Source organism: Girardinichthys multiradiatus, chromosome 21 (genome assembly GCF_021462225.1).
Source record: "Girardinichthys multiradiatus isolate DD_20200921_A chromosome 21, DD_fGirMul_XY1, whole genome shotgun sequence".
NCBI lineage: Eukaryota > Metazoa > Chordata > Actinopteri > Cyprinodontiformes > Goodeidae > Girardinichthys > Girardinichthys multiradiatus.
In genome coordinates this window covers 9,090,054-9,162,142 of record NC_061813.1, presented here as the reverse complement: position 1 = coordinate 9,162,142, position 72,089 = coordinate 9,090,054, and the positions used below count along the sequence as shown (strand labels likewise).

General features: G+C 41.8%; 2 protein-coding genes and 1 long non-coding RNA gene across 4 annotated transcripts; 1 reads left to right on the top strand and 2 right to left on the bottom strand.

The window, feature by feature from the left end:
* Positions 1–175: 175 nt before the first annotated feature.
* On the bottom strand, positions 176–807 carry LOC124857832. Its single transcript, XR_007035693.1, has 3 exons — positions 517–807; positions 303–413; positions 176–209 (listed from the first exon to the last, which is right to left on the bottom strand). It is a non-coding gene; the product is annotated as an uncharacterized LOC124857832 (long non-coding RNA).
* A 37,955-nt stretch (positions 808–38,762) lies between these two features.
* On the bottom strand, positions 38,763–56,431 carry LOC124858526 (mitochondrial poly(A) polymerase). Of its 2 annotated transcripts, none has more exons than XM_047350600.1 (9): positions 56,240–56,431; positions 50,969–51,135; positions 49,487–49,720; positions 49,128–49,352; positions 47,786–47,997; positions 45,576–45,802; positions 41,515–41,607; positions 40,972–41,045; positions 38,763–39,362 (listed from the first exon to the last, which is right to left on the bottom strand). In XM_047350600.1, exons 1-9 carry the CDS (start codon positions 56,418–56,420, stop codon positions 39,015–39,017), a joined length of 1,761 nt encoding a protein of 586 aa, XP_047206556.1. In that variant the 5' UTR covers positions 56,421–56,431; the 3' UTR covers positions 38,763–39,014. The 2 variants fall into 2 exon arrangements, with proteins under 2 accessions (XP_047206556.1, XP_047206557.1); XM_047350601.1 differs by having other exon boundaries at positions 56,155–56,291.
* Positions 56,432–58,078: 1,647 nt separating this feature from the next.
* Positions 58,079–66,851, top strand: map3k8 (mitogen-activated protein kinase kinase kinase 8). Its single transcript, XM_047349059.1, has 8 exons — positions 58,079–58,212; positions 58,815–59,183; positions 59,259–59,429; positions 61,429–61,690; positions 62,418–62,524; positions 63,355–63,507; positions 65,049–65,295; positions 65,384–66,851. Exons 2-8 carry the CDS (start codon positions 58,830–58,832, stop codon positions 65,506–65,508), a joined length of 1,419 nt encoding a protein of 472 aa, XP_047205015.1. The 5' UTR covers positions 58,079–58,212; positions 58,815–58,829; the 3' UTR covers positions 65,509–66,851.
* Positions 66,852–72,089: the final 5,238 nt, after the last annotated feature.

The following is a 72,089-nucleotide window of genomic DNA, read 5'->3' as shown; positions in this document are numbered from 1 at the left end:
GCCATTCTTGTTAGGTAGGTAAGAGCATATTATTTTGTTTCTATATTACAGATAGCATTAAAATGCTACCAATGCACACAAAACTTGTCATGATTTTTACAGCCGACTTAACCCACATGCAGAGACTCTCAGAGAACTTTGTAAAAGGAATATGTTTTTATTGAAAGATTGATCAGGAACAACAGGAGCGACGAGTCTAATCTTCCTTACTGTGAAAACACAAAGAGAAAAGAGAAATAGCTGAACCTCAGAAACATGAACCAACATAAACGTATCTTACTGGAGATTCCGGAATAACCCACCAGGGAGAGAATAAATGTCAGGAAAGGAGTTCAGCTTGCCATGCACAGACTAGATCAGGAAGTAGCCTTAGCCACTACGGAGGATTGGAACAGATCAGGTAAGATTCACACCTGGAACAGGTAACAAAGCAAGTTAGAGTTTGCAACAACAGATCCTTCAAAAGATATCCATGGTAAAAATCATGCAAAGTTTTCAGAGCTGGCCAGAAATTACCACGGAGGCAAAAACACTCAGGCGCCGAGGTGTTGGCAACCTTCCTCTATATGCTTCCCAGCTGATGAGTAGATGCACAACACCTGTCGCCTCAGGTACACTCCTACTGGCGGCACCTAGTGTCAAAAAGGTGTAAGCAGTAGGCAGCAGAACTCCAAATCCTGACAAAACTTGTAGGGAAAAATTACATGGGTATTTGATATTTATGTTTCAATATTTATACATAATTTATACTTATTTCTTTTATTTATACTTAATTTTCTGGAAAATTTATATACATTAAGAGATTTTTTGCATGAACATACCGTGGCACTATTTTGCACCTTTTAAATAATAATATTAAATTTACTTAATACAGACAGATTTATGTTTAGTTATAAATTTTACCCACACATGCCAGGTTTCACAAATATTTCTATATTTAACACTATATTAAGAGTAAAACGTTCTTTGAAGTGAACAGATCCTGAAGATTCAGTTCCCTTCAAAGAGCCATATGTCCCATCACTAGTTAAGAATCATTGGAATTAGCTGCCACAGTTGTTACAGGCATGTCTGGACTTGCCTCAGTCTATGCACACATACCTAGTAGTCCTTCCTAGGTATGTGTGGTATAGGTAGGTATTCCTAAAATCCTTTAAATATTTCCCTCTAACCTCAGTAGAGCAGAAAACACTTGGTTAACAAGGTGGAGTTTCCCTTTATCCAACTGTCAGTACTGCAAATGGATGCCATCTAGAACAGTCCTTAAAAAGATGGAATGTAGAGTCTTGAAAAACAAATGGTGTCTTTACATTGACATTAATTAGAAAATCACGAAAGACTATTCATTTGAATACCCAAATATGGTGGAGATGCCCAAAAGCAAGAAAAAAAGATTAGCATTTAAATTTTACCTGACAAGATAGTAGTAGTACTACTATGTTAGTACTTGGTATTTATACTGTTAATTATAGGGTTAAATGTGTGTACATTCTACTTTGTTTTGATTGATTTAACCCACTTAAATAAAAATTACAGATTTTAATTAGATTTCTTACCTATCTGTATTTTTTCATTTTAGTTGAAGCTGGGATAAGTATGCATAAAGTCAGAAAGACTTTCTGATTGGCCAGTTTTAGCTGCGGTCCTGTTGTAGTGTCAGGGCCAATAGGAGTAATTATAATTTCAGCTCTTTGCAGCCAAGAAAGCAGGACTGTAACACACCTTAATGAAACAAATTAGGCTCGGGTTTGTCGAACAGCTTACAAAGAAATATTTGCTGTGCCAGGAAATCAAATATAACCGAGAGCTGTAGTTTCACTAGTTTTAGCAGAAGTCAAACCCAGCCATGACTGCAAAGCGAAAATAACACCTAGTCCTCTGTTATGGGGCACATTTGGCACGTGGCTGAATTAAAAGCCACACTGAGCCACTTTTGTAAACAACCAAGATAGCGACTGCTGTTTTGAATGGCTGATCAGACATACTTTCCTGTTGGGATGGAAGTTTTACATTTCTCCAAATATTTTATTTCACTTGCTGGTTATAAGTGTTACAAAATGTACCGTCCTTAAGAAAGCTGAAAATCAAACGACTTTGTTAGTTATTTACCTTTGATTTGGCCAGATACTAGCCTGAGTCAAGAGAACAGATGACAAAGCTTCACTCATACCATGTAAGTGCACAGCAAGGTCATAAACACTCATTGAAGATACTGTTTAAAGGATCAGGAATTAGTTTGCTTGACCTTAAAGTGCCTGAGACACTCGTATCCCACAAAATGCAGAAACTGAAAGAACTTTAATATTGAAGACACCGGGCAGTAATTAACATTATATCAGGATTAAAGACATGACAAAAGACAATTGTGACACAAAATAAGCATATTTCGTAGTGAATTTTGCAAGTCCAAGGTCGCCCGGAAATTACATGAAATCTAAAATTATTATTTTCTCATTAACAATAATAATAATAACAATCCAAAATTATTATCATTAAAATACCCTAAAATATACCCACATACAATATATTTAAATAAATGTTTTTTCTAAAGATTCTAATATAAAAAGTAAAAAGAAATGACACACCAGGTACTGTCTTTAGATATTGAATCATTCCTTGTGTCTCCTGCTGCTCCATGCTGCTCACTTAGCCTCCGGTTGTTTCACTCAGTGCTATTTACTGTATTTATTTACTGTAACCCTGGATTTATACTGTATCTCCTCCTTTGTGCTCAGGTCCGACCACAAACTTCTTTGCCCTTCTGTTTACATCTGCACTGCTTCGGTCTGCTGCAAAGCCCAGAGGCGCTCCAAGAAGCATATGCAGATCGTGCAATAAATGCCGTAGCAAGTCCAAAACCACTTATTCTGTGAAAGTTAAACCAGTTAAACTGCTTCATTTTTTGTTTTATGAATCCAGATATTTTTATGTGTTTTGTTCTACAATGGGTGAGTTCACTGAGTGCAGGTTTAGATTACCTTAGTTAATGGATATAGCCCAGTAACTGAACTAATTAATCTAATGTAAACTACTGCTAATATACAGGGGTTGGACAATGAAACTGAAACATCTGTCATTTTAGTGTGGGAGGTTTCATGGCTAAATTGGACCAGCCTGGTAGCCAGTCTTCATTGATTGCACATTGCACCAGTAAGAGCAGAGTGTGAAGGTTCAATTAGCAGGGTAAGAGCACAGTTTTGCTCAAAATATTGAAATGCACACAACATTATGGGTGACATACCAGAGTTCAAAAGAGGACAAATTGTTGGTGCACGTCTTGCTGGCGCATCTGTGACCAAGACAGCAAGTCTTTGTGATGTATCAAGAGCCACGGTATCCAGGGTAATGTCAGCATACCACCAAGAAGGACGAACCACATCCAACAGGATTAACTGTGGACGCAAGAGGAAGCTGTCTGAAAGGGATGTTTGGGTGCTAACCCGGATTGTATCCAAAAAACATAAAACCACGGTTGCCCAAATCACGGCAGAATTAAATGTGCACCTCAACTCTCCTGTTTCCACCAGAACTGTCCGTCGGGAACTCCAAAGGGTCAATATACACGGCCGGGCTGCTACAGCCAAACCTTTGGTCACTCATGCCAATGCCAAACGTCGGTTTCAATGGTGCAAGGAGCACAAATCTTGGGCTGTGGACAATGTGAAACATGTATTGTTCTCTGATGAGTCCACCTTTACTGTTTTCCCCACATCCGGGAGAGTTACGGTGTGGAGAAGCCCCAAAGAAGCGTACCACCCAGACTGTTCCATGCCCAGAGTGAAGCATGGGGGTGGATCAGTGATGGTTTGGGCTGCCTTATCATGGCATTCCCTTGGCTCAATACTTGTGCTAGATGGGCGCATCACTGCCAAGGACTACCGAACCATTCTTGAGGACCTTGTGCATCCAATGGTTCAAACATTGTATCCTGAAGGCGGTGCACCAATACACACAGCAAGACAGGTGAAAGATTGGTTTGGTGAACATTAAAGTGACCCCATGACCTGCACAGTCACCAGATCTAAATATTATTGAGCCACTTTGGGGTGTTTTGGAGGAGCGAGTCAGGAAACGTTTTCCTCCACCAGTATCACGTAGTGACCTGGCCACTATCCTGCAAGAAGAATGGCTTAAAATCCCTCTGACCACTGTGCAGGACTTGTATATGTCATTCCCAAGAGGAATTGATGCTGTATTGGCTGCAAAAGGAGGCCCTACCCCATACTAATAAATTATTGTGGTCTAAAACCAGGTGTTTCAGTTTCATTGTCCAACCCCTGTAATACAGGTGTGTATACTATAGAAATGTATGTGTGTATTTATTAATATAGAGAAATCTAGTCTGTTTTATTTTCTAGTCTGAATTATTTTGAAAATCCGGATGTTGCGCTCGTTCTATTTCCTGTTGGTGCAGCCGTGCCCCGGCATCCGAAAAAAATAGAGATGATTGGATGGCCGTCCGCATGTCTCGGCACATGTTTTCTGCCATCTGATGATAGCTGATTTTCTTCTTCTGACTCTGCTTTGTCTCTCTTACAGTAACTGAAATATATGTAAACAAACATGCGATTCTTCGCTACTGTCGCTACTGTGTTGTCAGCCATTGTATCAGTGGTCAGTTTAAATGCGGGGTTCTCCTTTTATGTCATAAAAGAGCACAAAGGAGTAATCTGAAAATGCTGTTTTAGTGAAATTTCTGTCCATATATCGAAACAACTGTTCATTTCAGTGGCATGAATTTACTTTTTGAAATATTTTATTAATGTTTCCTTTCCAAAGATGTAATTGGATTTTTCCTAAAAATTTGATATCATAGGAACTTACAGTTACAGACATTTACTGCTAAATCTACTAAGTAAATTAACTATTTTGTTTTTGTTCTCTCCGGTTCTTGACTCCTGAAAGTGTAAAGCATGCCTACTAAATAGCAGAAGGGTCGACTCGAGTTATGTGACTTAGAATAGACTTAGTTGCAAATTTACTTTAGACTCGATTTGATGATTTCATGAAAGACTGGACTTGACTTGGACTTCCACACCAGTGACTTATGACTTCACCTGGATTTTAAAAGACTTGATATCTTACGCCAAACACAAAGTGTGTTACAAAGGAAAAGGGCCGAGCGCGTAAACGTGGAACCGCGCTATAATTTGTTGTGTAAATCATCCTTATCACTGCCTTCAGTTAGTGCAAAATGCTGCTGCACGGTTTTTAAAGATTCTTTTTGCAGCACAAGTTGTAACAATCAGCTTGGATCTAAGCACAGTTACAACACAAGGGGGTTCTAACAGGGTTCTGGTTTTTCAGAAAATGTCCCCGATGGTTAGGAGAACTAATTTTCAAACCTAATTCTTGCTAACAAAAATAGATGCTTGACAACCCCTTTGCTTGGATGGTGCTGTTAAACTCTACATCTGAGATTATTTCAACATTCAAAAACAACACAGCAGCAACAAACTATGAATAATGAAACTCAAACAATACAAAAATAAAATAGCATACCTTCTGGCATTAATCAGACATACAAATTTCCCTGAAACAAATCAGATCCTAATCCCACCTTGAAATAATCATCTCTAATTGAGTCCTTAATTGAGTCCCATATTTTATCGTCAAAAGAAAAAGTCATATTCAACAAACCTGTTTAGAGTCCAAGTCCGAAAAATGCAATTCCTTCCAAGAAAGAAATATGCAAAAGAAAAATGATAAGTGGTACCACCAAAAATCAAAAAGAGGGATGAGCTCACCACCTGCTTGTGGCCTGTGGTTATGTTACAAAGTGGCCTTCTTTTTTTGTTATTCTGGTGAAAGTAAGAAGGGTGGAAAGAGGGAGGACTGATGCCTATATGAGTAGCATGCTCTGCTGCTGCTCGCCGTGTCTACTCCACTCACCTTCTCTGTAACTTAGATCAGCTGATTCGCTGTGGCTGGAGGTGCCAAGGACACAGCTCCCAAATTATGGAATGATTTGCTACTGCAAATTAGCCTGCAAAAAGCCTTGTCACTGGCCCTTTTTAAATCTGCTCTTAAGACCCACCTCTTCTGTTTGGCTTTTGACCCGGTATGAGTTGTTTGTTGTGTTTTTATTTTCTTCCTTTCTATGTTGTATTTTCTTGTTACTACTTTGACTTGGATTGTATTTTGACTTGTAATCATTTAATTTTATTTTGTTCAGTCATTTTAACTATTATTGCTGTTCAGCACTTCGGTGAGTGCCTGCTGTTTTTAAAGGTATTTCTTTATAAATAAAGTTGACTTGGCTTGAATGTAACACAACAGAGAAAAAAATAAAATATACTTTCCTTTGTTTTGCTTTCACGGACCTCAAGGTGTTAAAAAATGAATTTAGTTAGGAAAAACATCTAAAATGTTTTGAGCTGAGAATGAGAGGAGAGCAAGGAGAAAGCAGATAGAGAAAGAAAGAGGGTTAAAAACAGCAAGAGCACACTAAATGTCCAAACTATTTTTGACTATGGTTAAATTACTTGAACAGCAGATTTCTGCCAAGTCCTTCTGCTGTTCGGAAAAGTCCTGACCTCCCGTTGCTGAAACCTGCCTGTCTCTGACTCTGTTTCTGGATTACTGGACTACCCCTGCTTGAAACCCTCCAGTGCTTTACCTTGGATTGTCTCTCGCCTCTGCATCTGGTTGGTGGAAATATTCTCTGTCCCCTGTTTGTTCCCGGATCCCCCAAGACCTCCTGTTGTCCACTTCCCCTTCCTCCCCGGCTGGATTTCAGTTCCCTGTGAAACCTCCATTCTTGTCCTTCCAGTCTGACCACTTACTGTGGAACCCCATCTACCCAATTATTATTTTTATAATAAATCATTTGGTTAACCGTTCTCTTGTCTGGCTGCGTTTTGAGTTCTGGCTGATTTGATTCATCGTTACAGGATGGTGTTTTTTGGTTAATATTTACTGTAAAAAGCAACATCAACACAGATTTTCATGCGATTTTGAAGTTCGGTTCTTGCTGGTTGTGCTGTCAAACAAAAAGATCTCAGAAATATTATTACTCTGATTGAGATACATATTCGGTCAAATTACTTGTGTAAGAGATTAAATTAAAAGTCTAGGGCTTCGACTTAACTCAAGACTTGCATGCTTTGACTTTGGACTCAAATTGGAACTTTCATGCCTCCATTGGAAGATGAAAAACAGTGTGACAGCATCTAAATAATCTATATAAAAGAAGGCAGGTTTATTCACAGAGGCTTATCAGCTGTTTGTTCTGGCAGAGACAAAGAGTTAGTAATTTGGCACGAGCTAGTTGCTTTGCTTCTTTGCCAATGTTTTATGGTTTTCAGTTTTTCTGTTCCCAAATTTCTTCATTTACGAAAAGAAACCACCTGCCACAGACTATGAATTTGTGCCCTGGGGTCGTTTGTCAAAATATTGATCTGAATTGACTTAGAGCCAGCATAGTGTTGCAAAGTTGCTCTAGTTTAACTTTCGGAGCTTTCAGCCTCTCTGGTATGGGTAATGCAAGATTTGGAAATGTTAGTAGACTTTTAAACATCTCAGAGATAAGGTAAAGATCTACATTCTTTTAGGAATGCATACTCTGATGCAATGCAGATTGAGCTGATTGGTAAAATAAGATGCTAAAGACAGCTTAAAATTTTAGCTCCAAATTAGTATTTTTTTCACTTCAAATGACAGCAAAATCCTGACTGCTCTCTCACTAATACCTTCAATGGATTTAATCGTAGTTCTTTATGAGAAATTGTAATCGGTTAAAATCAGGATCTGCAGGTCAGAGGTAAATTCTTCGCGGTTGCAAAGCTTTTAGTGCATGTCCTTGGTGCATAATAAAAAATCATCCCCAGTTTCATTGTCTATAGTGGCAGGATTGGAACTGCTGAACCTCTGGTGCATGCAGTCATGTGTGTTGTTGCACTGAGCAGCACAGTTGAAGATTTGATGTTGGAGGGCAGATATGGGTTCGCCTGGCTGGAACAGTCTCTTTTTGCTCTGAGGCTAGGAAACGCTCAGCCTGTGATCTGAAGCCAGCATTGAACTATCCAAACAGGCCACCGCCAACGTCTCCTTCCTATGAACAGCCATTTATCTGCGGTCCAGCAGCTGCCCAGGGACAGAGATGGGAGTACTGGTCACAAAGGGGTGGTGGAGGCATTACACTCTGCATCTGAGAGGAGATGGGATGGTATTTAATTTCAATATTAAATTTGTTATCTTTGTGTTTCTCTGTTGAGAAAAAAAATAAGTTTAAGACTTCCCACTGAAACCTCGGACCTCTGTGAGAGGCAACCAAAGTAAAGCTGTACGCATATCAATACCACACCTGCAAGAAATTACAACATTCCACTTTTACTTGCCTTTTCTGCCGCCCATCCTAGAAAGCTCTGAGAGTTCTAACTAAAGTGTGCCATAAAATCCGAGGCTCTGAGGACCACCAACGTGGTGAGACCTGGTTTAGTGGTTGCTTTGTACCCCACCCTCCCCAGATTCGGGTGCATTACAGGATTTTGCTGTCTGGCGGCTGAAATTTTGCTGATGTTTGTGGAAACGAGACCATGAAAAAGACAACTATAAAAATATTGATCCAAGTGGTTTGTTGCAGTGGTTAGCAGTCAGGTCGATTTTGTGATAACACTGCTTCCTGAGCAGCGATTTATTTAGTCTGCTCTTTGATGAAAATGAGAACACATGGAGATTAAGTACAAGATTAATCATTACCATGAGCAGGAAAGTTGTATCCTTAAAGCAACACTCCTTCATTTGATCATTATTATAAAAAATATACACCCTGGGCATCACAGGACAACACAAAGACACACAGGAAAAATATGCCATATGCCCACATGTACCTATGGACAATTTAAAGAGATCAGTTAACCCAACAGTCATGTTTTTGGATTGTGAGAGGAAGCCAGACTATCTGGAAAAAACATGTGGAGAACAAGCAAACTCCATGCAGAAAGACCCCAGGCCAGGATTCAAACACAGCACCCAAACACAGGACCCCAATGAAATACATCAAATTTGTGCTTGTAAAATGTGAGAAAAGTTCAAGGGGAGTGAATATTTTTGCAAAACACAGTGGGATCAAACAGCAACATTAAAGTAAGTTACCTTATAGTTGCTTAAAATTACTACTCAAACGTAGGACTGTGTCTGAAACAGCATCAGTCTAGAAGCTGTCCTTCATGGAGTTGCAAAGACTCCAAACAAGAAACTGTTATTGGTAGTTTAAAAGAGGTGCAACCATACCTTTTAAATGAATAAACAGAAGAGCATCTTTTAGCAGAAATAAATTCCCTATTTCATTTTGTAGCCAACAAATCAGGGTCATACCCAGAGTTAAGAATTAATTTACCTTCCAGCAAATCCATCTACATGTGATTTTTCAGGTTTATTCCACAAATGGAAATGTAGCGTGAGAGAAGCTGCTGTGCGAGGGAGGAACACAGGCTGGAAAAAAGAAATAACACACATCCTACAGAAAGGAGGATGTTATTCCAGCTGGACTTCATGAATATGTCAGCTGTCCTTAATGTGAACGCTGATGATTTAAGCAACACTCTTCAGTTCCCTGCAGCTTAAGAACTATTTTATATGTCACCCTACACACATGTGCACACACACTCACGCACACACACACACACACACACACACACACTTGTGTGGAAAAAGCCTTCAAATGAATGCATCTTTTATTGTAGCAGCATATCTCACACTGAAAATTTTAGAAAAACCAAATCTTAGATTAAGGAATAAATATTTTTAGCAAAAACAAAATCACAGGTACCCCAATTGTTAGTCACCCTGCTGTCAATACTTTGTATCATCCCTGTTTGACAACAGTACAGTATTGTCTTCTCGTGTAACATTGTAAAGGTTGGAGAGAAGGATCTTTGACCATTCCTCCTTCCACAATCTCTTTAGATCATCATCATCATTCTCTTTATCTCCACACAGGTTTTGTCTGGCATTTAGGTCTGAGGACTGAGATTGCCATAGAAGAAGGTTCATATTGTGAATCATTTCTGTGTTGATACGGCCAGTTGTCTGGGATCATTATCCTGCTGAAAGTTCCACCGATGACCCATGTTCAGCCTTCTGGCAGAGGCCACAGATTTTATTGAAACTCTCCTGTTATTTCAATGACCTCACAATGCCATGCAATCTAACAAAGTTCACAGGACCCTTTAAAGAGAAACTGGCCTACAGCATCTCAGATCCTCCACCATACTTAACAGTTAGCCTCTCAAAATATTATTCCTTTGTTTCAAATGAAACCCACATGGAATGTCTGTTGCCATGTAACCAAAGCACACGGTTCTAGTTCCCGTACCAGAAGAGTTAACAAACTTTACATGATTTCCATGAAAAGATTCAAAGATGAACCTGTGTTTCATTTAATTTTAGTATAGATACAAATACAGAAAAATGACTAATTAAATGCTCATGAAACATCTCAAATCAAAATGTGTCAGCAGCTTTACTGAGAGCTCAGGGTTATATTTTTAAAGAATTTCTCAAAGTCAGAACATCCCACACAGCACTGTCAATCCATAATACAAGAATGGCAAGAATATGGCACAAAAGGGAACCTTTGATCAGATCCCCACAGTGAAACATAGTAATGGCAGCATGATGCTGTGGGGATGCTTTACTTTGGCAGGCACAGGGAAACATGAGACTGGGGCAGAGGTTCCCAAATCTCATACATAGCTACAGTGGAAAGGTTTAGATGAAAGCATAGTCATGTGTTAGAAGAGCCTAGTCAAAGTTAAGACCTAAATGTAATTGAGAGTCTGTGGCAAGATTTAAAAATTGATGTTAACATGTGCTCTCCATCCAATCTGACTGAGTTTGAGCTATTTTGTGAAAGCAGAATCTTGTGTTTGGATGTGCAAAAATAGTGGAGAAATGACTTGCAGCTTTAATTGCAGCAGATTCCTAATTGTAAAAATCTAAACCATTCTTATGTTCTTTCCATTTCACAGTTATGCAGAATGCCACAAATTACATGACCTGAGTATCCCCCTGACCTTTAAACGTTTCAACTGTTGTTAAACATTTAAAACAGAAGCTGCATAAACCAGCTGTAGCACAATTGATTGGTATAATTCTTATTTGATTCAGGTAATTTGGGCTGGTTGACCTTTGCTGTGAACTTTTAAAAATCATTGGAACAAACAACACAGAAAAAATATTTGACAGCAACTTCAACTTTTCTCATTTTAATGCATACAAGTATGCAGTTGTAACATGACAAAATGTTGAAAAGTACAAGGAGTGTGAAGACAACCACAATTCTAAGTTGAGATGTTGTGCAAAACAAAACTTTATTGTGAATATGATTTTTTTTTTTATATCCTAAATAAAAATGTAAACCACTGAAACTATCAAAGACAGTTAGATTCATTTGTCTCTGCAGTGCATCACCTCTCCTTCCCCCATTTTGAACTGGTATCCAGACATCTGCCTTGCTCCTGGATTTCCTGGTAAACTGTGAATACTGCTGCATCCTTGCTGACTCTGATCAGCCTCAGTGGTGAGAGAAAAATGCCCCTATCGTCTCTGTGTAGTAAACCACATTCCAGGAGATAACACCATGGGAACATTTTTGGCAGCTCTTTGTACTACAACTCTGAAGCAAACCAACCTGGTCAATGCTTTAAATTAATGGACAGCTTGATTCTGTCACTGTGCTCTGTAAGCTGCCAGTGGCTCCGAAGATGTACAGAAACCAAAAAGCATCCATCATAATTACAGGACAAGCTTTTAAGTTTTACACCCACATGCTGATTGTTTATAAAGCAAAGACATTCCATTTGTCATGTGAGTTTAATAGCCTACCATGTAGGTTGGAGAAGGGAGAAAGTTGCTTCTTGGCTGTTGCAGTAATCATCTTTCATGGAATAAATTTACACTCATTGCTCATCCAGAGACAGATTTCAGGAGCTCGTGCTAAGTGCCAAGTCCAAGTTGGCAAAAGTTTGTCATAAAAAATGCATTGTATTAGGGCCAAGGTCTGTCTTTGTGAGCTTTCCCCAGAAAACGGCTGGTCAAAGCTTTTTATTTTAAACACTGAAACAGCTGCAAACTGCTGCTCCGGTAAGGTATGAAACACAGAGAGTTTGTTGTCCCAGGGGTGGGGCAGAAATTATACTAATAAACTGCACAGTTACAAATAAAGGGGAGTCATGTCTGAAACGCTACATGCTGGAGGAAACTCTAAAGTTCATCTCAGGGTAACAATTGGAACCACACTGTTTGGTCTAACCATAACGTGAGCCCACGCTGCCTTAAATGTCGGTCTGGCCAACATGCAGTCAGGAAGTCTGTAATCTGTGTGGGGCTTTGTTATGTCTCTGGGGGGCTGGATGGACGTTAGATGTTGGTAAAGGTAGAGGTCAGGGGTTACTCTCAGAGGGCTAGATGTCCACATTTGGAGGTTAATTCTAACAGGCCTTTCTGGCATTGGGGGTTGCAGCATTGAAAGACCTAAGGAGATCAGGGTTCATGGTTCGGAGCAAATTACTTTTAATCATTTTCTTCTTTCTGCAAATGCAAAACTACACCTTAAATTGAAAACTCTGGTGAGGAAACCTCTAAAGATTATGTGTAGGAGGCCAGAGCCAGAAAGAATATCATCAAGGCCTAATTATAGCTACAGAGCAGGTATGGGAACCCTGTTTCAACTAGCAGACAACAAAATGGCATCTGCTTCCACAAACACCCACACCTTCTAGACTAGTCTAACTCTACAGATTGCTCACACATGTTCCTGGTAGACCGCCACACGCCAACACACAAACCCTCAGAAGGCAGTAGTGGCGTGGCAAGCATCTCCTGGGACAGCCACAGAGAACGTGTAGGCCGGCCCGATCTACAGCCATCCATGGAAGTGCACAGTGAGTAACTCTGGCCTCCAAAATCAACAAAGATAGCCTACTCCACATGAGCAACAGCAGAACACAGAGTCCCCTAGGCAAAATACACTGAAAGATGACTTTGCTTTCCATTCAAACAATGCGCAGACAGGTTAAAAACTGGAAGGACCCGAATGTGATATAAAATGTTTTTTATAGTTATTGAAATAAGGTAATCAAGCTTCAGTTGAATAGGAGATAGATAAGGTCAATGATCCGGCTAGGACCCTTCAAACAGGGTCACAGAGTGTGATGGTTGCCGAATGGTTTTTGATTTGGAGTTTATTAGTTTTAGGAATGCCAAAAAATATTTGGCAGTTAAAGTTCCTCTTTCCCCAGATCACATGTTTCAACTAAATACTAGTAATTCTGCTGGTCCTGCTCAACCCCTGATAATAATCACTCTATCCTCAAAAATCAACAACTCCTCAGTAAAGTAGTAGCTACCAGCTGTCCTAGAATTTGCTAAAATTAGCTGGATGAAATCATCAATTATTTGCATAATTGGTCACCTGGTCATCAGGTAATTGTAATAGACGTTATGGGATTGACAATAAGTGAATAAAAATATGTTTAGAACTTCAAATGAACTTTCTTTTGTCAATTCTTGTTTTCTTTATGTTACAATTCCAACACTCCTCTGTTGTCCGGGACACGTGGACACTCTGGTGTTTTATTCATGTATTTATGTATTTAGTTCTAGTTTTACTGTTAAATTTCTTTAGTCTGGTTAGGTTTTATAACCCTATGGTCCACTTGGGAACCTACAACAAGTCCCAGTTAAACTTAATCATTGTTAATATCTACATTAACAATGTAAATGGACTAACGAGAGACAACAGAAATGCAGTGATGCATTTTAGTGATTTATTTGAAACAAAGAATGGTTTACATTTACACCCCACCCTCCATCCCATATGCATTGATTTATGAGCTCTCTGTAGCCCAATCACACCGCGTCCTGTACGTTTTTACTAAGCCAGCTTGGCCACCACCTTCAGCAGTGGTCATTCCTCCGCAACAAGCTGTCCATCATTCTCCACACATTATCAAATGCCATCACAAACCGGGAAAAAATCTTGGTCACAGGTCATGGAGCTAATTATAAAGAGAATAGTCCTGTGCAGAGCCATTGTCCAAAGATATGTTGACATGCCCTGTAATAATTTAATCCATATTAGTACTATGGTAATTCATTTCCAGAGTTACATCAACATTCAGCAATAGCTACCCAATGTACAGTAAAGTTATTTATAATGTTCTTGCTTTGACCTTTAGATGACAGCACTCAGACACTTCATCAGTGGCTTCACAACAATGAAACCTCTGCAATAAAGCTTTGATGCATTTGCTCCTCTATGAAAATGACTTTTTCTGAGTGTCAAGTATTTTTATGACTTGAGGATGTCGACGACACTATAATCCTATTTATTGTTGTCAAAATCTTCAGATTATCTGAGTCTTTTGACAATGTTGTGCTTTCTTAAACACACTCATACAAAATACTCTTTGAAATAATTAACCAACCTCATAATTATCTAGGCACTGTCAGACTTATTGCTAAGCATCTAATAAAATGATAAAGACTGGAATTTTACAGGTGTACATTTAAAACATCCCATAAACTCATTTAAAGTCAATATTACCGACACACAGCACATGGTATGCTATCTGACACTGGTATACAGCTGGTATTAAAAGTTAGGCTTTATCAAGTGTGCCATAAAAATGTCATTATCTGACACTTTAAGACATCCCTACTTTAATGTTTTTCATTGTTTATAAATTTACAATATCTGAAAACAATTATCACTTTGTCATAATCGGATACTTTAAGGTGACACTGTAGCTGACTGATTTTAAATGGCCAGTTACCTGCACAACCTCTTAACAGATCAACCCAAAAAAAGAGCAGGGGTCATAATTATCCCTTTAACAGTTAAAATGCAGCTTAAATGAAACAGAGACTGACAACAACCAGAATAACTAGTGGTGCTCAAGGAGATGGAAAATATGCCTCCTTCAAGTGTTTGTTGGCGGTGATATATGAAAGTGTGACAATGCTAGACATCATGTATATTTAATCAGCTTCAGCTTGACAAAAGCTGTAAATTCAGGTGAAGATTCAAGGTCACATCCAACACAAAAAGTCTCTCTACGTCCTAAAATATGTATCATTTAACAGACTTATTTAACAGAATTCAATTGTTTTTATATGAATGGCATTAAAATAAAATTTTTACCAGCTTTATATGCTCTGTAGGACAGTCTAATGAGGAAAATAATCCATCAGTGACCGAAGGATTTTTCTGGAGTTCTTCTTTGGTGGTATATTTATAGTGGCCCTCAGCCTTTACCTATCAACCTCCTGTTTTATCACTTGTTAAGAATAGAGAAAGAACAGATCAAACCAGCTGTCCCTCCCACAAACAACACCTGCTCTCTTTTCTATCACTTACTTCTGATGTAGTTATTGATATTGGCTGTTGTGAGATAGAGAGTTGTGTCACCTCCCTGAGTCTAAGTTCAGGGAGAGGACAGAGACTCCAGGCTAGTTGAACTGAACTGACTTAAACCTTTTCTTAAAGACAAAATGTCTGTATGTGCTCGACAACAAGAATGACAGATTTCTACTTCTTCCTCCCTTTCCTTTTTCTTCAGAACACACCCTTGTTGGTCAGACAGCTGGGGGGGGGGGGGGGTGTAACAAAAACTGGTGCAAAAGGGTAAGAGTCACACTTTCTTCACTTCCTGTGAATAGCTCGTTGCAGCACACTCCTACATTTTCCCAAACAGAGATGACAGAGGAGGTGACAGACTGCCAAAAGCGTTTTGCACCCAGAGGATCCCCATTCCACTTCAATAATAGCAGTCAAGACAAGAATTCCAATTGTGAAAAATGTTAAAGCTTTTACAAATAATAATCTGAAAAGTGTGGCCTGCATTTGTATTCAGCTCCCCTATCTATCAATCTATCTATCTATCTATCTATCTGTCTATCTATCTATCTATCTATCTATCTATCTATCTATCTATCTATCTATCTATCTATCTATCTATCTATCTATCTATCTATCTATCTATCTATCTATCTATCTATCTATCTATCTATCTATCTATCTATCTATCTATCTATCTATCTATCTATCTATCTATCTATCTATCTATCTATCTATCTATCTATCTATCTATCTATCTATCTATCTATCTATCTATCTATCTATCTATCTATCTATCTATCTATCTATCTATCTATCTATCTATCTATCTGAGTAAAACACGTTCTTCCACGTATGGCTTAGGGACTTTTTAAGCCTTTCTCTCCAACCTGTCTGCTGTGTTCCTTGGTCTTCATGATGATGTTTGTTCAATAATGTTCTTTAAGAAACCTCATGCCATCTAAAACAGCTGGATTTATACTGAGATTCAGCTGCACACAGGCAAGGCAAGTTTATTTGTGTAGCACATTTCAGCAACAACATAATTCAAAGTGCTTCACATGATGACAAATGTACATTGCAGTGGCATAATAAAGGAAAGGAAAGAAAAGTTGGACTATAGACTGAAATTAATTATGTTTCTGTTAATAGTTTAAATGGAAGAATAAAAAGTAACTCTAAACAAATGGGGTTTAACCTTGATTTAAAAGATCTCAGGGATTTAGGATTTCTGCACTTTTCTGGAGGTTTAGTGGAGTATAAGAACTAAATGCTGCTTCCCCATGTTTTGTTCTGTTTCTGGGGATGCATAGTAGACTTAAGCTAGAAGACCTGAGTGATCTAGAAGGCTGATACAACAGCAACAAATCTTTAATGTATTTTGGTGCTAAGTGATTTATAAACTAACCGAAGTATTTGAAAGTCTATTCTCTGACATACAGGGGGTCCGGGTAAGGACTTTAAAACTGGGGTGATAAGTTCTACTTTCTTGGTTCCAGTGAGGACGCGGGCAGCAGAGATCTGGATCAGCTGCTGCAGCTGTTTGACTGACTTTAGTCACACCTGTGAAGACACTTTTGCAGTAATTTATTGGACAAAAGAGAAACACATGGATACGTTTTTAAGATACTGCTGAGGCAATAGTCATTTAATCCTGGAAATGTTCTTCAGTTGATAGAAGGCGAACACATTGATTGTCTTTGTGTGAAGTTAGAGGTTCAGGTCTGAGTCCATCATTGCACCCAGATTTTGGGCCTGATCAACAGTTGCAAGCTGTAGTAACTGAAGCTACTTTCTGACTCTTGATCGCTCCTCCTTTGGTCCAAAAATAATTCCTTCAATTTTGTTTTTATTAAACTGAAGGAAATATTGGAACATATTGATCCACGCATTGATCCAGTCTTTCTACCAGGTCATCTACTGTGTTACAGGATAAAGTGGAGGTGGAAGAGTTAACCTGGTCAAATGTTTCATTTGCACTGCCCTTAAACAAGCGTTTTCTTATAATATCTTTTTGGCTAGTTAAGTCAATGGATATGACTATTTTAAAGGTAACTAAAAAGGGGTCAGATAGGGGGACATCAGTTACAAAGGCCATGGAAATGTTCAGACCCTTACTGATGAGTCAGTCCTAAATATAGCCAGTTTTGTATGTTCGCAGTTAACATGTTAAGTCAAACCAACGTTTTTCAGTGTATCACATAGTTATTTTCCCCCTTTGTCTCGAGGGTTGTAAACATGGTAAACAAGTCAGGTCCTGGTGGATTATAATTACCATTTAGGCAATGTCTGAAATCAGTTGGTCGTATTGGATTGTATTTAGGGCTATATCAATAAGAATGCCTTGCAACAAGAAGGTCCTGGGTTTGACTCCCGCTGGGGGTCCTTCTGCATTGAGCTTTCATGTTCTTCCCGTGCATGTGTGGGTTCTCTCAGGGTACTTCCTCCAACAGTCCAAAAACATGTCTGTTAGGTTATTTGGTCTCTCTAAATTGGTGTATATGGGTGGTTGTTTGTTGTGTGTGTCTCTGTGTTACCCTGTGATGAACTGGTGGCCTGTCCAGTGTATACCCTGCCTCTTACCTGCAGATCACTGGAGATGGGCTCCCTCGTGGCCCTTTACGGAAGAAGCAAGTATAGAAAATGGATGGATGGTCTGTCACTAAAGGAGGCTAAATACAAATGCACACCACAATTTTCAGACTTTATTTTTTATAATGTTTCTTCCACTTCCCAGTTATGAACTTCTCTGTCTTGGTCTTTTACATAAAATAAAATACATAGATTCTACCTAGATACATAGGTTCTGCTGTGACATAATGTGATAAAGTTTAATATGTTTAAGTACTTTTGCAAGGCACTGTATATCAAGAGCTTTTCTAAGATTAAAATCTAAACATATATGTATACTGGATGTCTGAGTGGAGCCTATATTTGGTGGATTGCTGTGTGTTTTGCTCCATGGCTTTGTGTTATCAGTGCAGTAGAAGAAGACGAAGAAGAAGCTGGTCAGTAGATTCAATATCAATTAGTGCTTCACGTTGGGTTATGTTAAGGAAAGAAAAAAGCTCCTCGGAAGTCTCTTTGGAGTAAAGTTTCTGTGCGTCAGTGTGGTTATTATCCAAGAAATTTCTTTTCCTCTCGGTTCCAGCACTGAGAATAGGAGACTTGAACACGCTCTCCCAGTATCCAAAATATCAAAGCGTTAGCATAATTACTATTTCAAGCAGAAGAGACCCAACTGTCTCCCCGCTCCTCTCCACAGTTTGCTGCAGAAAACTTCAAAGGCCTTTTATTCATGGTTCCTTTAATAACCCATCTTTTTCTCCTGTTAGACAAAGGCAGCAGTCACCAAACTTAGGAGGAAAAGTACAAAAACAGCCCAAGTGGTGAAATAAGGAGCGACGGTTGGAGCACGACTGTAAGATCCATCACAGAGCAAGTGGTTGTGGTACAGAAGACCCTGGAGGAGGACTGCCGAAATGGAAGAACAGTTTTTGTGGTGGGCAGAAAATGTTGTCCTTTTGATTTTTACACAATTTCGGTCATCGCTCTGTTGGGGGCTGAGAGCACTATTAACAGCCATGATTCAGCTGAGATTCGTCTCCTAATGTCAGGGGTAATGGGCGAACATTTTCTGAATGGGTGTGTGTGGAGGATGGGGGTGAGATAATGAGCAGGGGCCATTCGAGTCAAGATAAATATTATTTTTCTCCTCCCTACTCACAACTCATCCACAGTGGACAGCTGCATTTATCCTTCTGTCACCTCTCACCTCCTATTCGTTATCTTCCCATCCCGACGCTACGTTGTAAACAAAGGCTTGAGCAAACAGGAGCAGGCTTGCGTTTGCTTTTATTCAGGCAGCTATCAGGCCCTCTCTTGCAGACTCATAACCAACCCTACATCTCCTTTGGTCTCACGTTGGAGGCAACAGTGGAAAATTCCACAACTGTGAGACAGCTTCACTTCTGGGCCGCCTTATTCCAAATTAAAGGCATGTGTGGAATTTCATACCAAATAGGAAAGAAGTAGGTGATGAAGAAGAGGAGGAAAGTAGACGTTTGAGTGAATAATGTAAGAGTAGTCGCAGGAAGAAGTAGACCATAGCCTCTCTTCTTCTTCTGATTCACTCTCACCTTATTCTCATTTGTATTCCCTGCCCCCACGGGTTTTTGGAGAATAAAGGCATTATAGAGGGGTGGGCTGGGCTTCACATGCCCTAAATGCCTATTTAATCAAAAGAAAATAAATCTGGCCTGATTCACATTTTGGTGTCTGCTTAAGATGACCCGCCTTGCTAAAGGAGAAATGAAAACCTGCTGTTGGAGTGTGGAGGCTTTGGCCCATGTCTTTACCCCCACGCCTGCTACTTAAACACAGCCGAAGGAGGCACGCCCTGCAGTCACAGCATAAAAATGAGAACTATTACTCATTTTACATTCTTACCACAGATCCCTCTTTGTCCTCATGCGTATATGTAAACATTAGGAAATATGCTAGGGAAAACAAACTCTACTTTGCATCGTACATAATAAGCAAACAAGCAAATCCAGGCCAGAGTCTCTTTCCAAAACCTCGTATCTGAATCCTCATCAGCTAAATTTGCATTGACCCTCCATTCCCAACAGCGTTCTGAAGAAATTAACATCATGCTGGTACCCTGCCTTTGCCTGCATGGCCTCTTCCTCTGACATCCCAGACAGGGCTATCCTGTTACCACAATGATTCCCTTTAGAGGAAAGGCCTGTCTCTCTCAGGCCCCCAATAAGGTTTATGTCTTCTCTTCACTTCTTTTTAAAATGTTTTCATTCTCTTGACTTTCTTTCCCACCTACTTGTCTATTGCTGCCCAAAGGGCAAAGTAATGAACTCCACTCCATCAGTAGCAGAATCACAGAGTGCCAACACTGGCCTCTTTGGATCTTCCAGTTGGATGTTAGGATACTCTCTGATGTAAAGGCATCCTGGCTGGTTTGTAGGTATAGACCCAAACCCCAAATAGCCTGAACTAGAGCCTTGAGGAATAACCTCTGCACATAGTAAACCATTACAAGGTTTCGTCTGTCTGCATAAGGAGTTAGGGATAAAGCAGTCTCTTAAAAGTGAGGTAGCATTAAGAAGCTATGACTTATACTTCTATCAAGCTCCTGCTTATCTACCTTCCAACTCAATGGCATAGCAAGATTTGCTCACTTTGATAAATAATGCTAGAGCATTGTCTTCGTCCACTTTCGATACCGTATAGGGCTAAAACGATTAATTGGATTAATCATGATTAATCAATTATTGAAATAATCATCAACTAATTTATTAATCAAATAATCGTTAACTGGAGTATACAGACATTAAAACATGACATTTGCTCAAAGAAAAACCCACTCAGAGCAGTAATTAGGCCACAATTGTACAAAACATATGATAATTTTGCATTTAAGATAAAACTTTTTCTTTGTCTGCAAATATGCTCTATTCTGAAAGTTGCATAGCTTCAGCTTCAGCTGGTTCAAATTCTGTAAAAAAACAATTCTATCATTAAATTCTTGTCATTAATCGATTCATTGAAAAACTCAAATATATGCTATACAAAATACAATCCAAACAGTCCGAATATATTATTGCTTCTCTTGATAAATCATGAATCAACTGTGATTAAACACATTTTTGGTACAATTTTACCAATTTTACAATTTATACCCAGGCTTAATTACTGCCAGACCTACAGAATCAAGAAATCACTTGAATAGAATGACTCTGACAACATAAAGTTGTAATGATTTGCCTGTGTTAAGAGTTTTAGTTCCCTTACTCTCTTGTTAATGTTTGCTTTATGCTGTTATTTATTGTGATTATGTACATTTATATTCTGTTAGATTTCCTCCCTGTTGTTTATTATCTTTAGTTTCTGTTATTTCTATTAGATTAGGTTCATGGTTCATTCTTGTGTTTAGATGTTTCTATTATTTCCTTGGACTCCCTGCTCATCTGTGTTAATTAGCTGCCCTCCTTCAGTTGCTCTGCATTCTCCCTGCCACCAGCTGCTCCATATTTCTACCCTTGTTCACTGGTCCATTCTCTACTGTACCTCTTTATTTAAACCCTCCGGTTTTCATTGCTAACCACTGGTTCCTCCCGTTTCCAACCCACTCCATTCCTGTGTACCAGCCTGTGTTCCATATCCTACTGTTTATAAGTCTACCAGTTTATTATTATTAAAGAAACTCTGCCACTCACCTTGAATCTCCTGTGCTCAGATCTGCACGTTTGTCCCACCAAACCTCAGCAAACTGTGATAGAAGTAAGTTAAGAGATTTCAGAAACAACACATCATTTTCCAATTTAAACTAATTCAAGAAGAGATTAAAATAAATTCAGTCTGGAAAGGGTTACAAAGTCATTTCTAAGGCTTTGGAATAGCAGTAAACAATAGTAAGAGCCACTATGGAGAAACCATGGAACAGTGATGAACATTCCCAGGATTGTCCATCCTATCAAAATTATCCTGAGAGTAAAATTAGTGTAAATAGCAATCCATGACTTCTAGTTTCATTGGGTTTAAATATAAAGCAACTTAGGCCCATTTCTTTCAGATACTAACCTATTAGATGCTACTTTTATGTAACTACCTGTTTTGGTTTGAGGCAAGAAAAAATATTTTTCTTCCCTATCACTACAAACATAAACATGAAGAGTTTGCTCAACTCTGCTTGGACTTTAACTGGAACTGTGAGCTTGGGTCAGATGAGACTGTTGCTCTGGTGAGGTTTGGTGTAAAACAAAAGGTGAATATGTGGAAAAGCATCTTATGCTCACTGTTGAGTATAATAGAAGATCTGTGATGCTGTGGGCCCGCTTCTTTTCCAAAGACCCTGGAAACTTTGTTGAAAGGTTTAATTATGAGGGCACCACATCAAAGTTATTTATTTATTTAACTGTGTCCTGCCTCGCAGAGTAGTTCTCAGAATTGTTATCTGAGTGCCAAGATGAAGCCTAACAGATTTAGTTTCACAATTGAAGCTTTACGGCTAATGCTATAATGCTCTGCTTGATATTTCTAGGAAATACATTTTATTAGTAACTTCTTTGCCCCATGCGGGATGTGTTTTGTTGCCCTGCTTGCCTGGTTGTGGCTGCTGTCTGGTGCCAGGCTTCGGGGGCTGGGCGCTCTGTTGGCTCTGCCCCTTGGGTTCGGGGGGGGCTGGACGTGCTGGTCATGTGCCCTCCTTTGTGTGGCGTATTTTGGTTGCGCTGGGCTGTCTGGTCTGCTCCTTTGTTTGGAGTGGGGCCGCATTCTTGGCCGCTTGGGCGCTTCTGGCTAGGTCCTTTTTGTTGGGGGTCGGTGGCTACTTCGGGCGGCGGACTGGGTAACAGGGCTGGGGTTCGGGGTCCAAGGGGCTGGGTGGTTCGGGGGGGCTGGGGACGTTGGTCCCGGTTTTCAGTTGGTTCTCGGGGCCTGTTACCTGTCCCTTGTTTTTTGCCCGGCAGATGTGCCTATGCCTCCTTCCTTTGTTGGGACTCGGCAAACGGGGGTGCCTATTGGGGTCAGCCGGGGAGCTGGCTCCCTGGGAGTGCGGTTTGCCCCCCAGTCCTTCCCTCCCCATCCCCGGACACCTCCCTCTGCCAGCTCCATCACAATACCACTCATGGAGGGCCTTGGGGTGCGGGTGCGCCATCGGAGTGCCGCAAGGGTTTTCCATCTCTGCGGCCCCATGGCAGCCTGTGCCCCAATTTTATTGTACAACTTAGACACTCTCACTTATAACATTTTCATGACATTCACATGTAGGGTCTTGGAGTGGGCGCACTCAATGGCACCAGGAGGGAAGGATATCCTAGTAGCCTAACCTCTGGTGCCTGCGCTCACCTCTAAGGGTATAATTGCATGTAGACAATGAGGGTTCAGAATGGGGGGGGCAGACCCTCTTCCCCACCATTTTTCTTTTTAAATGCACACTACAACAACACGCATCAACACCACATTTGAGCTGGCGGAGGCAGGCTTGGGGTCTTTTCACACCCCCGTTCGCTATTTCCCATCTGTGGTCGGAGGCCGGGAGAGGGAATGGGCCCTCTAGTCGGGTCTGAGCTGGGGTTGGGGGTCGAGTCTTGGGGATTGTCTGGTGCTGGGCTGGCATTTCGGCTCTCTCGGGATCGCTTGGGTTCCCTTGGATCTCGGCCCCTGGCTTTGGGCCCTGGTCTGCCGGCTGGGGGGGTGCCGGGCTCCGGCAGGGGGGTCTTAGCCGGCGTTTATTGGGATGTGGCCCCGCTTTGATGGAGGCTGGCCAGCTGGACTGCTTCGTGGCCATGCGGGGGTGCGGGTGGCCGGCGGGCCGGGGTGCCCCCGGGTTTGGGGGCGGGGTTGGCGGGGTGCCCGGTAACTGGGGCCGCCGTGGCCGTCTTTCCACGGCTTCCTTCTGTGGTCCTGGCCCGGGGTCGGGCGCTGGGCTGCGGTTGGCGGTCGGGTGGGTGGGGTGGCAGAGCATGTCTTGTGACTGCACCGGGACGGCTGGCGGGGTGTGCTTGGTCTAGAGCGGTTGGCCTGCATGGCCCAGGTCCCCGGCCGGTGCATGTATCCCTCTCGTGGACTGGTGGGCTGGGGCTGCTGGCACTGTCTGGGGGTTTGGGCGGGCTTGGAGGTGTGCTGCTCTGCTGGCTGTCTTATCCGAGGGGGGATCGGGGTGGTGGACTGGGGGGTGGCGTGGAGGGGCTGCGGCCTGTGGGGTGGAGGGGTTGCGTCCACTTCTAGGGCGTGGGGTCACTGGCGTTTGGATCGGCTGGGCGGCGATGGTGAAGCTGAGCTGAATAGTGTTTCTCCCTGGGCGGTCATTGCAGTGGCAGTGATGTAGTGTTTTTTTGTTGCTGAGTGGGGCGTGGTGGGGTCACTGGCCCTGGGTGCCTGCCGCTGGCCGGGGACCTCTTGGTGGATGAGTTTGTCCCATCATGGTGTGGGGTCGGGGGTCCGGTTGTGGGTGCGGTGCTGGGTGGGGTCTGCCCTGTTGCGCCGGTGGGCGGGGGTGGGGTTGCGCAGGGCCCTTGCCTTGCTGTTGCGGCACGCTGTGTGGTGGGGGAGCGGGTGCGGCGGGGGTTCTTAGAGCGGGGCTGTGTGTGGAGCTTGCGCTGTGTGGGTGTGGCTCCATTGGCTTCTTGGCCACGGAGTTCACCTGTGGGGGTGTGCCCCTGTGGGGGTGGGGATTTGTGCCGTTTGGGTTCGAGGGGATGTGTTCAATATTGGTGTCCTTGTTGGGGGTGGCCCTGTGGGGAGGTTCTTGTTGGGGTTCACTGGGGGTGGGAGACTCATGGGGTTGGGATCGGAGCTCGTTGGGGGGTCGGGACTGCTCCGTCCTGGGGCGGCCCCGGTTGGCGGGTTGCTTTGGGCCATGTGGACCCCTCTTTTGTACATAGCCCCCTCTCCGGAGGTGGATGGGGGTTGTTGGGGACTGGGTTCGGGGCAGGGGGGCGGGAGCAGGGCCGGGGTCACCCGGGTCGGGGCAGTACCGGCACTGTCTGCTTGCCTCTGCCCCAGGAGGGAAGGGGACCACCTCCTGGGTCTGGGGGCTGGTTGCCCCGAGGGGGTACCGGCGCCTGGACCTGGGAGTATAGAGTATGCATGGGGAGTGTGAGTGAGTGTATGACGTCCATTGTTGTTTATCCTTACGTTGGGTGTGAATCATTTTATGTGTATGTATGAGGGTGGGAGTGGGTGATTGTGACTGTGTGTGCCTGTTTTTTGGGGTTTTTTTGCAACAGGTTGGGTCTTGAACTGCTTCCTCTCCTGGATCAGCTTCCCCCCCCGCCAAACCGCCTGCCGGTGGTTGGAGTCTCTGCCCGCTGGTGTACTTGTGGTTCTCGGTGTCCGCGGCCGGGTGCTTTGGTGTGGGTTGGCTCTCTCCCGGTGGCTGCTTGCTGGGGCCTGGCCCCCTGGGCTCTTTTGGGCCTCTGCTTGGGGGGTGGTGTGTCCTGGGGTCTTGGGCCTCTGGGTCCATGGCTGGATCTGCTCGGGCGTGGACGGCTGCCAGCGGGGCCTGTGGACTCGTCGCTGCGGCTCCCTGGGGCTTCTGCACTGTCGCTGCTGGGTGGTTCCCCTGGGACTCTCCACTGCTCTTCTCTGAGGGGGTTGCGGTAGTCCCGGCGGTGGTTCTCCTGGGGTTCCTGTGCTTTGGGGGGCTTTTGGATGTCTGTGGCCCTGATCTCCTCAGTGTCCGTCCAGGGACCATGGGGCAGACCTGTGGGTCCTCACACTCGCTATTGCATATTTTTGTGGAGAAACCTTGTATACAAAAGCACGTCCACACTCATACTCACAGGTGTTAAGCTTCAGGTGTTGAAAGATACACAGATGTTCTATTTTGGGCTGTAACTCTCACTATTCTCACTATTTTGTTAAAAAAAAAAAACAGCTGCAGGTGTATAAGCAAGCAGGGTGTAATCTTGTATTCTCTTTATCCTTCTTTCTCTCCTCCACTCTTTCCTCCTTTTCTCCCTTTTTTCCCCATCTCTCTCTTTTTTGAGCTTCCTTTTTCCTTTTCATTTCAGTCTCCGTGTCCGTAACAATTGAAATATTCCCAAAGAAGTTTATAATAAAGTTTCTTCTGTAAATGTCAAGCAGAGCTTTAAAGCATTAGCTGTGATGCTCCGCTTGTGAAAGTAAATCTGTTGGGCAATTTCTTGGCACTCAGACAACAATTCTGAGCGCCACTCTGCCGGACAGGACACGGTAAAAAAAAAAAAAAAAGAAACTTCTTTGCGAATATTTCAATTGTTTTGGACATGGAGATGGAAACAAAAAGGGAAAAATAAGAATCAAGAAAGAGAGAGAGGTGGGCAAGAAAGAAAAAGGGAGAGAAAGAGAAAAGAAGAAGGGAGAGAAAAAATTATGAAGAGAATACAAAATAACACCCTGCTTGCTACAACACCTACAAAAACATATATAATAACAACATTGTTACCAAAAAGTGTACTAATGAATGCAAGCTGTATTTAGTGATAAATGCAGCTCAATATAGAACATTTGTGTATATGTTAACACCGGAATCTAAACACCTATGGGTCTTAGTGTGAGCACGCTTGAGCATACAAGGTTTCTCCATAAAAATATGCAATAGCGAGTGTGAGGAGCCACAGACCTGCCCCCCTGGACCTGAGACAGACACAGAGGAGATCCGTGCCAGAGACATCCAAAGGCCCCCCAGACCACAGGAAACCCCAGGAGAACCACCGCTGAGACTACCACAAGCCCCCCAGAGAAGAGCAGGGGACTTTCCCAGGGGAACCACCCAGCAGCCACAGTGCAGAAGCCCCAAGGAGCTGCAGTGACGAGCCCACAGGTCCCACCAGCATCTGTCTCTGTCAGAGCAGATCCAGCCATGGACCCAGAGACCCGAGACCCCGGGACATATCAGCCCCCAATCAGAGGCCAGACAGAGCCCAGGGTCCCAGGCCTCGGAGAGCAGCCACTAGGAGTGAGCCGGCACACACCAAAGCACCCACAACAGTTTAGGCCCCCCATCAAATGTGGGGCCTAAACTGATCCAGGAGAGGGAGCAGCCCAAAACCTAACCTGAAACAAAAACAGGCACACAGTCACAATCAGACTCAAAGCTGCTAAGACTCAAAGCTTGTTTAAAAGAATGGATGCTGTGCTATTGTAATCTTAAATATTAAATAATATACATCTTTAATACTGGAAAAGGACTTTGAGATGGTTTATTCACACCTTCAAGGTTTGGGTTTGCACTTATGATTGTTGCAGCCATGCTTTTTAATGCATAAACCGTTACCCACTGTGGTATTACAGATGCTGCCTTTAAGGCAGTATGACAGACAGATTCTGAACAACTCAAGTAAATGGTTTGAGACAGAAACATGGAAAGTGATATGTGTTGAAGTGGGAAAACTATCTGAACAGAGATGGTGACTGTTATTAGTGCAGCACAGACAACCATTTCTTTTTCTTTTTCTTTTTCCTTAACGTGTTCTGTCTGGCAGAGAAGCACTCAGAATTGTTGTCTAAGAAGAGGCCCAACAGATTTACTTTCACAAGTGGAGCATTACGGCTTACACCATCATGCTCCGCTTGACATTTATAAAAGAAACTTTATTCGAAACTGTTTTGGGATTATTTTAATTGCAATGGACAGAGAGACGGAAATGAAAAGGAAAAAAAAGAAGCACGAAAGAGAGAGAGGTGGGGCAAAAAGGAAAAAGGGAGAGGAGAAAAGAATAGAGGAGAAAAAGAAAGGTGAAGAGAACAACAAATGGAGTTTTTAACGAAAATTCAACATAGAAGACTCACCTTCACCGCCTCCGCTCCGCCTGGTTATTCCTCCATAACGCTCCAATCAGAGACGGGTCGGCTCTTCTCCTCGTCCAATCATCTCCCAAGACCTTATATGTATTTAAAGACCTTCATCATGGAAGACACTGCTCCTTGCTGAGCTTCAACCCTCCTCTTCCCCGTTCTCCACCATCTGGCTTCCACATTCCTTCCAAACGTCTTCAGGCCACTCCATCACCAGGATCGGATTCCCGGGGGAGAAGACGTACCTAATGCTAATCCTAAAATGGCCTTTCTAGCTCAAGTCATCCTCAGACTACACGTCTTCCTCCAGGGTCTGAGCGCCAAATAGATCATTTTCATTAAAAAATCTGCTAATCATTATTGCATTGTTTCTTTGCAGATTGAAATGGTTGTCTGTGTATTCTCTGCACAGACAACCATTTCATTCAACCAAAAAGACCATATGTTGGTAGTGTACATGAACAACTCATTACTTGCAACAACTGCGTCAGGTGACCTAAATAGCTTTCAAGTGTTTATTAACCCCTCAGAGGGTTTGTTTGCTTGATAATATCAGCACTAACCAAAGAGAAGTAAAGTTCCTGCTGTTCAAGCATTTAAATCATCAAGGCCATGAGAATCTGCTCAGCTTGACTTTGGATTGGTTTAAACCAGCTTGTTGGTTAAAAAAAACTGTTCTGGGGTCCTCAGAAATCTTTTTTGTTCATGCTATAAACAGGAGATCTCTTAGCATATGTACAACAAATAGGACTTTCGGACTGTTTATTCTCAGGAATAATTTACTGGTTGAACATTTAACTGCAATCTTTTAGCATTTATTTTTTTAACATTTATTTCAACATACAAAAAATTGTTCTGATTCGCTTAAATTATTTTGAATATTTATAAATTGTAATACTTACCCCATTAAAATGTATTAATATGGACTTGTATCCCGAGAAAAGCATTTCATAGTGACCATGACACATCCCGATGTTTCATACCTGCTTAAACAACCAGCAATTCCAGTAGATGTTTTCTAATCTATTCATGTGTGTTGCAAGGGAATGTGGTTTTATGATTCTATAATCTGTCATATTTCATAGGAGTAAACTGGCTCAAATGGGATAGAACCAAAATAAAATTCAAACAGTGAATAATACAAAGTTTTCAGATAACAACAACTTACATTATTTGTAAAAATATTTGTATTTTTGTGAACATTTAGCTCCACAATGCATAGAAATACTTTACCACAGAGAAAAAATAACATAATAGACGAAAGTTAACTACATGATTACATATGGTTTGTTTAGAGGAAGAAAAAAATCAAGTAGAAAGAGGCAAAATGGCGTGTGTATAAAAGGGAAGTACGAATTGGTGAAGGAGTCAAATGATCCAGAGAAGCTTGTCCCTGTTTATGTGATTCCCCTCACTCCACCTTCCACCTTTATTTCATCTTAATTGTTATGGCTGGTCCACTTTGTTGCCCGAAATTGATTCAGCCTATTGTGCCATTAATTAAAAAGCCAAAAAGCAGGAATAGGTCCCCCCCTCCCCTTTTAAAGGGACAATCTGGACTCACACCGCAGACAACCAGACCCACCAACCATTTGCCTAAGCTTCCAGGGTGGGACACAAAAAAGAGGGAAAGAAAAAAATTATTTGACTATGCTGTGATTTTGTTGAAAAATGTCAGGCTGATAAGACTATTAGTAAGACTCAACCCTTGGTAGAAATCCCAAAGAAAATCTGAGTAAACAAGGCACAGGATGACAAAGCGAATAAATAAAACAGCAACAACAAACAAAGAGTAGGTCAATCATTGTGGTCAGTGAGGCAGCCAGGCAGACAGGAGATCATCCAATCAGCCAGCCAGTCTCCCATGTCTGCTGGCGGCCACAGATGATCTCTAATGAGCTGGCAGCCTTGGATCCAAAGGGCCTCGCTGCATTCCACTAGCTCTAATAAGACCACGGCCCGCTCCGAGAGCAGATAGCAGCTTCATTAACCACACCGTGAACCTGCACAGGAAGCCGATATGGGGCTTTGGTAGGATTTTATTATGCAACAGGAAGAAGATCCAGTTTAATGGGAGCACGCAGTGAAGGTGGGAGATGGTGGGAGATGGCGGGGGTAAAAAGAAGCAGTAGTTTGCATTTGATCTCTACCTTTCTCCTCTGTACTACACACACTCTGAGGGTGGAAGAGATTACTAGAAATGTGTTGCAGGAGCAGGATTTTTACTGTGCAGCTAACCTCCTTCCTGTTGTGTTGAGAGTGTGCATCAGGAGCTGTCTAAAGGAAGCAGATGTGATAAACTGACATAGATGCAAGCTCCTGAGGTGTTTTCAGATCTTTTGGGAATTTGTGCTAATTCTAAGTATGGATACCTCCACAGTCGCTTCGTAACTATATTTATCCGACCTCTCTGTGCAGACTTCTCACATCAGAGAGCAAGAGGTGGTGCAACATCCGCCTCCCAGTTATAGCAGCAGAGATAAATGTTGGGCTCAGGCGGGGTTTTCAGCGACAAAAAGAAACTCGCAGTGATGCTGCGATCAAAGCAATGTGGAATCCATGCCCCATTTTCTTTGAGTAAAAATCGGATTTCCCTCACATGATGCATGCTTAACACATCTGGATGGTTTCATGGGACACTGTGGGGGTGTGACTTAATGTGAGGTCCCATGGAAGATCCACACAGGTCAGTCTGGGAGGCTGCCAGCAGAGCCACTCGGAGCCCAAGCTGACACACAGAGCTGTCTTTGTCCCTAGCACCCTCAAACCCGTATTGTTCTGAACTGACCCTCCAGAGCTACAGCCCTCAAAGAATTGCCCTCACATAAAGTAGCGTTGAATAACTCTGCAATTCATGCCAAAACATTTACCAAATTAACGAACTTGACGGTTCTGCAAATTTTTCATTGAAAAATACATACAGTTAAAAGAGAGTTTAATTAAATCAGACTAGACGATTACTGTTTTTGGTCAGGATTATCAAAAACGTTTCTACTTGATAAATGCAGAAATGATGACAAAGAAATATAACTTTTATGAATATTTTTTAGAACGTTCTTCAAATTCAGAGAATTATGAAACTCCAAAAGTCTGTTTTTATCCCTGAGTATTGTAGCTAAGGATGATCATCCTGATGTATAAAGGTTCATCTATATAAACGCAAGAATGGCCAGATGAAAGAAGTGAATATGCTTTAGTGTGAAATGTACAAATCAACATCAGAACAAAAAGCAAAAGACCTTGTGAAGATAAGGGCTCAAGTTGGTAAAAGAGTGTCATCGTCCACAGTGAAACAGGTCCTTCACTGACATGGGCTAAAATACAGTATCCTTAGCTATTACAGAAGCAATAACTGCTAAAGCAACTTAAATCTTAGTTTACAGTTTGCAAATACACTCAAGGAAACAGACATCTGGTGAAGTCTTGGTCATAAAGTCCATCTTAACATCTGGAGAAAAAAGGGGAAAGCTGTCAGGTCTAAGAACAACATCCCAACTATGACACACGGAGATGGCAGCATCATGGCAGCATCATAGTTCCAGGCACGTCCCACCGGGAGGAGGCCCAGGGGACGGCCCAGGACACGCTGGAGGGACTATGTCTCTCGGCTGGCCTGGGAATGCCTTGGGCTCCCCCCGGAGGAGCTGGAGGAGGTGTCTGGGGAGAGGGACGTCTGGGCGTTTCTGCTGAGTCTGCTGCCCCCGCAACCCGGTCCCGGATAAAGCGGAAGATGACAGATCATATATTGTTTATTAGTCTGTGTGCACTTTTGAACCAGAGAAGCATGCTCTAATCAGAAGTAACATAATTCATGAACCACAAAAGGTTTTAACATGTCGGGCCTCAAAAATGCTGTTGAGTCTTGCAGTGGTGTTAAGAGTCTGCAGCTTTATACTACTGCTGGCTAACAGTAATCCTAACTGCAGTGCTACTGTTAAGCCCTTTATTTCTCTCTTTAAAGAAAGAACAAAAAGACACAAAAAATGAATGTGTCGTTTTCAATGTATCATTTGAAAATGAGTACCTTGCAAAACGTATTCACCCCCTCTTGGCTTTTTACCTACTTTGTGAAAATGTTTAAATGTTTGCCCTATAGGCTGCAACACCATTGAGCAAGAGGCATCACACCATGAAGATCAAGGAAGTCAGGGACAATGTTTGGAGTTTGCCAAAAGGCATGTGGACGACCTTCCAATTGCATCGAGGATGGTGCTGTGATCAGACGAGACTTAAATGTAACTTTTTAACCGGCAAGACAAATACTATGTCTGGCGCCAACCCAACACATTCCATCACCCAAAGAACACCATCCCCACAGTGAAACATGGTAGTAGCAGCGTCATGTTTCAGTGATGTGTTTCAGCAGCAGGGACTGGGAAACTGGTCCAAATCAAGAAAAAGAATGATGGTGCTAATTAGAGGTGCACACTTCACAGACTAAGGTTTTGTGTTATTTTGTCCTATCTGTTGTTTGCTTCTGTGGAACAACAAAAAATTATATTGTCAAAGTTGTAGGCATCTTCTGTAAATGAAATGGTACAAACTCTCAAACAATTAATTTTAATTGTAGAGTGTGAGGCAACAAAACATAAAAATGCAGAGGGGGGTGAGTACTTTCCAAGGCACTGTAAATCTGACTTTGAAAAGACAAAAATCACTCGAATCACTCGAAAAGCATTGAAGGGCAATGCTTTTGCTAAAATGGGAGAAAAAGATTTTAGCAATAAAAATAATGAAAACTTGGTTTGTGAATGGGAGCTGTTCAGCAATGGCAAACTAATATACATTTTAATTTAAAATCTCACAATATTTAAGCACACCTAAACTGTTTTCTGAGATCTGAGTTTGAACTTGAACTGACTTTATTACTGAGTCCATCCGTAGTTCGTGTGTCTGCTCAGGCAGGTTGGACCAGCAAAGGGAGGCAAGTCCGGAGCAAACATGCAGGCTCTCACACAGCTGATAAGGCCCTCTCTGGTCGTGCCGCAGACAGTCGATTAAGCCCTCATGGAAAAGAGAGGAGAAATCAGCCTTATGGGGAGATTATTATTATTATCACTACCACCCCAACAGTGCATCCTTCACCTCTTGTCACTCGCGCTCTCCTTGGAACAGGCTTGATAATAGGGTTTCCTGGCCACAGATGGCCAAATGGCCAGGACTGCCCCGATGCTGGCCTACAGAGCCAAATTTGAAGGTCCCTATAATTTAGCTACATTGTAATTAAAATTTCCACAAAGCTGCTGTAACACATTAGTTATTCCTAGCAAAGTTGTGAGGATTTTTACTTAAGTTGTGATACAATCTGGAGCTGTAACGACAGTTCTAAAATGGTTTTACCTAAAAGAAAATCTAAAGTCACGCTCGAATATAAAAAGAACTTACACTACCAAGCAGATTCTCAGTAACTAAATGTGTACATGTGGCATCACACAGGCATTCTCCAGTTTTGGCATTAAGACACCCACGAGAGCTTGGTGGACCACTGCGGTACAGCGGTCTCCATAGATACCCATCCATGAATCATAACAAGGGTACAACAATTATGTATGTCTGTAAGCAGTGCCATGTTAAAGTACTCATCCTCTTTGAATTTTTGAACACAGCAAATTCAACTTCCAGTGGATTCCAACGGGATTTTATGGGATAAACCAACATAAAGTAGTGCAAACCTTCACATTATAACATTTACAATTTTTTTGTTTTATAAATAAATATCTGAAAAGTTTGGTGTGTATTGTTTTCAGCCACCAAAGAATTCTGATACCTTTACAAATTCCAGCAAAGTCCTATAGTTTCGTCCAGTGCCTTCAGAAATCACCTAAAGAATAAATAGGGTCCACCTGAATGTTATTTAATCTCAGTATAAATTCTGTTGCTCCCTGACAGCTTCACAGATTGGTTAGAGAACATCAGTGAACAAACAGCATCATGAGGACCAAGGTCCACAGCAGACGGGTCAGGGAAAAACTTTGTGGAGAAGTTTAAAACAATGTTAGGTTCAAAAACAAAATACCAAACATGACTGGCAAGAGCATGGCAAAACAGCAAACCTACCAAGACATGGTCGTCTACCTAAACTGATAACCTTGGCAAAGATAACCTTAACTTGAGAAGCAGCTAAAATACCCATTGTAAGGCACTGCAGAGATCAACAGTTTAGGTAGGAGAGTCTGTCATAGGAGGAGTGACCAGAAGAGAGAAACTGTAGTAAGTAAATTATCAATTAAATTTGTTTTAAGTTTGCCACAAACCATAGGGTACACAGCAAACATCTGGAAGAAGATGTTCTGTTCGGTTAAGATCAAATTGTAACTTTTTGGCCTACATGCAAAGTGTTGTGTTTTTTTGATAACTAATGCTGCACATCACCCTGAACACACCATTCCCACATGGTGGTGGCAGCATCATGCTGCTGGGATGTTTTTCTTCTGCAGGGACGGATCAGGGTTTGTGTAGAGATGGATGGAGGTGATTGTTGTAGAAGAAAATGTGTTTGGGGCTGTAAAAGACTTGAGAGTTCACGTTTCCAGCACAACAGCCCTAAACGTACCCTGGTGATTAAGATCAAATTATATTCTTCAGATGTAAATCCAAGTGAAAATCTGTGGCAAGGCTTGAAATGTGATGTTTACAGACACTCTCCGTACAATCTGACTGAGCCTGAGCCATTTTGCAAAGAAAATAGGCAAAAGTTTCTCTAGATGTGCAAAAACCTCAAAACTTGCAAGTGCAACCACAGCAAAAGGTGGTCTTACAAAGTAATCAATCAGGGACCTGAATAAAAATGCACATCACACTCCTCCGATGTGTCATTTTCCTTCCACTTAATAATTATGCATGACTTTATGACAGTCTATCATATAATCCTAATTGAAGATTTTCAACAATTAAAGCACTGTTTACCCATAAAACATGTCTTCCATTCATAGCTTGCAGTCACAGATCTAGCCACAGGTGAATGGACAAGATGTTTTATTATCTAGTGAGAGAAAGCCTTTGCAAAACATCACAGTTGCTAACACTTTGTAGGCAGCTTGAGCTATAAACTCCTCTGGCTCCAGTAAGGCAACCCAGTTTCGCAATCAAACAATGGTTCTGTTGGTGGGTGCAGTTGGTTCTTGGCACACACACCCACTGTAAAACAAATAATAGTCTTTCATTGTTGGAGTGTGTGCTTTTGGCAAAGCACTCTTGAACGTAGACGTAGTTTTTATGCCACCACACACATCTGCCTTCACACCTCAAACAGGCTGCAGCAAAAGATACATGCAGTGCTAATCTTAGTGTGTCGCAAGTTCATTCCAGCGCACTCCACTCCCGCTTTCCGAATTAACCACAAAGCCAGCCGTGGTTCTGATGGTGCAGAGCAACAGAAGCTGCTGGGACACTCGTCTCCCAGCCATGGAAACCAACATCACTCATAACGCTGTGAGGACAATTCATGGAACTTCGAGAGGAGGTCCTTTGTAAATAATTTCTCTACTTGGCTCAGGTCTGTGTGGAGTCAGTGAGGGGAAGTGGAAGGAGTGGCGTAGTGATCAGCAGGGTTGATAAAATTACTTCTGAAAGTCCTCCAGCTGATAAGGCCTCCACAACAAACACAATGCACAAACTTTGTTTTTCCAAACTTAAATAGCCTCTTTAGAGAATGCTAAAGCGTTCTTTGACAGGGGCTTCAGCCAATATCCCACTTCAAACATGTGCCAGGATCCTTCTAACTCTCCTCAAAATTCTTCCCCTTTAACATGTTTCCTCACATTCCTCCCATGTTTTTCAAAACCCCAAGCCACCGTCTCATATTCTTGCAGGCTCTGAAGGCAGATTATAGCAGCAGCAACATAAACTCTTGCCATTGGCCTGCTGAAAGTCTGTCTCTAAATAGAGTGATCCATCTGGCACTTCCCACCAGTTTCCTTAATAAATCAAAATCTGAGGTGGGTCACTTGCTGAAACCCTGGACAGAGGTCACTACTGACAAGGTCATGCAACACAGTTTTATGGTTTCTTTGCAAACTGAGGTCCCCTATCTCTGGGAGATGGTCACATAAAACTCTTGATCTTATAATGGTTGGGAAGAGCTAAATAAAAGGTTATTAACCTTGACGATGGTACGGTGTAACCTTTTGGCAAATGGCCACAGTTTCTATCCGTCCCTCTACTAAACAACTCAATAATCAGTGGAAACACACTCACAGAGAGGTTTATTGACTGAAGAAAAATAGTACTGTGCATTTTCCAAACTGCAAGAAGGTCTATAGCAGTGACATCTAGCTTGTTTCAAATGAACCCCACAATCACCCTGCAGTCATATTTCATCCTGTTCTCCTGGGGTGATGGTTTCTCCACCCAGTGCCTCTCTAACCACCTTGTTTCATAACTGCTCTGTTGCTCCACCAGAGCACATCCAGCAGTCTGAAACGCACTCATGGAAATAAACAAACTGCAAACCTCAAAGAAAGCTGCTGATCTGCGAAGAATGCAGATGACTGCGATAGAGTGAAGGGCACGCTGAATTTAAAAGCAAAATTAAGCTAGAAGAGAGGAGACAAGGACAGTGAGTAAAGTTCAAAACGATCCTATCTTCCTTTTTTTTTAGCCGTGCTCCCGTGCCAAAGGGTGGAGTGGCAGCTGTAGGAGCAGGGGAGGTAGTTAAAGGCCTATACTCTCACCCCCTTCTGACCTCCCACTGAAATGAGCAAAAAAACAGGTGTGGGCAGCACACTGCACTTCTCAAACGTTGTCCCAAGGGCCTCAACCGGACGTATACAAACACACTCAGGCACTCTTAGGAAGGGAACCCATAAATGCACTCATTGCACATGAACCCTGAGGTCATTTTTCTCTCCATTATCTCACACATACAGAGAGGAATAAAAGTGCATGGGTGATCTTTCCTACTGATATCAACTCTAATTTTATTGGATGGAAATACAGATGCTAAAAACTGGAGTTAAAACCCTTCTGTCTGTCATGGAGTTTAAGCAGGCTGTCTCGTTTCACATATTTAAAATGGAAAGTCAGTCAGTGGATTTTTCAGAAGGGGTGATCCATTTAACAGACGCCACCAGAGAGCTGGCTGACTTTGCCTTCAATGAACCAATTATCAGTGCTGTTGCTCTATGCTAACGGTACAACTGCTACAACAGTTTCATATCATTGTCGCAGAACATTGTTTGCTTAAAATATTCATCTAACTGGAATATTTTATTAAAGGAATTTGGTGGGCACGTCACTGCCAAGGACTACCGAACCATTCTTGAGGACCATGTGCATCCAATGGTTCAAACATTGTATCCTGAAGGCGGTGCCGTGTATCAGGATGACAATGCACCAATACACACAGCAAGACTGGTGAAAGATTGGTTTGATGAACATGAAAGTGAAGTTGAACATCTCCCATGGCCTGCACAGTCACCAGATCTAAATATTATTGAGCCACTTTGGGGTGTTTTGGAGGAGCGAGTCAGGAAACGTTTTCCTCCACCAGTATCACGTAGTGACCTGGCCACTATCCTGAAAGAAGAATGGCTTAAAATCCCTCTGACCACTGTGCAGGACTTGGATATGTCATTCCCAAGATGAATTGATGCTGTATTGGCCGCAAAAGGAGGCCCTACACCATACTAATAAATTATTGTGGTCTAAAACCAGGTGTTTCAGTTTCATTATCCAACCCCTGTAGGTTCAGCCTCTGACATGACAGATAAGTGAAAAGAGAATAAATTTAGAGATAAGAACTATGAAGTAGATGTTAACCTATATACAGTATAAAACTAAATGTATAAAATCAGATATATTTATAACTGGAGCCTTTCTCCATAAAGGGAGAAAATCCAATGACTTTAAAACTCTAGGGAGTATTTCGTTTGCAAGATTTGGGCATCTTGCCTTATGTAAGGTCAAAGCAAATCGATACCAGGTTGTTCTGAGAAGTGACCTTCATCCTACGATGAAATGTCCTTATGTGGCCTCTTTCAGGACAGTTATGTCCCCATCACCAGGACACAAGGGAGTCAACGAATAGATGAATGCATGAAAAACTCCCAGATTGGCTTTTGTAAGTTGTTTTGGCAACACAAGTTGAATTCACTCTTTGGTGCATTATGATTTTTTTATCCTGTGGTTACCCAATCGCTCATGCTGTCATGGTAAAAAGAAAAAGACAACCTCTTTAAACACGTTCTTTTTTTGCAGTTTGGATATATTCTAGCAGATACTTACGACTTCCCCTCTCAATTCTGACCTTTATTTTCCTACTAAATAATATGGTGGAATGTGTGGTGCATGTCTTTACACACATTTCATTATACCTTGGATACGTTGGTTGAAACATTAGCTAGCTATTAATAGTATTAGTATGCTAATGTCATAAAAAAGTATGAAGAAACTTTCGAAGGTTGGGGGCAGGAAACTAAATATTTATTTAAGCAGCAGTTAACGTTGGAGGAAGGGCATATACATGTGAGTGCATAATGAATGATGAACAGTATACATTTAACGCTTGAGAGGTTTTGGAGGTTTAGCAATAAAAACAATGGTTGCATGGACTAAAATAGCATTTCAATTAATTGGCTTCCTTTACTGAACCGTAAATCTAATATTAACTGATGGTCTACCTGAGAGAAAAAAGTAAGAATGCAAAGAAAAAAAGATGTTTGTTCATTCTCTGTTAAACCTTTAATCACCAATCCACTCTGCTTTAACCCACTCAGTGTCACATGCAGATTCAAACTTATTCTAAATCCTGAGGAGAGAAGTGGCCCACTTTAGTTTACATCACAATCTGCATCATCCATCCCTTTGTTTTCTGATAAATCCACTGATCTAAAAGTCATTAAATGTCTGTTTTGGGCTATGGATATTCTGAAACCTCATCTATTTTAACATGTTTATTAGCATTGTTTTGCTTTAATTGTGAAAGATGTTTATTGCTAATATACAACTACATTGTGGTCTTTCCTTGGGGGCTTTGAGGTGTTTATACTCTTCAATAAAACATTATTACTTAGTTCAACTTGTAACAGTGTTACATGAAGTATATTTAGAAGTTAGTAAAAGGGGTAAGCAAGATTTTTTCTAATCACATCATCTCAAATCAACAGGCTTCATTCAGAACAGGTCCAGAGTCCACAGCATTATTGTTTATTAAAAACAAAGTAGGAAGTCTACAGTAATATACACGCCTAATATTCCTAAATTTCAACTCTGCTCATATTCACATACAGAGGACAGGAACACCCCCAAGTGTCCACGTCAGGAACTGAAGTCCAAGTTCTAAAGCTGCTGTCTCTGCCATTTTCCCGCAGTTTCAGATGGGCTTCGAGAATAAAATGGTGTTTGGGTAAAGTTCTAATGAAATATGAAAATATCTTCAAGAGTCTTGGCTCTTCCAGCCTTCGTTTTTGTTCTTCAGAGACTCCAGCAAGCTCTTAATCCTCTCACTGGCTGGCTCCCGTTTTCGCTTCTTGCGACCTTTGATTCCTGCCACCTGAGAAGGCAAGAGCAGGGTGGCAAGGCCCCACGGTGTGGGAGTGTTGTCCCCACCAACACCTCTTGGTGTTCTGTTTTCACTCTGTTGGAGTAGCCATGCGCTCTCTTGACACAAAGCCACAAAGCGGTCCAACTGGGAAGAATTGACGTTCTTGCTGACGTTCAGAGATGTCTCAAAAGGATTCTGGATGTGCAGTGGCGTCACCTCTAGCTTGTTTTGCTCTTTTCCCTGAAGAAACACACAGAGAAAACAGGAGCTGTAAAGACAGACCTGATTATAGTGGAGAATAGGCACAGAGAGCTAGTTCGGTGCACATTTTGAATTGGGTCTAGGTGAGAATTTTGTGAGAAGTGACGTAAACAATCAGGGGTGAACTGAACTTAATGAGCATGTTAGGAGCAGCATATGTAATCTGTGCATTCACCATGCCTGGCAGCCTTCAAATGAGCCAACCCAGTGTGGGTCAGAAAAAAGTCAAGAACCTTCCATGGTGCTGTAACCTGCTGAAGAGGTGGAGTGAGTGGAAGAATTGTAGCACAGTAAAGCTGATTTATGGCCACAGCACCACGGGTGAAAGCCAATAAGCCTCGGTCATGGCCACAGTCTACCTGAAAGCTTCCTCAGCTGTGTCACACCTCATATTAATCCCATATATGAGGCAGGCTGGCACTCTGTTCTCAGGGGGATCCATTTGTTAAGCTCTAATAAGGTCCATGAATGGCTTGGCCACCACATGAAAACCCTCTTAGACATTATTTGTACTTAGAATGATTATGTAATAACCAATAACCAAGCAGAAAATTCATTACCTATTGAGCACATAATAAATTAATGACGTCTTTCTCTTGATGACCTTCCAAGGTGTAAATGAATATAAAACAGGAAGCAGCTGGAAGAAAGTTAAGCTGTCTTTCCTCTAATTTAACTCGAAGCTTTTCTCCAACATATTTACTAGTTTAAAAGGAATTTTTTATATCTTTAACCATGACTGTTTATTTAGGTGTTTCGGGCTTACGGTTGACCTAGCAGTGTCACCGTCATGGTTACTCCATGTCCATTGAGGTTTGTGGCACTGCCTAAAATACCTCGAGCAAAATGCCAACACATGGAACCCAGATGTTCCATCGACACAGCTCAATTCTTAGTTGCTCAATATTATATCTAAAGCATTACCTGGAAATCAAAAAGTAAAGTGTAGTGGCAGAGAAACGGTTTGACAAACTGGTTTGAAGCAAGATGTTAAACTCCAGTCCTCCAGGGCCGATGTCCAGCAATGCTTAGATCCGTCTCTGGTCAAGCACACCTGAATCAAACTGCTAAGTTACTTCCTCAACACACAGTCCAGTTCTTCAGAGTCCTTCTAATGAACTAATTTTGTGATTTAGGTGCGTTGAAGCGAAGACACATCTAAAGGTTGCAGGACACCAGCACTCGAGGACGAAAAATACTGACATCAAGTGGTCACGAGGAGGAGGCAAGGTCAGGGTCTAGACTTGAGTTTCACACAGACAGAAATTTAGAGATTTTTGCCAGATGTTTCTGTGGTATACTGAAGTTTAAACATTTAACATTTTATTCGTTGAGAATAACAATAAGTTTATGCAAAGAGTCAGAATTTACAGTGTTGATCATTCTTTTTTAAGACCTTGGCAGTTTCCCCTGACATGTTGCATATAAACCCTGACTGATGTTGACTCATGATCTATCAGTTCTTGTAGAATTTCATTTTTTTCTGCTTTTTAAGGGATGGACTTTTCGATGGAGTTAATCAATGCATTAAGATCTGAGATATTTTCATGCATTAAACTATTAAGTTTAGCAGCATTAAGTTAAATACCTTCCTGATGTTTATGGACATCCTGCTGAACGGAAACATGGCGTAGAACTCAAAAAAGTCACTCAGCAGTTGCTCTGAAACAAATTAAGAGATGCAGAGTTACCAGGAAGACCCATCAACAGTCACTCTGCAAACCAAACACGAGGATTTTACTCCCACAAATCTGAATATTAACCTTCGTGTGTGTGTTCATTTGTTACACTATGTTGTGAGGACCCTGGTCCTGGGAAAATGCTTTTGTTGGGTTGGAGGTTAGGTTTAGGATTAAGTTGTGAATTAAGGTTAGGGTGAGTTGTAGGGTAAGGGTTAGGACATAATGCAGGTAACTGGTACATGCTTAGCGTTACTATATGTGAGATAAGTTTCGGTCTCTTTGAATCATTATATTCCATATAGCCTTCCCTCTCAGCCTTTGTTGTGTTCTTTAGTGAGCAGACTGGGTTCACATGTAATAAAACGTGCTCAGTCAATAAAATCCACATTGCTGTCCATCAAACTGATATGTTGCTGTGTGGCACTGATTCAACACTTCTAAATCCTCACCCAGCGTTTCTGTGTTGCTCGGGAGCTGAATCTTGCTGAAGTCTGTGACAAACGTGCAGTCGTTCCCCTCAATCACGCTCTCGTCTGCGGGACCTTGAGGGGATGAGAGCGGGGATACAAGGTAAAATGACTTGCCTTTACACAGCAGTGATGGTCATAAACAAGTCATAGGTGGATATGCAGGTGAATTAATGGGGAGGAAATAAGTGGAAGGAGGGAGAAAGTGCACACGTTTGCGTATGTTTGACGTTGGTCAGCAAAAAGAAGACCAGAACTGTAACTCACATTCCCTCCCCCTCACCCCCCAAGGCTGGTGTACGTGTCCAGGGCCGCCCTTCTTACCTGCTTCATTCACTCCACTAAGGCTGGTGTGTGTGCCTCTGTGTGTTTAACTGCTGTTTAAATAGCTGCTGGTGTGCTCGTGTCTGGAGGAGGCGGGTCGTCGACCTTTCCAGAGCGATGGATCTTTTATTGTCCTGTAAGCACTCTGTGCGATGGAGACTGAGCTAAGCAGGCCGTGGAGGAGGAGAGGGGGTGGTAGTGGTTGTGGTGGTAGTGGTAGATTGCTTTTGCAAGGCAATTATCAGACAGTCAAGGTGACAGAGGAAGGTAAAAGTGGCCATGTTGATGTGGCCTCAAAGTCAAACTGATGTGCTGTTGAGTCCATTGGAAACCACTGTTCCACATTCATTACACAGATATACATGACGAGTATGTAGGGTTTAATCTGAAAGCTTCTCAGAGCCAACATGCTCTCAACAGCACTCAAACTCTGTGATGGCTCCAGGACTCACATGGAGTACATTATAAAAGGTAGCTAAGAATAGTTCAAGGGCAGATTTACTAAGCCTTTGCTGTTGCTACAGAATTCGATTTGAATTCAATTTGCAGCAGTTTGCATAGACTATCCAGTCACAGAGCTAAATTACTGGACACAGTGATATCTGCATCAGGCTCTTAGGAATGTGGTATAATAAGAGAATCAGCTGTAAAGCACAAAATATAAGAGGGAGAATATTTAAACGGACCATTTTGTACCACTGAGGACAGACGGAAGAGAAGGTACTACATAATTGTTAAGTGGAAGAAAAATGACAGTTTAACATCTTTGAGAATAAGAAATATGAAAAGTGTGGCATTCATTTGTATTCTGCCCCCTAACTAAATACTTCCTATAATCACCCTTCAATTCACTTACAGCTGTAAGGTAGCAACACTACAACAGATGCCAGATTTATGGCCATACAGACGGGCAGAAGTAGTATTTGATACACTGCCGATTCAACAGATTTTCCCACTTGCAAAGCATGTAGAAGTCTTTAATTTATGTCATAAGTTCTCTTCAACTGTGAGTGATGGAATCTAAAAAAAATCCAGAAAACCACATTGTGAGATTTGTAAGCAATTAATTAGCATTTATTGCACAACATAAGTATTTAATCACCTAACAACCAGTAAGAATCCTGGCTCTTACAGGCCCGTTGATTCTTCTTTAAGAAGCCCTCCTGTTCTCCACTCATTACCTGGATTAACTGCACCTGATTGAACTCGTTATCTGTGGACAGGTGTGTATAAAACACACCTGTCCACACACTCAATTAATCAAACTCCAACCTCTCCACAACGGCCGAGACCAGAGAGCTGTGTAAGAACATCAGGATGAAATAGTAGACCTGCACCAGGCTGGGATGGACTACATGAAAACAGACAAGCAGCTTGGTGAGAGGGAACAACTGTTGGTGCAATTATAAGAAAATGGACGATGTTTAAGATGATGGTCAATCTCCCTCAGTCTGGGGCTGCATGCAAGATCTCAGCTCGTGGGAAATCAATAATCATGAGGAAGGTGATGGATCAGACCAGAACACCATCCCTACCGTGAAGCATGGAGGTGGAAACATCATTCTTTGAAGATGCTTTTCTGCAAAGGTGACAGGAGGACTGCACCGTATTGAGGGGAGGGTGGATGGAGCCATGTATCGGGAAATCTTAGCCAACAGCCTCCTTCCCTCAGTAAGGGCATTTAAAATGGATCGTGGCTGGTTCTTCCAGCATGACAATGACCCGAAGCACACAGCCAGGGTATCTAAGAAGTGGCTCCGTAAGAAGTATCTCAAGGTCTTGGGAGTGGCCCAGCCAGTCTCCAGACCTGAACCTAATCAGAAATCTTTGGAAGGAGCTGAGTCCGTCTTGTCCAGCGACAGCCCCCGAAACCTGAAGGATCTGGAGAAGATCTGTATGGAGGAGTGGTCCAGAATCCCTGCTGCAGTGTGTGCAAACCTCATCTAGAACTACAGGAAACGTCTGATATCTGGAATTGCAAACAAAGGTTTCTGTACCAAATATTAAGTTATTTTCTGATGTATCAAATACTTATGTCATGCAATAAAATGCAAATTATTGACTTAAAAAATAAAAAAAAATCACCCAATGTGATCTTCTGGACTTTTATTTTAGATTCTGTCACTCACAGTTGAAGAGAACCTATGATAAATATTAAAGGCTTCTACATGCTTTGCAAGTGGAAAAACCTGCAAAATCAGCAGTTTATCAAATACTTGTTCTCCCCACTGTATATGGGAAAGTGGTCAAAAGGAAGCTCACGCTGAAAGATGTTGAATTTGCCAATGTAAGCAACACAGCAATTATGTGAGAGTGAGTGCCCTGCTCAGATGAGAACAGAGCTAAACAAAAAAACTATGTAGCAGAACCAAAACACTGCATATCACCCTAAATACAACACAGCAATATGAAACACGACCGTGGCAGCATCATGCTGTGGCGATGTTTCTCTTTGGCAGGAACAGGGAAGCTGATCAGAGTTGATGGGACATTTGACTGACCTGAATACAGGACAACCCTGGAAGAAAACATGTTAGAGGCTGCAAAAGACCTAATGGGTAGAGATTAACGTTCTATGAAGTCAACACTAAATATACAGCCAGAGCCACATTGCAATGGTTTAGATCAAAGCATATTCATGCATTAGAGTGGCCCAAAGTCTGGGTTTTTTAACCAGGAAAAACCCGAATGATTTAGTAGTTTAGGAAACCACTGAGCACTTAGTTGCCATGCAACATATTTAATAAGCAGACAGTGAATAGCACCAGTATTTCTATAGGAATCTAAAATTCAGAATGAATATTTTTATTTTAGAAAATAAAAAAAGAGGAAGAAATGTTTAAATATTGTAGAGGTTAAAACTATTTTGTTTCAGTGCAGCTTTTACTGTATATTTTACAAATCACAGGGCAAAGGTTAGCAGTAATAACGTTGCAGTATTTTTACATTGTAGCTCCAATAAAAATGTGTTTTGGACTGAATTAAATAATTTTAGCTGCATTCACATTATATCTGTGTGGAATTCCAGTCATAAATTATGAGGCCAAAATAATAACTGATATATGCATAAAATCACTTTCTGATTCTTAAGTTTTCTATGTTTGACTTCTGAGAGTCAAATAACACCTTAGTTTTTTTTTTTTTTACAATTTTGACCAACATATTAACAAATGATTAGATTATTATCTAATGCTGAATTATTCATGTATCTGCTTAGTCAGTTAGGTAACCCCACCCCCCCCAAACCACAGCCATCTTCCATTTGCTTATTGGCTACATGATTCTTCCTTCTTTAAGAGGTAACTATGTGGGTGGCACTCTTCTAACAGAAATTACCCTACACCATTTTTCTTCAGATGTATTAATATTGCACTGATAACACGATACTTCACCCCACCCTGAAACCTAAGCATCAAAACATTTAGTTGGTCCCTTCATCTCATCCTCTCTTTACTTGAGGTCAACTTAAGCTGCTAAATCTCACAGCATCTGCAGAATGATGAGGAAGAATCCCTGAATATACTAACGAGGATATTTAAGCAACAGGATGTGAAAAGCAAGCAGAAAAAAATAAAATAAAGATATTTCAAAGCCTTTTGTTTTAGAGAGGTTGAAAAAAAAAGGAAGTGACAAAAGAGGGAAAATAATCTAAAAAAAGGCTCGTAGAAACTGAAAAAACTTGTGACTTTAGGTGAAACTCTAGTAGTGTTCACTGGTACCTGCAAGGTCCCGCAGGTAGTCCAGTTTAGGGATGATGGGAGGGGTTCTCTTCTGCAGGAAGAACAGGACCATGACGGTCAGGGCGAAGTTGGTGATCCAGGCCCCGGGAATGCTGCTGGTGACGCCGTGAGCCCGTGCCCAGCAGCGGATGGTGAAAACTAGGCTGCGGACCCGCGGGTCCAGCTCTCCATACAGATACAGCAGCTCAGTGCTCTTCATCGCCACCCTGTGGGAAACATGCAGAAGGCAATGTAAATAAGTATTAGGGCAATGGATCCAAAAGAACCCTTTTAAAAAAGTGTTTAGTTGTACGATACATTCTGAATGATAATCGTTTAATCTTGTTTTTGTTTTGCCCTCTTAAAGCTATTTGATTTTCTTTACAGTTTATTTAAACTTCAAGTGTGGTTTGCTTTAAAGATCAGAGGAAACAAAAATATTTTCTATTATTTTCCAGAATTTCTTTAAGAATTCGTCGACTAAAAGTTTAACTTGTGTTTAATTATGCTTGGGTCTTTAATTTGTACCTAGGAGTAAACACAGCTGTGATGAGTTCCTGCAGCTCATTAATAACGACTGACACAACATTTCATCACAATTACAATGCTATTAACTTTTTCTCATGCAACTTTAGATTAAATATTTTAACACTCAATGGCATCAAGAAATATTTTAGGTCAAATACTATCTACTGTAAATTTTGATGTTCATTAGAAACAAATGAAACAGTGTCTTTCAAAAGTATCCATACCCCTTAAACTATGCCATATTGCTTCAGGTTACAAAAACAAACTTCGGTGTATTTCATTTAGGATTTTATCTCATAGATCAACATAAATATAAGTGGTTTTTGTTTGCAGCATTAATTGAAAATATCCGGTGAACCTATTTCTTTCAGAAGTCACTTCATCAGTAAACAGAGACCATCTGTGCAAAATATAATCTCAGGTTAAATCCAGCTGTTCTATGAAGGCCTGAGATGTTTCCTAGAGAACATTAGTGAACAAACAGCATCATGAAGACCAAGGAGTACAGCAGACAGGTCAGAGGGAAAGTTGTGGGGTTTCCAAAGCTTTGAACATCTCACAGAGCGCTCATCAACCCATCACACGAGCATAGAAAGACTATGGCAGAGCTGCAAACCCCCAGGCCAGGCAAGGAGGGCATTAATTATTAGCTGTGCACTACCAATCTGGCCTTTATGGAAAAGTGACAAGAAAGTCATAAGACGTCCTATTTACATTTTGACACAAGCCATATAGATAACACTACAAATATGAGGAAGAAGATGCTCCCCCCCCCACTCACTTTCAGGTTTTTATTTGTAAAAAAAAAAAACTTATGTACTACATTGTGTAGGTCTGTTTTATAAAATTCCAATAAAATACACTGAAATGTACGGTAGTGATGTGTCAAAATGTGGAAACTACCTATGATCTAAATAATATTCTAAAATGCAGTTAAAAAAAAGAATACTTTGCATTATTTTATTTTTTCATTTAAAACTTAAGTAGAATTCCAAAAATTGGAAGCTAAAGAGTAAAAATATGAAAGGCTGCATACCTCAGTGATCTGGGTTTAAGCAAAACAGTGAAACTAAAGCCTACCACTAGGGAGCAGCATTCAGCTGCCGTAACATACCTAAACTGCTGTAACCTTATTCAAACACACACACACACACACACACAGTGCGCCTCTCAGCAGAAAAGTGCCAGGTTTCAAAGATCTAACAGCTTGATTTGAGAAAAGTCCCTCTCACATCCACCCACAGCGGGTGGTTCCACTCGAGTTCCTTAGAAACAGACGAGTGGTTTTCTGTACGTTAGCAGGTGTCTACGTGCTTGTGTTGCACACCAGCTGATGAAAAGATATCTTTAAGACTAGAAGGGAAGTAATGAAACTCACATGAGCTCCCAGTTTGGTCATCTTGTTGAGTCTCACTGTGGCTACTGAGCAAGTGAACCGCTGAAGCACTTCCTGAGAGAATCTGGTTTCTGTTTGGGACTTTTGCAATGCAAATATGTCTACAAGCAGGTTCTCTTAGGCAACACAATTATCACCCATTCAGTAATGACATTTCAATATGTGACCCACTGCTTGAGTGAAACTCAACTATTTGTCATGACATAGTACAGTTCCAGGGCCAGCTCAAAGTCCCTCCAACACTATTTTCATGACTTACATTTTCCCACGAGCCCTGAGTGAGTACCTGTTGTTGGCTGTGAGGTCACACTGAAAGCCTGAGGGCTGGTGGGCAAAACGGACCAGAGGGCAGCGAGCGTTGAGAATCTTCTGTACCCCTACGCAGCCAGGCCCAAAGTGGTCCACGCATTCCCCGATGACAGACAAGATGCTTTGGGTGACGTGGCGCTCAGAGTTGGTCCGTTTCATCTGATATTCAAGGGACAGTCCTGATTTGGGCTACAAACATACCGAACATACATGTTTAATTAAATCAAACACTGTTCCTTGAGTCTGAACGTGAGGAAAAGAACCATAATTTCTCTTGAATCCCAGGGGTTTGAGTGTAGCTTATTTATTGGGATGAAAGATGTAGAATTCACGATGTTCTCCTGAATCAAGTCAGGTTGTGTAACTTTCACAGCGCCGTTACTGTATTGTGTTTTCTTTTTGTTTCTACGTTAAGTATCAGATGACCATCTACGGATGAAAGTTCCCTAGAACATTCCCCAAGTGGTCAATAATGATTTAATTAAAGAGAAAACAGATCAGACTAATAGCAAGTCGGACGTTTTTTTCTGATTGGAAATGGGAATCTCTCAAAAGATAATGAAATAATGCACAGTGATAATAAAATAACAAATAAATTATAAAATATTATTGAATTGTTTTAATATTTTATCAAAAATAGCGAGGCTAAAATTATTTACATCATTCTCAATTACCAATGAAAAATCTTTACTGGAATTACTGCAATCAACTGCTTTTTAAAACTGCATGTTTCCACTGATATTACTGCAATGCACTCCCTGCCATTACCCTAATCATTAGCTCCCTCCCCAGATCAGATCTAAGTTATGACTTTGGTTGGGCTTCACCAAAACATTAGTATTACTTTCAATTAGAAGAAAAATGATGGTAAAAATAACAACAAAAAAAGACTTTACATTTTTCAGGGTTATGAATAACTCTGGGTTTAATTGCATACAGCATGTCAGAGTTGTTCTTGTTCTAGGATTATTTTTCTCCAAAAACTCTTCTGCAGTCTGGTTTAGCTGGAGATCATATGTGTGAAATGTGGAAGGCAGTGCTGGAAAAATGTTTAACTAATGTTGTGCATCTTCCAGCATCATTGAAATGCAAGGCAGACACAAAACAGTGTGATACAGGTATTAAAATTTACATTGTAACACCTGTGGATTACACAGTATAAGTCCTTTGTAATCTCATAAAATGTTGCGAATGGGATGCTGAAAACACAGTAACTTACTAATTAAATCTTTAATACATTTGTATAGTTATTCACAAAGATAAACCTTTAATATTACAGACTAAAGACAAACAGAAAGCAATGTAAAGCTCATTATTACCATTTTCATATTCCAGCCACTGATACTGTCCAGATCAAGGAACATGTCCAGGTCACAGCCGAGCTTCCCAAAGCCGTTCACTGACGACCCAAACGGTCTGATGGTGCATTCTGGGAAATAGGAAGCAGCGATGTCTTTGAGCAGAGAACAGACGAGAAAGCGCAGCCTGCTGTTTTCTTCAGTAAGCTGATAAGCTTCAGTCAGGGAGTTTATCTGATCGTCCACCTGGAAGGAGATGAGCAGGAGAAAAAAACCCAGTCAGTCCTGTCTAAACTGATAACCTCACAAATGCACACCAGATCAGCAACTAATCATTTTATGAAAAGTGTCACTCCTGTTTCGATGAGCCGTATGCTTACACTCTCCTCCCTGGACAGCCTCTGGATGAGCTCACTGATGGGAACAGTGGTCTGGGGCTGGCATGGCAGGCCCGACTGTTGGGTTGGTGAGTCCACTGAGCTGTGATTTCTCAGTGACAGGAGTCTGGACTTAAAGGGTACCACAGATTCATGGCTGACCCCTGGAATGGCGGCTGACTCGAGTAAAGAGACGACATTGTCCCGGCTGGCAAACTCCACAACAGCGTACACGCCCTGAAGGACAGAACCCACAGTTACATCTTACATAAGGAGGAAAACCTAAATGGGAAAAAATCTCATTGTGTAAATTTGTAAGTAATTAATTTGCATTTTTTTTGCATGACTTAAGTATTTGATCACCTAACAACCAGTAAGAATCCTGGCTCTTACAGGCCCGTTGATTCTTCTTTAAGAGGCCCTCCTGTTCTCCACTCATTACCTGGATTAACTGCACCTGTTTGAACTCGTTATCTGTGGACAGGTGTGTTTTATACACACCTGTCCACACACTCAATTAATCAAACTCCAACCTCTCCACAACGGCCGAGACCAGAGAGCTGTGTGAGGACATCAGGATGAAATAGTAGACCTGCACCAGGCTGGGATGGACTACATGAAAACAGACAAGCAGCTTGGTGAGAGGGAACAACTGTTGGTGCAATTATAAGAAAATGGAAGATGTTTAAGATGATGGTCAATCTCCCTCAGTCTGGGGCTGCATGCAAGATCTCAGCTCGTGGGAAATCAATAATCATGAGGAAGGTGAGGTATCAGACTACAGGACCTAGTCAATGACCTGAAGAGAGCTGGGACCACAGTCTCAAAAAAAGAACACTAGTAACACACTACGCCGCCATGGATTGAAATCCTGCAGCGCAAGCAAGGTCCCCAAGCTCAAGCCAGCACATGTCCAATCGAAAATCTTTGGAGGGACAGGCCCAAAACCTGAAGGATCTGGAGAAGATCTGTATGGAGGAGTGGTCCAGAATCCCTGCTGCAGTGTGTGCAAACCTCATCTAGAACTACAGGAAATGGCTGATGTCTGGAATTGCAAACAAAGGTTTCTGTACCAAATATTAAGTTTTTTTCTGATGTATCCCTGATGTCCTCACACAGCTCTCTGGTTTTGCCCATTGTGGAGAGGTTGGAGTTTGTTTGAGTGTGTGGACAGGTGTGTTTTATACAGATAACGAGTTCAATCAGGTGCAGTTAATACAGGTAATGAGTGGAGAACAGGAGGGCCTCTTAAAGAAGAATCAACAGGCCTGTAAGAGCTGGGATTCTTACTGGTTGTTAATTAATTACCGGTACTTAAAAATCACACAATGTGATCTCCTAGATTTTTTTAGATTTTGTCACTCACAGTTGAAGAGAACCTATGACAAAAATTAAAGACTTCTACATGCTTTGCAAGTGGGAAAATCAGCAGTGCATCAAATACTTGGTCTCCCCACTGTTGGTAACTGGTAGCCTATTACTTACATAACTTTCATAAAAGAAGTGCTTCTTGATGTCCCCGTGATTTGACAAAAACTTTAGGAACCTTTTCTCGCTGGTTCTGGATGGGCAGCTGATGAGAACAGACTTCTCCGCCTGTTCTTGTCTGTCTGCCATGAGATTGTACAACGACTTGGGTCCATCTTTATCTCCTGGTGACACAGCAGCAGAAAAACATTTTTTCCCTCATTCAAACTGGATTTTACATCATACCTTTAGTAGAAAAAACGTAACTTTTGGTAGTAAACATTTAAGGCTTCTGTGGAAACATTGCCGTTAAACTTATTTAAAGGTTGTTGCCAACAGATAATTGCAGCACCCACTTAGGTCTGGCTTTAGACTGTGTAACTAAACATTTAAGATTTTATTCCATCATTTCTCCTGACAGGAAAAAAAAACCCAAAACAAACAAAAAAGGCCCACAGCATGGTGCAGCCACCGCCCTACTTTAACACTAATACTGTGCTGCGTTAAGCGGATCACCTTTACAGCTTCAAGGCTAAAAACCAAATACTGAATTGAAACCAAAGTCTTTTTGAGTTGGTTTAAATATAAAGAGGAATTTATGACATTTAACAAGAAGTTAAGATATATTAAATCAGCTACTGAATTTAACATCTTAACCTGTGAGAGACAGAGCGACACATACAGCAGTGCTTAAGTAACTATGGAACTAAAACACACAGGAGCATATATATAAAAACACATGAAAAGATACATTTTGTCACATGCATATAAAAATATGGAATACAAACATAATTTTCATTTTATGTAATTTTGCTTCGCATTTATTTTATGAGATCTGTTTCCTGGGATTTAAATATATTTTAATGGATTCCAACTGAGGAGTAGAGGTTTGGAAATGTCCGAGTTAAAAGGTGCATCTTCATGTGGAAGTTTCTGACTGCGCATAAATGGAGTGAGAGGTCATTATTTAGAAATAGTGGACAACATACAATGATAACATTCTCTCTTATTAGAGATATTGCTGCTGCAACAAAAACAGATGTTTGACATCTTCTTCACCTCACATATAAGGAAACTGCTAATTATTAGAAATAATATAATTAATCTTATATAAGAACATACCCTGGTGGGTATGAGTGCATCTGCATGCACTGAGAGCAGACGACCGCTGGAAGAACACCCTAGAGTCCTCGAATAAATTGGTAATGACCCGTGCATTTTCCATCATCAAGGAGCACTATGTCAGGAGATTGAACATCATGCTACTGTTAAAAGTGTCCAAGAGTTTACTATTATTATTTCGATATATCCGGCCTCACAAGGCAGGCACACAACAAGCAATACTAATAAAACTCAATTACATAAACTCCTATCATATAAGCATTGTGAATTAATATGGATTTATATACATTCAATTATTCAAAGCTCCTTTTGACTGGAATAATATTCATGACAGCACATCAAGAAATGGTTTCCCCATAATCCATTAGCACATTGTTGTTGAAAGATAAATGAATTTTTTTTCAGGTTTATGGTGGTATATTTATGGTGGTAAATATTTGCAGATTTTTGAAAAACATCAAGCAAAAAACTGTCAATTTTAGAAAACATATCGAACAAATGATGTTTAACGGCTAAGAACGCTGAAAATCAGTACATAAATAAGCTATTAAATAAATATCTATTTATGTTATATTTCAAAAGTATTAGAAATACATACAGTACATAAAGCCATTTATAATTACTTTACATTTTCAATATTTTTAATTACATTATTAAACTATTAAATGCAAAGACAACACTTAATATTTGTATTTTCCTTGAACCGTCACCTTAACGTGGTGGAGGGGTTTGAGTGCTCAAATGATCCTAGAGGCTATGTTGTCTGGGGCCTAAATGCCCCTGGTAGGGTCTCCCATGGCTAACAGGCTCTAGGTGATGGGTCAGACAAAGAATGGTTCAAGAACCCCTCATGAAGAACAAAATATCGAGGCACGTGAGACGCGAGGCCATCCCCCAGTGGGCCCACCACCTGCAGGGGGAACCGTGAGGGACCGGTGCAAAGAGGATTGGGTGGCGGACGAAGGTGGAGACCTCAGCGGCCCGATCCCCGGATGCTTAGGCTGGCTCTAGGGACGTGGAATGTCACCTCGCTGGGGGGGAAGGAGCCTGAGCTTGTGCGGGAGGTCGAGAGATATCGACTAGAAATAGTCGGGCTCGCCTCCACGCACAGCGTGGGCTCTGGAACCCATCTCCTTGAGAGGAGTTGGACTCTTTTCTACTCTGGAGTGGCCCACGGGGAGAGGCGGCGGGCTGGTGTGGGTTTGCTTGTTGCCCCCAGCTCAGCCGTCTCGTGTTGGGGTTTACCCCAGTGGATGAGAGGGTTGTATCCCTGCGCCTTCGGGTTGGGGAGAGGTCTCTGACTATCATTTCAGCCTACGGGCCGAGTGGTAGTGCAGAGTACCCTGCCTTCTTGGCATCTCTGTTGGGCTTCTTGGCGTCTCTGGATAGTGCCCCTCCCGGGGACTCCATTATTCTGCTGGGGGACTTCAACGCCCACGTGGGGAACGACAGTGACACCTGGAGAGGCGTGATCGGGATGAATGGCCTCCCCGATCTGAATCCGAGTGGTGTTTTGTTATTGGACTTCTGTGCTAGTCACGGATTGTCCATAACGAACACCATGTTCAAACATAAGGGTGTCCATCAGTGCACTTGGCACCAGGACACCCTAGGCAGGAGGTCGAGGATCGACTTTGTTGTCGTATCATCAGACCTTCGGCCGCATGTTTTGGACACTCGGGTGAAGAGAGGGGCAGAGCTGTCCACTGATCACCACCTGGTGATGAGTTGGATCCGCTGGAGGAGGAGAAAGCCAGACAGACTTGGCAGGCCCAAGCGCATAGTGAGGGTCTGCTGGGAATGCCTGGCGGAGCCCTCGGCCAGGGATGTATTCAACTCCCACCTCCGGGAGAGCTTCGACCAGATCCCGGGGGATGTTGGAGACATAGAGTCCGAGTGGACCATGTTCTCTGCATCTATTGTCGATGCTGCTGCCCATAGCTGCGGCCGTAAGGTCTGCGGTGCCTGTCGTGGCGGCAATCCCAGAACCCGGTGGTGGACACCGGCAGTAAGGGATGCTGTTAAGCTGAAGAAGGAGTCCTATCGGCTGTGGTTGGCTTGTGGGACTCCTGAGGCGGCTGACGGGTACCGTGAGGCCAAGCGTGCCGCGGCCCGGGCTGTGGCAGAGGCAAAAACTCGGGCCTGGGAAGAGTTCGGTGAGGCCATGGAGAAGGACTACCGGTTGGCCTCGAAGCGATTCTAGCAAACCGTCCGGCGCCTCAGGAGGGGGAAGCAGTGCTTTGCCAACACTGTTTATAGTGGGGGCAGGAGACTGCTGACCTCGACTGAGGACATTATCGGGCGGTGGAAGGAGTACTTCGAGGATCTCCTCAATCCTGCCATCACGCATTCCGTGGTGGAAACAGAGGCTGGGGACTCGGGGTTGGACTCTTTCATCACCCAGGCTGAAGTCACCGAGGTGGTTAAAAAGCTCCGCGGTGGCAAGGCTTCGGGGGTGGATGAGATCCGCCCTGAGTACCTCAAGTGTCTGGATGTTGTAGGGCTGTCATGGTTGACACGCCTCTTCAACATTGCGTGGCGGTCGGGGACAGTGCCTCTGGACTGGCAGACTGGGGTGGTGGTCCCCTTTTATAAGAAGGGGGACCGGAGGGTGTGTTCCAACTACAGGGGGATCACACTCCTCAGCCTCCCTGGTAAGGCCTACGCCAGGGTATTGGAGAGGAGAGTCCGACCGATAGTCGAACCTCGGCTTCAGGAGGAACAGTGTGGTTTTCGTCCCGGCCGTGGAACACTGGACCAGCTCTATACCCTCTACAGGGTGCTCGAGGGTTCATGGGAGTTTGCCCAACCGGTTCACATGTGTTTTGTGGACCTGGAGAAGGCATTCGACTGTGTCCCTCGTGATGCCCTGTGGGGGGTGCTCCAGGAGTATGGAATCGGGGGCCCTTTATTAGGGGCCATCCGGCCCCTGTACGAGCGGAGCAGGAGTTTGGTCCGCATTGCCGGCACTAAGTCGGACCTGTTCCCGGTGCATGTTGGACTCCGGCAGGGCTGCCCTTTGTCGCCGGTCCTGTTCATAACTTTTATGGACAGGATTTCTAGACGCAGCCAAGGGCCGGAGGGGGTCTAGTTTGGGGACCAGTGGATTTCGTCTCTTCTTTTTGCGGATGACGTGGTCCTGCTGGCCCCCTCTAGCCAAGACCTACAGCATGCACTGTGGCGGTTCGCAGCCGAGTGTGAAGCGGCTGGGATGAGGATCAGCTCCTCCAAGTCCGAGGCCATGGTACTCGACCGGAAAAGGGTGGCTTGTCCTCTGCAGGTTGGAGGGGAGTTCCTGCCTCAAGGGGAGGAGTTTAAGTATCTCGGGGTCTTGTTCACGAGTGAGGGAAGAATGGAGCGGGAGATCGACAGACGGATCGGTGCGGCTGCCACAGTAATGGGGGCGCTGTGCCGGTCCATTGTGGTGAAGAGAGAGCTGAGCTGAGCCGAAAAGCAAAGCTCTCAATTTACTGGTCGGTCTACGTTCCTGCCCTCACCTATGGCCATGAACTTTGGGTCATGACCGAAAGAACGAGATCACGGATACAAGCGGCTGAAATGAGCTTCCTCCGTAGGGTAGCCGGGCACTCCCTTAGAGATAGGGTGAGGAGCTCGGCCATCCGAGAGGAGCTCGGAGTAGAGCCGCTGCTCCTCCACATCGAGAGGAGCCAGTTGAGGTGGCTCGGGCATCTATACCGGATGCCTCCTGGACGCCTTCCTCGGGAGGTGTTCCAGGCACGTCCCACCCGGAGGAGGCCCAGGGGACGGCCCAGGACACGCTGGAGGGACTATGTCTCTCGGCTGGCCTGAGAACGCCTTGGGCTCCCCCCGGAGGAGCTGGAGGAGGTGTCTGGGGAGAGGGACGTCTGGGCGTCTCTGCTGAGTCTGCTGTCCCCGCGACCCGGTCCTGGATAAGCGGAAGACTACGAACGAACGAACGAATTTTGTATTGAATTAGCTTTCTTTGATGGACGTAAACAATGCCGAATGTTAAGTGCACAAAAACCACATCTTAAAGCGGTTTGTACTACTTAAAACACTCAAAGTCGAGTAAACTGGAGCCAAGTGAAAATAAAACTTACGTTTTCTCTGCGGAGTTTGTTATAACGTCCCTTGTTACAACAGCTGACCTGCAAAGCAATGAATTTAACACTTTATAACACTAACCACTGTGGTCTCCACGAGCTCCCTGGGTCTGGGCGACCTCCGGCTCTGTTCCAACACTCCTTCGGAAAATTGTTTCAAACGTGTTTCGGCATTTCTCAAGGCGACTTCTTCCTCGCATATGTAACCTGTGTACAGTGAAGGAAGACGCCATTGCTGTTCGGAATAATGACAAAAAGCGCATGCGCGAGGAGACTACAGGCCTACAGCAAGCGAGAGGTACCATACATAAATCCCTAAGCAGCAATATTAAAGAAGCAGTTTTTGGTGCGCATAATGAGTCCATTTCTATTTTATTTAAAGTCATTCTACGGCGAGAAAAAATATTAATACGTGTAAAACATTAAAGACTGCTGTCAACCTGCTGAAGAGTGGAAGTCCCAGCAAGTTCACCGAAGACCCCACTGTGCAAAGCACAGAAATATTGCAGGTAACACAAGACCCCAATTTCAGACTCTGCATGCCTCTTTCAGCTTGTTAAATCATAAAATTCATTACATTACAGTCTGAAAAGGTTTGAACAAGTATGGCTTGTTTGGAGGGGCTGCCAGGAATAAGCCTCTTCACACTAATGAATATGATAACACATTTTTAATTCTGCAAAATTTGTGTTTTAGTCATAATGCAGGATGTCATGTTTGGTGATAACCAAACTTACTATATTAGCACAAATATCTTATACCTTAGACCCTGGTATCTTCAGCCAGTGATTCTATTGTAGAGTCAGATGTGAGGCCATTTGTGTCATAGCTAAAGCATGACATAGACAACTCGAGTCCTGGGATGAGACAATGACCCCCAAACACAACCAAAAAGCTGTAATGGAATGGCTAAAATAGAGAAAACTTAAGGTGCTGTAGTGGCCCAATAGAATTCCAGACCTCAACCTGTATGAAATGCTGTGACAGGATCCCAGTGAAATGTGAATAAACAAAAGCCTGCAAACCTCAATCAACCAAAGCTATTTTGTAAATACTAGTGTGCAGAAACTAAAAAAGTTTTACAATGAACATCTACTTCATTTTCTTGGGACTGAATAGTAGAAATTATTCAGTCATAGGATGTACTTAGTTTTTCACACAACGTTTTACTTTTTCTGTTTATCTGTATTCAGTAATGGCATGATGGAATCTATTGTTTGTTTTGTTTGGGTCTCATTTTTCCTTCTTCCAAATTATATTGTTCTGTTGTCTAAATCCAAAAGATGGATTGCTCTCTCTGAGTCAGGGGACAGTCTCTGCCTAAGGTGGAAGAGTTTAAGTATGCTGAACCACAGCTCCTCCAAATCTAGGGAGTCTTCCTTCAGAGGTTTTTAGACTGGTCCCACTATGAGGAAACCCTGCACAACATCAAAGGGGCAATACAATTCTCCTGGCATGGGAACACTTTGGGATCCCTGATAATGAGCTGGAGAGTATCGCTCGGGAGATGGATGTCAGGGTATCCCTTCTAGATCTGTTACCCCAACATCAGCATCTACTTTTTATTAGCAAAGGACTTAGTTCCTTGAAAAAATGGGATAAACAGTTTTAGGACATTGAAGAAATAATTTACACTTAAATTAAAGATTGGATGTTTCTAAACATTTCTGTGTGAGATTGTGACACTGCGATCAAAAATGAATCTATTTAATTAGTCCTTATGCATATTTTTCATAGGTGACAGCAAATGCAGAGGGCACACATTCTTTATTATTTCTTGACGTAAATGTCTTGACCAAAAAGAAATCCTCTGAGCAAAAAGAAAAACCATTTGACTTTCCGTCTCTGAATACCTAAGAAAAGGCAAAGAGAAAGCATCCTCCCACCCTGCGTCATCTCCTACGTGCAGTTGATCTATAACTTCCTTTGTTTACTTCCTTTTGAACACAGTCACACGGCAGTCAAACAGACTCTTCACACCTCAGTATGCAGCAGACACTGGAGGTACGCAACAGAGAGGCAACAATGACGAAAAGCTTCTGCAACACATTTTAGGTAAGTGCTGCATGTTCTGATTCAGCTGTCCTGCTGGTAATTTTTCGTTTCTGGTATTGTATGCTGAGCCTGAAGAAGACGTTATTAATATCTTACAATTTCCACATCAAAGAGGCAGATATTCCTAATCTACCTTTCTTTCTTTCTTTCTTTCTTTCTTTCTTTCTTTTTTTCTTTCTTTTTTTCTTTCTTTTTTTCTTTCTTTCTTTCTTTCTTTCTTTCTTTTTTTCTTTCTTTCTTTCTTTCTTTCTTTCTTTCTTTTTATTCAATTTGATTTTCTGCTGTGTTTCCACAGAAAACAGGGGTATATCTTAATTTGCAGTAAAATGTAACTGTAAATGAGCTGGATTCCTTTGTACATCTCCCTAATGACTCTGTCTCTCTGTAAACGGAGGGCTGAGCTTTGCTGGAGTTTCCCAACTTTACTCTGAAACTGCTCTCTTGCCTGGAAAACACTCCTCCAAGCCCTCCCCTCCCCTCCGAGCTGCGTGGCTCTGACGAGCTCTATCAAAGCACAAATGTGGTGTACATTCTGCAGCCAGACCAGAAGCTGTCTGATCACTGAGTAGCAAAAAAAATGACCCCCCGATGTTTGATTTTAGGTCGTGCATGACAAGATGAGCACCAAGATGGATTACAAATTTGGCACCGGACTAGAACTGCTGTTGGCTCACATGCACGTAGAGGACATTATCAACGCAGCAGAGACACTCTATCAACTTGAGGAAGAGGAGGAAGAGGCAGGATTGTCTTTTGATGAAGAGGGGCTTTCCCAGGAGGAGATGGATGAGAACGAGGAGATTGGGGACAGATTGGGTTCGGGGAAGGAGCAGAAGGACTATGGTAATAGGGATGGGGGTGTTCGGTATGGGACGGTGCAAGACCTCCTGTCCTTTGTGAACCTCCTGTCCAACATGCAGGCCGCAGCTCTGCGGCACCTGCCTGAGGAGATGGGAGTCCTCCTAAATAAGGTGAGGTTTTTTTTTGTTTTTTGCTGATTTTTTAATTTTCTTTCTGAGCTTATTAACTTTTATCTTCCATTGCAGAAGGATATGGCTGTTAAAAAGCGCCGCTATCAGATCAACATGGATGTTCTTTTGTTTCCTTGGAAGTTAACCTACAAAAATCCCGGCTCTGGACTCGTGCCCAAGGGCTCATTTGGGAAAGTCCACTTGGCTCAGGACATCACAACCAGGAAGAGAATGGCCTGCAAACTGGTGAGTCCAGCTGAATGGTTACTGGAATTCAACCTGTGCCTGGCTTCTTACAACCCTTGCTGTTTGAGTGCCAAATATTTCCCCAGCCAAGAACAGCTTATTTGTGTAGCAGTGTAGCTACCCTCAGGCTGTGCAGACTGGTCATGTGTGCATAACTCAGCTACGATTTCTTTAGAACTGAAAGAGGAAGACAGTGCAGTGCTCTTTCAAAAACATACAAAGTTGGCAAAGATTGATGCAAGAATGGACATTTAACATGACTTCCCACAGCAGCTCTGAACATCTGTTTTTTTTAACAATGTCTTAAAAAATGGCACAATTTTCATAATACAGCATGTGATATTTTCATGTGCCCTCATTTCTGCATGTATCTGTGGGACTGCGGTTATGGAGGGGGTGGTGTGTGTTCTTGTTTACTCTTTATGCATGGAACATTTTGACAAGTCAGGAAGAAGCAGTTTCCTACCTAGGTTAGTTTTTATCAGAATTGCATGTTGACTTTGCACGCTGCTATGAATACTCTAGGAAAAACTTCCTGGTACCAGTTTATAGTGGATGCTGGGTATCTGAGTCATAACAAGGATGTCATAAAACACACCTAAATGCACTTGACTGGCGTAGTGCTGGTGGAGTAAAGGGTTTAGCATGCGACCCATGCACAGAGGCTTCAGGCCTTAATACAGCCATCCCAGGTTTGAGTCCTGACCCTGGAGACATTTGCTGCATGTCTTCCCCCACTTCCTGTCCCAATTTTTCTGACTGTCTATTGTCAAAAAACTAAAATAAAGGCCAATAGTGCTGCAAAAAGAAAACATTAAAATGAATAAAATAAATACACTTTGCAAAAATTATATATATAGCAATATATATAATATAGCAACTATACTTTGAATAATTAAGATGTTATTTGGGGTTGTCCAGTCATTCACTATATAGTGCATTACATGTTTAGCTTTTCTTCTTCTATGCACAATAATAATTATCATTAAAGAAAAGTGTTTTAAAATGGTATTTCAAACTTTAATGGACATGTTGGAAGTTATGTTGTATATTACAAAATAAAAATTGAAATGTAAGGAATGCGAGAATATGTCAATATTTAGAACGCATCATATGTTATATGTTATAGGTGTGTCATTCATATCTGACTGTCAGGTCGGGTTGGTAGGGAATCTTTGAGCTTAAATGAAGTTTGTGTTTAGGGGACATTCCAGGAAATGTATTTAACTTGGAACTCAGAAGCTCGGATTTTGGAGGACAAACTGAATGCATCCGTAAGAGCTGTTATTATTTGCTAAACAAAGCTAAGCTAACTGGACTGGCTTAGCATCCTTCCTAGCTATTTAAAAATTGCTAGGGCACCAACCACTTTCTCTGTTTGGTATAAAGACTGAAGGATTGCCGTACCAGCTAGCTTTATTTACTGAGCACACTCACAGTAAGCAAAGTTGTAGGTAACCCCGAATCTTTGAATAAAACATACAAAAAAACCACTAAACAGTTACTGGTTAGCTTAATTTCTTCTCTAAATATTGCGCTATGCTAAGCCTATCAGTCCTATTGAACTGGTTTCCAAACTTTCTGTTTTTTAAGGAAACAAACATATGAATACTTATAAAAGGCTTTTAAGATGCTGACTCAATTATAATATCACATTTAAGTCATTACATTCTTCATTGTCTCACAATAACCCCGTTTAACCTCAACTTGTTTTCTGAAATGAATAAATTACATTTCCATCCAAACATAAGTGACAAGCTTTTTTAGGCACAGTAATATTGTATTTATAGTTACAAGTATTGCTTTCCCTATTTGCTAACAAGAATGCATTTTACTAAAAACTTGAGCTTACTTTCTTACTTCATGATTTCTTCTAGGTTTATATCATCTTCATGTTATTGCATGTTTTTATCTAAACATTGTTCTGTTTCCTAAACTGAGCAGACAGATCCAGCTTTGCTATTGATTTTTATTTTACATTTGATCTTCCTCCTCACAGATCCCCATTGAGAATTTTAAAGCAGCTGATGTGGAGTTTCAGGCCCGATTCCGCCACGAAAACATCGCAGAGCTGTATGGCGCTGTGCTCTGGGACCAGAGCGTCCACCTCTTCATGGAAGCTGGGGAAGGCGGTTCGGTCTATGAGAAGCTGGACAGCTGTGGACCCATGCGGGAGTTTGAGATCATCTGGGTGGCCAAGCAAGTGCTGCGGGGGCTGGAGTACCTTCACTCGCACCACGTCATCCACCATGACATCAAACGTAAGAGAGAAAGGACACAAAAGGGTTTCTTCTGTTGGTGGACAAGTCTGTTCATTCTATTCAGGGAAGGACCAAGCAACAATAAAGGAAATGATGCAATGGGGCAAACATCCTTCTTTCACTTTAAAGCTGAACTTTAGACATATACAGTTCTTGTAAGTAATTCTTGAGCAGGAAATGTGAATCATTCAAAACAAAAAACAAACAGGCCACATTTTTCATAAAATCTTTAAAGATTGCCAGGTTGCATTGACAAAGATCTGATGTTGACCTGCAATAAAGGTAGCAACACCAGCTGGACACAGTGCACCTGGAATGAAAGCATGTCACACCTCTGTCAGCCTCATGACGTAAAGAATCAGAGTTTGGAAATTCCAGCCTGCTTCTCGTGCAGAACTAAGAAAATTTAAAAGCTATATGATAACAGCCAGTCTGTCCCTCTGACATGTCCCTGTGGAATGTGGCACTTTCTGCTAATGATCAAACCATGTCATTTTCTCTTGAGGAGTGTTTTTTTGTTTGCAGGGATTTTTGAATCAGGCTTTCCCAGATCTATTCACTTATCTTCCTTCTCCACATGCCTTTGACATCTTTCTGATTTTAATCACATTCCAAGCCTCTAGGTAGTTCACTTGCACCACCCTGTGCAGCAAAGCAGCAACGGATATTTATAAAAATCGGTTAACTTTGCAATGTCTCTGAATCATAGTTTTTTTTTTCCCCTCAGCCAGTAACATCGTCCTGATGTCGGACAAGGCTGTGCTGGTGGACTTTGGTCTGACGGTGCAGATGACAGAGGAGATATACACCCCCAGAGACCTCAGAGGAACAGAGGTAAGAAAAAAAAAACAAGACAAAGGCCTGAGGCAGCCTTACAGGATGCAAGCATACGCTTCTTGTGAATTCAGCCTTTCTGTTGCTGCTTCCCCAAATCAAACTCGATTTGTGTTTACTAGAACAGTCAGTCGTCATCCTGTTTCTGACTCAGGCTTGTTTTACCCCAACTTTATACTACTTAGTCCAGAGACTTGTCAGCACTTGTGTGACTTTTCTGAAACTCTTTTAAAGCTCGAGAGCTTCAGATCGCTGCACTCACTGACCTCCAGAATGCTCTTCTTTAATCTGTGGGACATTTTAGGAAGAATCTAAGGGGTTTCTCATATGCTGACTCTCCCACAACACATATTCCCTGCTTTTCAAATGCTTTGGCCTGTTTGTATGTCACATCTGCATACTGAGCCTCCCGTGGCTGGGTTTGTGGAAAGTCCCAGGGCAGACACCCGGCGGCAATAATAAGAAAGACAGAGCCTGAGCATATGCTGAGCTGCTCAGACACACATTAACAGGGGAAGGCAAGCTGGAATTTCCAGCAGAGAAAAACAAAGATGCATTTAGCTGCTTTGTTTGCTCTTCATTTTAAGGCTGACAAACATTGGCACTGCACATACCTTGACACACACATGAACAGAGTGTGGGCCTAAAGGTTAGCTTATCTGTTACCGAAAGCCCCTTCTTGTGGAAGAGGACACTTCCTGTTTGCTGCTTGTCTGACAATCAGAGTTTGATAGATGATCACTAAAAGTGGAACTACTTTCAATTCTCATTCTGTTGTTTGGGTCTGCAGCCAACATGTATTTAGGTGGTTTCACATTCTTTTCAAACAGATGTATATGAGTCCAGAACTGGTTTTGTGTCGAGGACATAACACCAAGACAGACATCTACAGCCTGGGCACCACCATAATCCATATGCAGACTGCTAGTCCTCCCTGGGTCAGGAGGTACCCACGCACCGCCTACCCCTCCTATCTCTACATTGTGAGTACCTATGCGTATTTTATTTATTTTATAAGAATTTATTTTATTTTGGTATGTAATCACCTACAAACACAAAGTAAAGCACTCAAACAGAAATCTAAATAGAAAATTATACTATAGACATCTATAACAGGCACTAGAGGGCAAAAAAAAAACAGCATCACAAACAGACTGATCAGACAGTTACTGGATCATCTGACAGTTGGTCAAAACAGTAAGTAAAGCTCAATAGACCCAGAAGATGCTTTGTTGCTGCATTAAACAAGATTACGGAGTTTAGTAGGGGTTGCATAAGGCCAGGTGGACGTATTCTGGGTTGCGCGGCATGCAAAGATGAAACTATAGCTCTGTTTTGGAGCCACATGTAAGGGCACCCCTACATGTCGTATCATCCTGTATTGTGTTATAAAGAGCAGGTTGTTTCTGAGAATTCTTTGATATTTTGAGAGTTTTGAGAGATTCCTTACGGTTATTTATCATCCATGGGAAAGAAGGTTTTTATTTCTAGAATCAGCATGTTGAGTGCACTGTCTCAGATTAGCTGGATTCGCTTACTATGTACTGTGGTGCAGGCTTATGTTTTCTTCTATGGATTTCTCACCAATAAAATAAAATATGCCATCAGAATTTGCTGTTCTTTGAGATTAATATAACCTGTATTTTGGTTATTTAACAGTGGACTAAATTCCCTTTTTAATGTGCAAAATCTCCCTAACAGAGATACATGCAGGTGCTTTTATTTTATTGGTATTATTATCTATCAGTTTCTGTTTTAGCAATTTAGGATTGTTTTAGATTTGTTGCCTTTGTTAAACAATTAAAAACCCTACCCCTGTCCCTACTGTAACCTTACCATGCTGTAAAGGTGTAGCCTTATGTTTTTCTCAGTGCTTTGGCTTTAACAGACTAAAATTAAACTGTTTTTGTTTTAGCAAAAACCTTGTGTGGTGGATCATGGTTGTGGGACACCAAGATTGAATGCTAAGATATACTGTATGGAAGCTAAGAACCAAGTTTTGCAATTATTGCATATTTCAGTATTGCAGCGACATAAAGCTACAACAGAATTCCTTGAGAGATAGCATTTGCTGGATTTAAAAATGTGATGTCAGTTTCCATGACTTATGTTGGGTCTTCCACAGTCTAGATTGAGAGGAGATAATATGAGTTTGACCTATTGCACATTTAGTGAGTCAACAACACTTCTGCTTTCTGCTTTTGTGCTTTTTCTTTTAGTGTTCCATTACATGGTTCTTTTTCATAAATGGCTACAAGATTTTTTTTTTTATTCAGTTTTTCACTTCCCCATGAAACTCGTCATGGAGAAGCATTGGTTTAGAGTCACTTCTAGTGTGTGAGCTTTACTATCGATCATTGTTCTGCATTTACCTTTACCCAACTTGTCAAACAAGTTGCTTTGTTTCCTGCAGCTGTTGGTCGAGTTCTTTGGAATATTTGCATACTGATTGTCTCCTTGGTTTGTTTCTTTCTCTCATGTTGCAGTTAGTGAGATATCTTCTGTTGTCTGTGTTTGCCAACAGATCCACAAGCAGGCCCCACCTCTGGAGGACATACCAGAGGACTGCAGTGCGGTCATGCGATCCTTTTTGGAGCGGGCCTTGGAGAGGAACCCCGCCCTGCGGAGTTCTGCGTCCGAGCTGCTGAAGCACGAGGCCCTAAATCCACCCAGGGAAGACCAACCACGCTGCTGGAGCCTTGACTCAGCCCTGGAGGAGGCCACCCACATGCTGCTACGGCAGCAGAGCCAGCACCACGACACCACACAGGGTCAGCACTTTGGAACTGAGCTTAAAATGGTCTTTTATAATAAGATACACACTGCATTTTAACATATGCTCACTTTTCTCCTCTGCAGAATCATCTCTTTACTCTGAAGACTCTGGCCACATGAGGAGGAAGGGCTCACTGTACCTAGACCTGGGGGCCTTGTCAGGGTACAACAAGCTGGTGACAGGACCCCCTGCCTCTGAATACGGCTAACAATTACCACCAAAAGCCTGTTATTAACAGACGTTGAACTGTGGTTAAAGCCAGTTGCTCAAATGCTTTTAGCCTTTGGGTTGAAACTCACGAAGAGCTGCAGGCAACATGACTCATAAATGAAATGAAAGAGACATGGTGACATCATATTCAAGACTTGCAGCCATTAATCCTCACATTTAACATTTTTAAATATAAAGGTACCATTAAGAATGGTCACTCTTTTGAGCTATAAAGAAAGTGACTCTTGAACCATGAAGGAACAGAACTACATCTGCTTTAAGTCTTGCATTTATCTATAGATGGAATTATCTTTCCAAAGATCATCATGCTATTCCGGGGGAATTAAATTGACCAATGTGTCAATAACGACTTGAGTAACAACATTTTTTAAACAAGCATTTCCTAAAAAAATGGGCTATTACTCCCTGGTTGGCTTCAGTTTTCAATTAAGGTGGATACATATATGTTTTATTTTACATTTAGAGAAAAAGCGGCGAAAATCTAAAATAAAATGTCAAAAAGATTTAAAAGAAATTCTGAAGAGCCTGGTTAAAAACGAAAGAAAAAGAAATGAGGCATAGCCCAAGGTGTTTCCACAGCAGACAACACTGCAGAACAGTGGTTATTGAAAGGCAGTGTGAAAAGAAAAAGCATTATCAATTATCTCATTGTACTTTTATTTATTTAACTGTGGTAGTAACCATAGTACAGCTTCTCATCATCTTCATGGCATGTCCTTTACAGATTCAAATTGTCAAGGCAACAATAATTCAAACTATGTAAATTAAAATGGGAACCTGCAGTTTGCAAGTTAGAAGTCTCAATTTACAGGTGTTTAATTCCCCACTGATCTCTTTTGGTAGTCATGTCGGTCTTAGATTACTACACAAACCTGAAAAGGCTCTCTCCAAAACAAGACCTCTGTAGAAAAGTCTACTGTGTGAACCAACCTGCAGAGTCATGAGTTATCAGCTCTGCAATGCAAAAAGAATGCAATGGCTTATGCAGCTGGTGTAAAGCTCCTTAGAAAGAGACGTCAGTTTTTCTCTTAGAATGTAAGCTATCTGTTTAGGTATGTGTGATTTACACAGACATATACTGAATCATTTATAGTTCATCATGGACTTCCTTTTGTTGATTCCTGTGGAATATGTATTAACAACCCACATTGTATGCAAATGAAGCTTCTGAAGAATGCATATGTAATTTGTGTTGTGCACATATTGTTAGACAATGCCTGCTGTGCCCACTTCTTTGGTATTACGCATAGAAATTACCCAGTGTTTGCAATGTGTCACTTACTATGTTGTAAATACAATAAAATAAAAAAATCCAATGACGCTGTGTATTTCATCATTGATTTTACCAACAAATTAGTAATTTAATAAGATTATGGAGGATCTGCAGTTTAATAACAAAGAGACATTTTGTGTTACAATTTCCGACTAACACCAGACATTTGTCACTTCAATATAAATAATAAACAATACAAATAGTTTTAGGACTCTGTGGGTTGAACTTTTGTTGCAAATGTATTTATACTTTAACTTTTTCATATTTGTCGTATTACCACCAAATACGTCAATGTATTTCAGTGAGATTTTATGTGACAGACCAACAAAAAGAAGTGCATATCAATGATGTGAAAGGAAAATTATACATGCTTTTCTCAACCTTTTACAGATAAAAATCTGAAACAAAATGGTCTGTATTTGTATCAACCCCTCCTCAGGCAGTACTTTGTAGAACCACTGCAGTCACAGTTTCTGAGATACAGGGGTTGGACAATGAAACTGGAACACCTGGTTTTAGACCACAATAATTTATTAGTATGGTGTTGGGCCTCCTTTTGCAGCCAACACAGCATCAATTCATCTTGGGAATGACATATACAAGTCCTGCACAGTGGTCAGAGGGATTTTAAGCCATTCTTCTTGCAGGATAGTGGCCAGGTCACTACGTGATATTGGTGGAAGAAATCGTTTCCTGACTCGCTCCTCCAAAACACCCCAAAGTGGCTCAATAATATTTAGATCTGGTGACTGTGCAGGCCATGGGAGAAGTTCAACTTTACTTTCATATTCATCAAACCAATCTTTCACCAGTCTTGCTGTGTGTATTGGTGCATTGTCATCCTGATACACCACACCGCCTTCAGGATACAATGTTTGAACCATTGGATGCACATGGTCCTCAAGAATGGTTCGGTAGTCCTTGGCAGTGACGCACCCATCTAGCACAAGTATTGGGCCAAGGGAATGCCATGATAGGGCAGCCCAAACCATCACTGATCCACCCCCATGCTTCACTCTGGGCATGCAACAGTCCGGGTGGTACGCTTCTTTGGGGCTTCTCCACACCGTAACTCTCCCGGATGTGGGGAAAACAGTAAAGGTGGACTCATCAGAGAACAATACATGTTTCACATTGTCCACAGCCCAAGATCTGCGCTCCTTGCACCATTGAAACCGACGTTTGGCATTGGCATAAGTGACCTAAGGTTTGTCTATAGCAGCCCGGTCGTGTATATCGACCCTGTGGAGCTCCTGACGGACAGTTCTGGTGGAAACAGGAGAGTTGAGGTGCACATTTAATTCTGCCATGATTTGGGCAGCCGTGGTTTTATGTTTTTTGGATACAATCCAGGTTAGCACCCGAACATCCCTTTCAGACAGCTTCCTCTTGCGTCCACAGTTAATCCTGTTGGATGTGGTTCGTCCTTCTTGGTGGTATGCTGACATTACCCTGGATACCGTGGCTCTTGATACATCACAAAGACTTGCTGTCTTGGTCACAGATGCACCAGCAAGACGTGCTCCAACAATTTGTCCTCTTTTGAACTCTGGTATGTCACCCATAATGTTGTGTGCATTTCAATATTTAGAGCAAAACTGTGCTCTTACCCTGCTAATTGAACCTTCACACTCTACTCTTACTGGTGCAATGTGCAATCAATGAAGACTGGCTACCAGGCTGGTCCAATTTAGCCATGAAACCTCCCACACTAAAATGACAGATGTTCCAGTTTCATTGTCCAACGCCTGTACATCTTTAACAGCTTTGCATCTGTAAAGAGATTTTTGCAGACTTCTCTGCAAAATAGCTCAAGCCAAGTAAGATGGGATAGGGACACCACTTTCTAACTTTTGCCACAGAGTCTAAACTAGATTTAGGTCTGCACTCTGGGCTATTCTAACATATGCTTTGATTTAAAGCAATCCGACGTTGCTCTGGCTGTAAGTTCAGCATTGTTTTCCTAGTGGATGATGATCCTCTGCCCCAGTCTCCCTCACTTGCAGCCTTTAACAAGATTTCTTCAAGAAATCTTTAGTATAGACAAAAGTAAGAAGCCCCAAACGTTTAAGCTTGACTGAACTTTGCAGATGACCTCATAGTCAAACTATAGCTGTTTGATCTATTTGAGCACAACATCAACAATTATGTTTAGAGGAGTCATGAAGACCTTTAAAACAAAGAACATTTTATCAATGCATGCTGGTTAGCATCATGCTGTGAGACTGTCCTGCTGTCAGTGTTACTTTGCTTCAAACTAGCCAGCTTCACCTTAATTCAACAGGTAGTTGGCTGAAAAACTGGAAACATTTGTGTGTCCCCACAGGATAATAATTTAAACTACTAAACAAAACTGGGTTTGAAATGGATAAAGCAGACTAAAGTTCAGCTTCTGTAATGGCCTTCTCAAAGCTCTGACCCCAACCCTGTTCAAAATTTGAGGACTCTGCTTATAATCAGGGTTCATGCCAGGAAAAAAATAATAATTCAAAGCTTCAAATGATTACAACCTTTATGCATATGATCAGTGGATATAAACTTCTCAATACAATTATGGCTGAACCCACTTTCAATTTAATGAGATTGATCAAAATATGTGTGTCCATATGATTCAATTCAATTCAATTCAAAAATACTTTATTAATCTCAAAGGGAAATTAAATGTTGTTGTAGCTCATTATGAAGATTTCTTCAAAGAGCTGTTGTAGATGCTGATGGTTGTGGGCAGGAAGGATCTCCTGTAGCGCTCCGTCTTACAGCAGATCTGAAGAAGCCTCTGACTGAAGACACTCTGTTGTTGTAGGACAGTCTCATGAAGAGGATGCTCAGAGTTCCCCATAATGTTCTTCATTTTATGAAGAATCCGTCTTTCCACAATAATCTCCAGAGGTTCCAGAGGAGTCCCCAGAACAGAGCCAGCCTTCTTTATCAGCTTGTTGAGCTTTTTTAAGTCCCTGACTCTGATGCTGCTTCCCCAGCAGATGATGGTAGAAGAGATCACACTCTCCACAACAGACTTATAGAAGATATGCAGCATCTTGCTGCAAACACCAAAGGACCTAAGCTTCCTCAAGAAGTACAGTCTGCTCTGTCCCTTCTTGTAGACGGCTTCACAGTTGCATCTCCACTCTAGTCTGTTCTTCAGGTGAACACCGAGGTATTTATACTCCTCCACCACCTCCACTTCTTCTCCCATGATAGAAATAGTTTTTGACTTATTCCTGTTTCTCTTAAATTCTACAATCATCTCCTTTGTTTTAGTCACGTTCAAGGTGAGATGATTGTTTCCACACCATGCAACAAAGCGGTCCACCACCTTCCTGTACTCAGCTTCTTGTCCATCTCTGATCCACCCCACAACTGCAGAATCATCCGAGTATTTCTGCAGATGACAGGAGTCTGTCTTGTACTGGAAGTCTGAGGTGTACAGAGTGAAAAGGAATGTTGAGAGTACAGTCCCCTGTGGTGCTCCTGTGCTGCTGACTACCTGGTTAGACTCATATTGAGGACTGATGGGTGAGTTTTCTTTGGTACCGGAACAAGACAGGAGGTCTTCCACAACACCGGAACCTTCTTCTAGGCCAGGCTAAGGTTGAAGAGGTGCTGCAGAATCCCACAGAGCTGCTCTGCACAGGCCTTCAGGACTCTAGAGCTGACATGATCTGGACCTGCAGCCTTATTCCTATTCAGTCTCTCCAGTTGCATTTTCACTTGACTTCTTGAGACACACAGGTGGCAGGGGGAAGCAAAGGACTCTTCTGATATGGTTGATGGCAAACATGTAGAAGCAGAAGAGTCTAGGGCTGAGGTGGAAGATAAAAAAATGTGAGGTGTTACTGTACAGCTGTGGGTCCTGTGGGTCAAAGGAGGGTGGGATGTCTGTTTGGCTGTTTCCCTTGCCTTATAAAACATTTCTTTTGGTTTGATCCGCTAATTCTGATCTAAATCAAAACTACATGGTATTGAAACATATTATTTAAATCTGGAAAAAAAGGGGAGCTAATGATGGCTGTTACACAGAACACACAGCAAATCTACATGAAAAAAAAAAACTAATTAATTTTCTCTGGTAGTTTGGTAGAAAATGCAATGAAGATAGACGATGCAAAAAATGTGTTTATGAGGTTTTCCTGAATTTCGCAGCTAACAACTAGACTATAGACAATGCATAAATAATGTTTTAGCAAGCTTCTTAAGTAGGCTGCTTTTTATTTGTTCATAATTAGTCATGGCCAGTTTCAGCTACTGATTTTGCATCAGGGAAACCCAGAGTTTGAAATATGGAAAAGACTTTTCCCCTGTCAGCATTCAGGGCCTACTCTTCCTCTTTCTAAATTTACCACATGAGTGTAGGTGGCAAGCTCACCACTGAAGGAGGTTGTCTCTGATACCCATTTAAAAATCTGTAACATTTACATCGGTTCCAACTTTATTTTGCGGCTCTATAGTGCCACCTGCTGGTGACAACTGATACTACTTCACAAGGGGAATTGTCATTAAATACAATACCTCTCTTGTTGAGATGTTTGGGGTAAATACATTTTAATATTATGGCAACGTGTAAGGATCCTCATTTTCAATTCTAACAGACATATTTTTAAGTGTTTGTTTCTTAAAGTCACTCAATGCAACTTTATGTATCATTAATCCCATAACTGCAAACAGAAGATAAGGTGTAAAGCATAGACTTCACTGATAATAATAATAAAAATAATAATAATATTGAAGTGTAACATAACATAAAGATGATGAACTTTGATTTAAGGTTACAGATCTGTGAGATAATCTTGGAAGTACTGCTGCAGAAAAATGTGCATGCAAGCTTCCATTTAATTAGTGTGTAAGCTACTCAGTCCATACCACCTTCAATTTGAATTTACTGTGGGAACTATGAAAAATGTTTGGAACTGGGTCACTGAGAGTTGTATGTGTAAATATAAGAACTTGAATTGCTTGATGCCAGAGATTTTCTGAATATTATATTATTGCAATACAAATGTATTAGAAAGGCTTTTGCAATTAGTTCTTCATATAGTATAAACATAAAATAGAACCCATTTAAATACCCATCTTCATATGAAAACCATCTATTTAAATGGGTTTACTCTTACATGTGGTCAGCCTGGTCTGACATTCCAAATGTGCAGCTGGTCTGACTGCTGCAACCCCAGTCTAAGGTCATGTCACAGCTTATTCTTATTGAAGTCTAGGTTTCGCATAGGCTACTTCAAAACTTTCATGGGATGTTATGCTGTTTAAGAGAAGAACTTGTATAATATTTCTAA

Excerpts from the sequence above, each read along its gene's own strand:
- LOC124858526 (XM_047350600.1), bottom strand. The coding sequence starts at position 56,420 with ATGCGCTTTTTGTCATTATTCCGAACAGCAATGGCGTCTTCCTTCACT. Across the intron at positions 51,136-56,239 it reads AGCTCGTGGAGACCACAGTG|GAGATAAAGATGGACCCAAG; the intron begins GTTAGTGTTATA and ends CTGTGTCACCAG. Across the intron at positions 39,363-40,971 it reads TGTCCATAAACATCAGGAAG|GGAAAAGAGCAAAACAAGCT; the intron begins GTATTTAACTTA and ends GTGTTTCTTCAG.
- map3k8 (XM_047349059.1), top strand. The coding sequence starts at position 58,830 with ATGAGCACCAAGATGGATTACAAATTTGGCACCGGACTAGAACTGCTG. Across the intron at positions 59,184-59,258 it reads TGGGAGTCCTCCTAAATAAG|AAGGATATGGCTGTTAAAAA; the intron begins GTGAGGTTTTTT and ends CTTCCATTGCAG. Across the intron at positions 61,691-62,417 it reads CATCCACCATGACATCAAAC|CCAGTAACATCGTCCTGATG; the intron begins GTAAGAGAGAAA and ends TTTTCCCCTCAG.